General features: G+C 47.4%; 2 protein-coding genes across 2 annotated transcripts; one reads left to right on the top strand and one right to left on the bottom strand.

The window, feature by feature from the left end:
• Nucleotides 1-32185: 32185 nt before the first annotated feature.
• C9H10orf143 (chromosome 9 C10orf143 homolog) lies at nucleotides 32186-41504 on the bottom strand. The gene is made up of 4 exons (XM_071564004.1): nucleotides 41390-41504; nucleotides 37459-37599; nucleotides 37269-37334; nucleotides 32186-35672 (listed from the first exon to the last, which is right to left on the bottom strand). Exons 1-4 carry the CDS (start codon nucleotides 41474-41476, stop codon nucleotides 35643-35645), a joined length of 324 nt encoding a protein of 107 aa, XP_071420105.1. The 5' UTR covers nucleotides 41477-41504; the 3' UTR covers nucleotides 32186-35642.
• A 4694-nt stretch (nucleotides 41505-46198) lies between these two features.
• On the top strand, nucleotides 46199-68002 carry GLRX3 (glutaredoxin 3). The gene is made up of 11 exons (XM_071564088.1): nucleotides 46199-46315; nucleotides 50202-50310; nucleotides 52908-52982; nucleotides 55364-55565; nucleotides 60754-60926; nucleotides 61017-61078; nucleotides 62492-62549; nucleotides 62979-63031; nucleotides 64786-64825; nucleotides 66081-66173; nucleotides 67751-68002. The coding sequence occupies exons 1-11, from the start codon at nucleotides 46248-46250 to the stop codon at nucleotides 67799-67801; spliced, it is 984 nt and encodes a 327-aa protein (XP_071420189.1). The 5' UTR covers nucleotides 46199-46247; the 3' UTR covers nucleotides 67802-68002.
• The last annotated feature ends 2530 nt before the right edge of the window (nucleotides 68003-70532 follow it).

Here is a 70532-nt window from a genome sequence, read left to right as displayed (position 1 = left end):
AGTACTGACCCCTCACATGTGACCGTGTGCTGTTCTTCAGTTTTAACTTAATAAACTAAAATTAGCCAAAATAATAGAAATAGGAGGGGGAAATACCTCTGATTATAACCCTTTGATACCTTTGCCAGTGCCAGGCTGCCCCACAGGGACTTTGTTCAGCCCAGGTTCAGGTGACCCAGGCAATGGGGTATTGGTGGCTTCCCCAGGCACACTCCCAGTGTAACATCACTCAAGTTTTATTTCAGTTCTTTTACCTTCTAAAACTTCCTTTAATGAACTCAGATAGTTAAAGGGACAAAAAGTATGACTTGCCTTTTGTTCTTTATTGATCCTGTGGCATCCTGGAGAAAAGGAGGCTCAGGGGGCAACTTCTGGCTCTGCAATCCCTGCCAGGAGGGGGGAGCTGGGGAAGGTGCCGGGCTCTGCTCCAGGGCACAGGGACAGGAGGAGAGGGAGCGACCTCAGGCTGGGCCAGGGCAGGGGCAGGGGGCACAGCAGCAGGAATTTCTGCATGGACAGGGTGGGCAGGCACTGGCAGGGGCTGCCCAGGGAGGTTTGGAGTGCCCAGTCCTGGAGGTGCCCAAGGCAGGACTGGCCATGGCACTGGGTGCTCTGGGCTGGGGGACAAGGTGGGCATCGGGCACAGGGTGGGCTCTGTGGGCTGGGAGGGCTTTGCCAAGGTGGGCATCGGGCACAGGGTGGGCTCCGTGGGCTGGGAGGGCTTTCCCAAGGTGGGCATTGGGTACAGGGTGGGCTCCATGGGCTGGGAGGGCTTTCCCAAGGTGGGCATTGGGTACAGGGTGGGCTCCATGGGCTGGGAGGGCTTTGCCAAGGTGGGCATTGGGCACAGGGTGGGCTCCATGGGCTGGCAGGTCTTTTCCAGCCTCAGGGATTCTGGGATTTCTCCTTTCAAGATGGTATTTCCAAACTAACCTAAATATTCAGGAAGGCCAGTAATTATGCATGTGTTTCTCCTGGAAGCCAAGAGGCTCTTGGAATGCCATGGCTGCAGCACCTGGAACTGTGGGCAAAGCCTGGAATGCCATGGCTGCAGGACCTTGAACTGTGGGCAAAGCCTGGAATCCTGGGCTGATCCTGCTCCTCACGATGATGTCAAGTTTGATCATCTGCAAAAAGCCACCTCCTTGCCCGGGATTTATCATCTCTCATACAGGAGCAGACAGTGATCTTTTACTCCCTCATGCAACATTTCCACAAGCATTATATATTTCAGAGACATTTTCATGTATGTATATGCTAGGAATTGTATGCAATATTCCAGAATGGTTCCACCAGTGGCGTACAGGGAAACATTATGGCATTAACCACCTCTCACCTCGCCCATTACCGTGTTTCTTTTCCTAACGTACAGCAGTAGAAGAAGCATCTGATTTCCTGTTTAAGTGCCATATAATCACTTGTTACACATAACAGCACACTTCCTTTCAATGCTTAAATCCTGGGAGCTGTGATTTCCACAGGCCCTGGGACTGCCTCAGCGAGCCCCTGTGAACACTGAGCCCATCAGACCCCACCCCTGGAACAGAACAGCCCGAGGGCCTCCCTGAGCCCTCTTTGGGTATGGACACAACATTTAATACTGATTTTAAAAAGGTGAGTTATAGAAAATGCACAACAACTCTTGGTAAGGTTTTCCCAGCAATTAGTTATTCCTACTGATGCAATTTTCCTATTTTCTAGGCAAATGTACCAAATCTTCACTCTTTGGTGCTCGACCTTGTGCTCTGACTGCTCTGGGGGTGGCGTTGGCTGGTCAGTGAATTCATTACAGTCTTTGGACCTGAGCACAAGCCAGACAAGCTGCTGAACACCTGAGATTGGACAGATGAGGTCCCAACTTATAAAAGAACAACATTTCAATCAAAAATTTAAATTACTATATTTATTAATTTAATAGGACTCTGCAAGTGCCCCTTCAGTGCCCGAGCACAAGACTTGGACTCAGAACCCTCGAGCTCCCATGTCCTCTGTCCCACTGAGGGGACCTCTCACCTTCTACAAGCCCCTGCCAGGTGGGGGGAGCCAGGGTGGGTCGGGCTCTGCTTCAGGGCACAGGGACAGGAGGAGAGGGCACGGCCTCAGGCTGGGCCAGGGCAGGGGCAGGTGGGATACTGGGAAAATTCCTTCATGGAAAAGTTTTTCCAGCCCTGGCACAGCTGCCCAGGGCAGGGGTGGAGTCCCCATCCCTGGAGGGATTTAAAAGCCTTGTGGATGAGGTACTTGGGGACGTGGTCAGTGGTGGCCTTGGCAGTGCTGGGGATGGTTGGACTTGATTATCTTAGAGGGCTTTTCCAACTTGAACAATTCTTGCATCCTGTTGTTCTATGTACCCCCATCTGTGCAGCACCCACAGACCACCCCAGGATTCACACAGGGGGCTGGGGAGGGGTAGGGTGGGTAAGAAATGATGGGCTTTGGTTTGTTTCAGCTGCTGGGGAGGCCAGGCTGGGGCTACAGGTCTGAGCCAGGGGCTGCTCATCACTGCAGCAGGGAGAGAAGGGAGGCTCAGGTGGGTGTGATAATGACAACCAGGATTTATTTGGTGGCTCCTGAGTGCCCAGGCCTCCTTGGGATTGCTCCTGGTGGTGGTTGTTCTCTTGTCCACAAGGAAACTTTTGCAGGTGGAGAGGTTTCTGTTCATGAGTGATCCAGACCTGGCAGCAAGAGGAGTTTACCCGTCCTGGTGGACTGACTGGGGCTTGCTGGGTTCCTCCAGGTGAGTAAACTGGGGAAGCATTGGAGCATCAGCAGCTTTGGATGTTTTAAAAGCACAACAACTCCTAAGTTTTGTGATGCTGTGTGTGCAGGGGCTCCGAGTTTTGGATTTATTGGGGTGGTGGTAGTTTGGCAGGATGGATTTAACACACCAGAATTGTGGTGACATTCCCTCCCTGAAGCTGGTGAGAACTCAACCAGTTTGTTAGAGAGAAAACCTGAACCTCTCTGTGTTTACAGCTGGGAGAGACCCTTCTTTGGGAGCAGTAGACAGACTTACCCCCAGGTTTATGCAGCAGGTGAAGTGGGCAGCTCAGTGTGAGTGTCTGAGAGTAGCAGAGCATGAAAAGTCTCTTGTCCAGCATTAATTCTGGATAGTGAGACCATGGTAAGATTACAGGGATTACTCAGAGGAAAACAGCCCTTGTGTGTACAATAAAGCACCATATTTTGGTGAACTTGCTCTAAGTTACTGGTTTGAGGCTGAGGTGAAGCTGGGAGAGGATTACTGGGAAATCTGGAGGGGGTTATTTGGAAACCTAGAGGGGTTTTGGGGTGGCTGCCTCTGTCTGTCACAGAGAGGGGTAAAAAACCCCTGTGTGCCATTGCTCTCACTCACTGCAAACACTTAAACATTGCCCAGATTGAGAGGCTAAATGTGGATTAATGCACATGGGAAAAGGCAAGAGGAGCAGGGAAATCAGAGTCCAAATTATTGCCACTTCTTTTACTTTTCAGTGCCAAAAAAGGGGGGAAAAGTTTCTTCCTAAGGCTGGTTTGTAGGATCCCATGCCTGGAGCAGTGCTATGGGGAGAACATCTTGTGTCCACAAATATGGATTGGTATCTGCTCGTTACAGCTGGAATCCCTCAGGGATGCAAACTTAGGGCTGTAATTCCATGGTGATGAAGCCAAAGTCAAGAAATATCTTTTCTTGGCATTGTAAGAAAACCAAACTGCCCATTGTGGGTGTCTTTTGGCAGAGCTCAGGAGGGCAGATACCCCAAGCCACTGTGACACAGCCTGGGACACCACAGCCCTCTGGCAGCCCTGGCTGAGCTCTCCCAGCAAACCCTTCTGCAGATCCCCTGGGAAAGAGAGGGAAGGAGCTGCTTTGACTCAGAAATTAGCAATAGTGAAGTAAAATAAATCATCACAGTGAGATGAAATGAGTTAATAGAGAAATCAACCATATTGATTTGAAAGTAGTGCTCTAAATGCCATTAAATTCAAAATAAGATTTTCATAAAGCTCTTAAAATTGGTTAAGTACAAAAATAGGCTGAGCAAAGCTGCCTGTGGAAAGAAGTTGTGTCCTGAAACATTCAGGAGAGGTTCTGGAGAGAAATCCAGGAGTTCTCGGGCTGCTGTTGTGGGATGGGTCCCTCCCTGTCTGAGCCTTTGCATGTAGGGGCATCACTTTGGCTCAGCACTGGGTTTGCTCAGCTGAGACTGAGGAGCTCTGATGGTTCCTCATGGAAGGTGGTGTTTAAAACTCTTGTGATGTTTAAAAATGGTGTTGAGAGCATTAAGGTGGGATCCATACCCTGAAGGGGTGTGACTGATGGGGGGAAAAGGCAGGATTTGCATTACTGAAAAAAAAATGAAAGTAGGGAAAAGGATATTTATTTTCTGTGGGATTGAAGTCAGTCACTGGCACAGGCTTGTGCTTCTGACGTGTCTTTGCTCTCTAACAAACGTGTTGGTGGCAATAGCCCTAACTCAGCTGGTGCCTGAAATGAGCTGGATATTGCTGTAGAGAAGCAATGTGCACTTTCAGAAGCTCTACTTTATTTAGTTTTGAAAATCAGCTTAGACTTGAATGGATCTGCCTGATCTGGGTTGTTTGGTGTGCTAATTGCAATCCTCCAGCCATAAGTCCTTAAAATATCTCTACAGTTGTACTAATAGATCCTGTTAGGGTAGTTAAAGTATGAAAACATTACTCTAAAACATCATTCTGTCTCTTCCTGCTGAAGCGAATGGGGCTCGGGTGATGTTATCAGGCTTTGCAGCCCTGCCATCTACTGGCTGATTCCTTGTAAGGAGCTTTCTGGGCTCTCAACTCTTGAGAGTCCTTCGAGAAAGATTTTAAACTTCTTAAACTACTAAAAGGGAGGTTTGGATTAGATTTTAGGAGGAAAGTCCTGGCTGGGACGGTGGGCAGGCCCTGGCACACGTGCCCAGAGCAGCTGTGGCTGCCCCATCCCTAGGAGTGTCCCAGGCCAGGTTGGACAGGGCTTGGAGCACCCTGGGCTGCTGGGAGGTGTCCCTGCCCATGGCAGGGGTGGCACTGGATGATATTTAAGGTCCCTCCCACCCCAGCCCGGGCTGTGACTCAGTAACTGAGCCGAGGGTGCTGTGCCCAGCCCCGCTGACCGGGACATGCCCAGCTCCCTCCTGGCTCCCCCTCCTCCCCCTCCCCACTGTGCAGGAACAGTTGTTCTCCTGGACTATTTTTGATCCTGGGTGGACAGTGGGCTTAGCCAGCGCTCCCTCAGATCTCCCGTGTGCCCATCCCTGCCCTGGACAAAGTGCAACAGTGCCAGCAACAACACCCACACCAGCTCTAAAGGTTATGTGTGCAGCCTGTCAGCAGAGCTGCTCAGTGTGCCCCGGGGCTGCTGTGCCCCTTTTCTGCCTTTGGTTACTGTTTTTTGCTGTGGTTGGGCAGGTCAGCTGCCCCTCTGCTGTTTTACAGGTGCAGAGCCTGCTGAACTTGGTGGGTATTTTGCAAGAGCAAAGATCCCACCAGACTGGGATGTGATTTATAGGAAAAGAGGTTTAAGGCAGAGGAACCCCCTCTGGGCTCTGCACTGAGCACCTGCACAACGTGGACAGGGGCACCATCCCCTCCTCAAGCCTTTCCTTGAATATACCCTCTGCTTTCAGCAGATTCCTGCCTGGTCCCTGGTGGGATATCTTGGTGCTGCAGAGGAGATCGAGCCCAGCACAGCCAAGTCCTTGCTGAAGGAGGAAGCAATAATTCTTTATTTAAAAGAGATTATAGCTCGCTGCTGTAAATTACTGTATCTCTTGATTTGATCATGTAGGGAAGGGCTCTGTGAGGGCTTAAGATCACCTGGAGCCTCCTGCACTGTGGGGGCTGCCTGGGGGCAGCAGGACCTTGGTGTGGGTGCTCCAATTAAGCTTTGCAGGTGGGAGGTTGGGCTCTGTGTGGCATCAAGGGAGGGTCTCAACCTGTAGCTATCCGTTGGCCTCAGAATTGCAAGATCACTGAGGATGGCAAAGCCCTGCCAGCCCATGGAGCCCACCCTGTGCCCAATGCCCACCTTGGCAAAGCCCTGCCAGCCCATGGAGCCCACCCTGTGCCCAATGCCCACCTTGGCAAAGCCCTGCCAGCCCATGAAGCCTACCCTGTGCCCAGTGCCCACCTTGTCCCCCAGCCCAGAGCACTCAGTGCCATGGCCAGTCCTGCCTTGGGCACCTCCAGGGCTGGGCACTCCAACCCTCCCTGGGCAGCCCCTTCCAGTGCCTTCCCACCCTTTCCAGGCAGAAATTCCTCCTGATGTCCAACCTGAACCTCTCTCTCCTTCTGTCCCTGTCCCTGGAGCAGAGCCTGGCACCTTCCCCAGCTCCCCCCTCCTGGCAGGGATTGCAGAGCCAGAAGGTGCCCCCTGAGCCTCCTTTGATCCAGGCTGAGCCCCCCCCCCCAGCTCCCTCAGCCTCTCCTGGCATTCCAGCCCCTTCCCAGCTCCATTCCATTCCCTGAGCATGCTCCAGCCCCTCAATGTCTCTCTTGTCATGAGAGGCCAGAACTGGGCACAACCCTCAAGGTGTGGGCTCACCAGTGCCCAGCACAGGGGGACAATCACTGCCCTGGCCCTGCTGCCATATGATTTTTGATACAAAAATAACCCTTCCTTGGACACTGCTTCCTTCTCACTCCCTTCTTTCTGAAGCTGTTTATTGCTGTGTACTTTATTTTTCTTCCTTTAAGTCATAAATTGGCTGCTACAAGTGAAAGGCCTTTCTTCCAGCTGCAGGTGTTTGTTAAACTGGGCACTGAGGTGATGTCTGTGGTCCCTGTGCCTTTTTCTTCCAGGGATTGGTTTGTGGGTATATTCCTGTGGGATTAATGATAGAGAATGCTTAAAGATGGGCAACACTTCTCCCTGGTCCCTGTAATCTTGGCTCCACTGGGTTCCCTGTGGGAAAGCCCTCCCTGGGAGCTGTTGGCTCCAGCAGTCCTGGAGCTCTCCCCATTCCCCAGCTCTGACTGGAACAACTCTTTGCAACTGAGTGCAACGCTGGTCCCACCAAAATCAATGCTATCGACTCCACAGCAACTGATGTATTACCCTGCTGAGAAACAGCTCTCAGCTCTCCTCACCCTGAGAGATGCCACAGGAAAAGCTTTTAGTGGCTCCCATAGCCTCAACTCCTGCCTGAGCCCCATTCCTGCTCTGCTGTGCCAGACACATCCCAAAACCGAGTCAGCTGCTGCTGTGGATGTGAGAGGCAGAGCAGATCCAAACTGCTTAAAAGATCAAGCCCTTGTTTGTGAAGGCTTAAAAATATCATCTCACCAAGCACAGGCTGTAATTTCCTGGGCCTTATGGATGAGGATGCTCAGCCCTGGGACAGGGATGGTGCCACTGGAGCTTGGCCTTGTGTTTGATGTGGAGCATCATCTGCCAACTGTTGTGTCCCAAGAGCACTAACCCCAGAGCATCCTGCCCCCTGCAAGGGGCTCCTGACCCCAGTGTGAGAGGGGCCAGTCCTGGGGCTGGGGAGGGGGTGTCCAAGGGCTGCCCAGCTGCTGCCCTGGCTCTCTTGGGTGTCTCTGCTGGGTGTAGTCTTTGCTGGCAGAACTTGTGTGACTTCAGAAAGCTGCTTTGACTCCAATCTGCCCATTCTGTGTTCTTTCCTACCAAGTTTTGGCTGTGAGGACAGCAAAGGGCCCTGTTGGTGTTTAGTGTGAGATGCTGCCAGAGTCAGTCAAAGCAACCCACCACAAATCATTATTCAAAAAGTTTAGTAGCTTTTGACTTCAAAGGATTTTTGGTGGTTGGTTTTTTTTGTTTTTTTTTGTTTTTTTTTTTTACTTCAGACTAATTTTCCTGCAGAGTCTGCTGTGGGAACTCTGTGATGGGAGTGGTGGGAGCTGAGGGTGCAGGGTGGGGGGCACAGCACAGCATCTCCCTGGTGAGGGCACGCTCAGTGGCTTTGGCCATCTGGTGATTGCACCCCTATTTGTGCTGCTCACTCCCAGGGCACACGAGTGCCCTCCCTGCCATATCTGGCTGTGTGGTGGGTCTGGCTGCCCCCCAGAAGGCTGTGGGCTGTGCCCATGGGAGCTGCCACCCCTCTGGAGCCCCTGACCTCCCACAGCAATTCCTCCAAACATCTGCCAATATCAGTCACATCCTCCAGGCTTTTAATTGATCATGCTGCCTCCCTGTACTTGAAGGGTTTTTTCCAGGGTTTTCTCATAATAATGACTTCTAATGAAGCTGATTATGTCTCCCTTAAGGAGCATTAATAGATGAATGCATTGTTCTGAAGGTACATCTCTGTATGGAACGAGCTGTAACGAGCACAGTGTGGTGCTCCACCAAGCACGGGGTGATCTTGCACACCATGGACCTCAGCCCTTGGTGTCCCAACCTCTGGGCTGGATTTGTGGTGCTCCACCGAGCACAGGGTGATCTGTGCACACCATGGACCTCAGCCCTTGGTGTCCCAACCTCTGGGCTGGATTTGTGGTGGTCCACAGAGCATGGGGTGATCTGTGCACACCATGGACCTCAGCTCTTGGTGTCCCAACCTCTGGGCTGGATTTGTGGTGCTCCACCGAGCATGGGGTGATCTGTGCACACCACGGACCTCAGCTCTTGGTATCCCAACCTCTGGGCTGGATTTGTGCTGCAAGAGATCACAGAATCAATGGTTTGGGTTGGAAGGGACCTCAAAGCCCACCTGGGCTCTCTCCCTGTCATGGGCAGGGACACAATCACAGAAAAGACTGAGTTGGAAGGGGCATACAAGGCTGATGGAGTCCAATCCAACCCTCAGCCCTGCATGGGCCCGTCCCCAAGAGTCACACCAGGTAACACCACAGCATCATCTATCCCAGGTTGCTTCAAGCCCTGTCCAACCTGGTCTTGGACACTCCCAGGGATGGGGCAGCCACAGCTTCTCTGGGCACCTGTGCCAGGGCCTGCCCACACTCACTGATGTGTTTCACTCCTACAAGGCACAAACTAGAGAAGCAAATGAGGTTTCAGCAACATGAAACACATGGTTGGTTATTTCTACTCATTCCACAGGTCACAGGCACAGGTGTTGCATTCCTCCCTCAGTTTTCCCTCCTCGTGTGTATTCCCAAATACTTTTGGCTCTAAAAGCACATAATCTCCTGCACAGTGGCCTGTGCATGCTCCCACTCTAAATCCTCCTGAAGTTGGGCTCATTTTCCTCCTTCAGTGCAGTGGTAACAAAGTATTGCAATAGGGCTGTGAAATGCAAATTACAACTTCCGTGGTAGTTGCTTATTACAAACTCATTAAAATGCGTAACCCAAAAACTCTCTCTCTCATTACAGAGCTCTGTGCTGTATCACTCCATACTATAAAGCAGCTGTGTGTTGGCTCTTTGATATTGGAAACCCTATTGTCATTAACCTCATTATGACAATACTCCTTTCTGATATTCGAAGCGTGTGCCTTTCAAGGAGGATGCTGGAAGGATGATAAAATTGGGCTGCTTTGCATAATGCAAAGTGAGGGGGGGATTGGGCAGCAGGAGATGAGGAGACTTGGATTATTTATTAGTATCCTCAGGAGCAACTGTGCTTGTGGAAGTTTAGACACCAGTAAATGCTTGTGCCTTTGACAGGCATCTCTTGGCAGTGCAAATAGTGGCTCGTGTAGTTTTTAACCTTAAAATCTTCTGTTCTGTGGATAAATAAGCTGAGAGTTGTATGAGACCTGAGATGCTGCAATGACAGGTTGGGGCTTCCTGAGGATGCAAACCCCACATGGATTATTTTCCTCTGAACTTGCTCTTTGTTGTATTTTCCATTCTGAAGAAACATCCCCTAAACTTAATAATTCTTCTAATCATGAAAGTGCTTTTGTTTTTACCTTTTTTTTTACATTTTTATAGGGGGTTTGGTATTTTATTTATTTGGTTTGTTTTTGTTTTTTTAACCTTGTGACTGGTAAGAGATAAAGTTGTAGCTGCTGTTCAATGGGCAGGTACACCTTGGATCTGCACAACTTCAGTGTTTTCTACTTTCATTTTGGTTTCTTTCCTGTAATCCTTGATGGCCCACTTGTTACTGAGCTGAATCCTTCATACAAACACTGATTTTTGGTGGCTGGTGATAGGTCAGAAACCATAGTTAGGTTATAAAGTTAGGACAGTCTCCCCCAGTTCACATGTAGCTTAAAATTTACTGCCATTTTCATCAGCCTCTGATGCTGTGAAATATCTATTTAAATTTGCAGCTTGGTTTGGTTGGGACTCCACTGGCATCTGTCCATTCCATCCACCCAGGCCTCTTCTGACCTCTTGTGTGGGAATGAGATGAGCTTTAAGACCCCTTTCTAGTCCATGAATTGCCCTTCCTGCCAGCTGAGCTCAGCTCCTGTCCAGCTGCTGCTGTGGGACCTTCCTGAGTGTGTTTGACAGGAGAGGATTCTGCAGTTGGATCATCCCTGGCTGCACAAGCAGTTGGATCATCCCTGGCAGTACAAGCAGTTGTTCCTTCAGAAAACTTTAGGTGCTTGTGTTATGGCTTCATTTTGGGGCTTGCATTTTGGTTTCCATGTCTCAGGTCAAGACAGAAAAGGAACTGTTGGAGAGGGTTTGGTGGAGGACAATGAAAATGGACCAGGCTGCCCAGAGAGGTGGGGGAGTCTCCTTCCCTGGAGATGCTCAAACTCCACCTGGATGTGATTCTGTGCAACCTGCTCTTGGTGGATCTGCTTTGACAGGGGATTGGACTAGATGGTCTCCAGAGGTCCCTTCCAACTTAACCACTCTGATTGTGTGCAGTGATGGCAGCGGTGTGGGCAGTGCTGCATCCTCTTTGTAGCCTCAGGTGTGCCAGGGGAGGGGCAGGTGGGGCATCAAGAGGAATTTCCTCCTGGAAAGGGTGGTCAGGCAGTGCAAGGGGTTGCCCAGGGAGGTTTGCAGTGCTCAGTCCTGGAGGTGCCCAAGGCAGGACTGGCCGTGGCACTGAGTGCTCTGGGCTGGGGGACAAGGTGGGCATTGGGCACAGGGTGGGCTCCATGGGCTGGGAGGGCTTTGCCAAGGTGGGCATAGGGCACAGGGTGGGCTCCATGGGCTGGGAGGGCTTTGCCAAGGTGGGCATCGGGCACAGGGTGGGCTCCATGGGCTGGGAGGGCTTTGCCAAGGTGGGCACTGGGCGCAGGGTGGGCTCCGTGGGCTGGCAGGGCTTTGCCAAGGTGGACATCGGGCACAGGGTGGGCTCCATGGGCTGGGAGGGCTTTGCCAAGGTGGGCATCGGGCACAGGGTGGGCTCCATGGGCTTTTCCAGCCTCAGTGATCCTGGGATTCTACTTCTTTAATTGGCATTTATCAGAAGGTAGATATGAGAAGTGCCAACCTGGAGCAGGATTCAGAGCCAGGCCTTTCCCTGGGAGCCACTCTGAGCTCTCCACTCGGGGTGAGGGCAAGGGCAGCAAAGCCCACCCGAATGGTGACCTGCCCTTTCAGCTGTGCCCAAACTTTGGTGCTGCTTTGTTGACACTGCCTGAGTGGTGCTCAATCTGCATGTCTGGGTGGGAATACCTCTTTTTCATCCAAGTGCACTCCATTTTGGCTGCTCCATCTCTGGGGTGAATAACAAAGAGGTTGCCAGTTGTCTGGAGGAGCAGCAGCTCTTGAATCACAAAAGAGCCCATTTTATCAGAAAATCTAATAATGTGCAACACTTCTGTAAACCAAACCCTGTGTGACCAGCTGGAACTTTGAAAAATTTTACAAGAAGCCATGGGGACAATTAATCATAATAGAGGCAACTTCTATGCAATTTTCTGAACCAACCTGCAATGACATAATTTTTACAAGGGAAAACAGGGTTGGGGGATGCTTTGGGGGAGGAGTTTTTGTGTACACAGCAGGAGCAGTGTTTGCCCAATGAGCTGCTGCCAGGACAGGGAAAACCAGTGTATTTAGTTCCCATTAGTGGCCTCAGCTCACATTAGAGAGAATAAATTTATCCCTTCCATGTCATTTTCTGGGTTGTGTCTTCCTGAACAGTTTGGTACAAACATGCAGGACTTTCTTGCTGTGGCTGCTCTGCACAGCAATGGTAGATCGATGACAAATCAATTTTAGAACTGTTGGCATTAATGCAGTTCAGAAGAGTCTCCTGATGGCAGCTTGGCCAAATGCAGCTTCCTGATTGGCAGGATTAGACCTGGCACATTTAGCTGAATGTTACAGAAGTGCCCCAGGAGCCTGGCACAGGGATACTTCAAGAAGGCAGGGATGGGGAATCATAGAGTTATTAAAGATGGAAAAGCCCTCCCAGACCCTGGAGCCCACCCTGTGCCTGATGCCCACCTTGGCAAAGCCCTCCCAGCCCATGGAGCCCACCCTGTGCCCGATGCCCACCTTGGCAAAGCCCTCCCAGCCCATGGAGCCCACCCTGTGCCTGATGCCCACCTTGGCAAAGCCCTCCCAGCCCATGGAGCCCACCCTGTGCCTGATGTCCACCTTGGCAAAGCCCTCCCAGCCCATGGAGCCCACCCTGTGCCCGATGCCCACCTTGGCAAAGCCCTCCCAGCCCATGGAGCCCACCCTGTGCCCGGTGCCCACCTTGTCCCCCAGCCCAGAGCACTCACTGCCATGGCCAGTCCTGCCTTGGGCACCTCCAGGGCTGGGCACTCCAACCCTCCCTGGGCAGCCCCTTTTGGTGCCTGACGACCCTTTCCATGGAAAAGTTCCTCCTCATGTCCAAAAATAAGTAATTAATTAATTTTTTTAATTGGTGTGTTGTAGACAGAGCTCTTTCCAGGTTGTTTCAGCCTGGTGTTGGTGGGCAGGAGCAACCTGAGGATGGCAGTGATGGAAGGACTCGGCCCCTGTCCTGTCCTGTCTCTATTGATCTCCTGCAGAAACACAAGTTTGAGTTAATTCTTCAAGATCTGATCAACCTGGTCTGGTGGGAGGTGTCCCTGGCATGGACTAGATAAAGGTCCCTTTAAACCCAAACCAGTCAGTGATCTGCTGATCATCCAGCTCTTCCATGCCTGTGGATTACTGATGCCTGTTCTATAAATCAGCCACTGACCTCACAAGATATCAAAACCACTCCCCTCTTTTTAATTAATCTCATTCAAAATCACTTATTTGCTTGTGCAAATGAATCCTGTCTCAGTCCTGTCTTCTGCCAAGTGCTCCTTCTGGTGGAGAGGGAGGGAGGGAGGGATGGCTCCTGCCATGGGTATCCCTAAAAGCATCCTTTCATTTTCTTCATGAAGATTAAATTCCAGCATTTCAAGTCTGCCTTTCTCCTCTCTTTCCTTTTTAGCAAAATCTGCTTAAATTTTGCAATAAGTTCTTGAACAGCTCCAAGGCTGTCCCTGGTGAGTTGCTCCACCATTAGGGCTGCTCTTTACGGGTGTTTGCTGCTCATTTTGGTGCAATGAAGTGGCAGCCTGTCCCTGACATGATGGGTAAAAGCAGCAGTAAACTGGAAGTGAAACAGAAGTACAATCCACTGGGGAGGCACTACCACAGGTTTAATGTATTCCCATCAGAAATCACACAAGTCTTTCAGGGCCTTACGTGTTTAGTGCTAAACTTCCCCAGCCCCTGCCTGGCTGAGGGCACCTGATGTTTTACTCTGGGGTGTGTTGGGGTTTATAAGCAGGTGCTGAAGGTGCAAGAACCTCTCTGCTTTTACAAGCTCTGAGCTGGAGCTGTTGCTGCTGCTGGGGAGGGACTCTGGGGTGCTGGGAAATATTTCCAGAGGGTTGGCCATGGATTTCTTGTGGCACATTGTAATGCTCTGCAGGAATGCCTGGGCTCTGGGGTGTGCAGGTGGTGCTGAGACAGCCCATGCCATGGTACAAGGGGCTATTCCACAGAATACCCAGAGATGAAAGGGACAAAACAAGGATCAAGTCCAACCCCTGGCCCCACCCAGACACCCCAACAATCCCACCCTGTCCCATTGTCCAAACCCTCCTGGAGCTCTGGCAGCCTTGGGGCTGTGCCCACTGCCCTGGGGAGCCTGGTCAGTGCCCACCACCCTCTGGGGGAAGGACCTTTCCCTGAGATCCAACCTAAGCCTGCCCTGACATAACTCCAGCCATTCCCTCAGGTCCTGTCTCCAGAGACCTCACGCACACCTCATTACACAGAACAATTATTTATTACAATCCCTGTTTTGCTTGGAATCTTCATTCCAACAGCTGACCCAGGAGCACGTGAGCTGTGATTCCAGCCAGGCCTGTGTGTGGTGTTTGGCAGAGCAGGAGCAGAACACACTCCTGAAAATACTTTCTGCCTTGCTTTGAAATGCAATTAGAAATGGTTCTGTTTGTGCCTCTGCTGGGAGCCCAAGTTTTCAAATTGCTGAGGAGTTTTCGCTTATTTGATTTTTTTTTCCTTTCCTTTAGCCCTAGAGAATCTTTGTAAAACATCCAAGGACTTAACTTTGAACTAGAAGGCAGAAAAAAGTGGGCTGGGTGAAAGCCATGAGGTGGTAATTTAGGCTCAGTAGTAAGTGGATTAAGAAATGCCAAAATAGGAGCAAATGGACAAAATGATGAGGTGAGACAGGAAGGAAGAGCTGATTCCTCCAACAAACCCCAGATAGGAATTGGGGTGTGAGATTCCCAGTCTTGTCTCTTCATCCTGGTGCTGCTGCTCCAGTTTATCTGTTGTCTTGCACTAAAATTTGTCACCGAGTGTGCAATGGAAATACTTCTGTAATTGCCTGTATTATATGGATCATTGACCTTCAACAGTGGAGCTGCTGAAGCAACTGTCCATTTATCTGGAAAATTACCACATGGCAAGAGCACATTAGGCTGGTTCCCTCTGCTGTTTTCAGCTACTGGACCACAAGCCCCTGCCCTCGGTTCTGGTACAGCCTCAGTGCTGGAATGCAGCAGGAAAGGGAGCTGTGACAGCCCATTTCCCAGAGCAGCACCTCGGGCTGGGCCACCAGCAGCAGAGAGCCAGAAACATGGGCTGGACCATCCAAGTTAAACAGCAGCTTGAAAATGGAGATGTAAAAGTTGTAGGTGACTGAAACACTGTCAGATGATGGGCAGCTGCAGGAGCCAGTGCTGCAGCACATTGCCTAAAATCAGTGATAAACCAAGTGATAAGATCATAATACTTTATTTAGCATTTGTGGAGGCATTGACATGTGCTTTTCTTTCCCTCTGCACCAGTCAGGAGCACCCCCAGAGACCAGAGTTTGTGGCACACCAAATTCCAGCAGCTTTGCTTTTGGTGGAGTTGCTGATGGTTTTGAGGTGATCAAGGTTTGGCATTTTTATAGAATTCCAGACTAGTTTGGGTGGGGAAGGAACTTAAAGCTCATCTCATTCCACCCCCTGCCATGGGCAGGGACACCTTCCACCATCTCAGGTTGCTCCAAGCCCCGTCCAACCTGGCCTTGGACACTTCCAGGGATGGGACATTTTCCACAAATTCTTTCTAGTTCAGTCACAGGAGGTTTGGATGTATCCTGAGCTTCACAAGTCACGTTTTTGTGCAGAATTTTGTTAATTTTCAGCCCTTTGGTGGCATTAAAAATCATATTTCAGCATAGTTCTGCTCAAAGGCCTGTGTGTGCCCAGTCCCACCTCCCATGGAGTGAGAGCTGTGCAGGGGCTCTTCTCCAGCTGAGTCTGGGGGCAAGTAAAACCCATTTGTTGTTTTGTTCAGAGAAATGCACTTATGGAAATTTATTTAGTTAAAGAACTTCAGGTAAAGAGGGAGGAAATGAAACTTTTCATCCACAGTTTCATAAAGCCACCACAAAATTACTGAAATAGTCTATTTTGTAGCAAATAATGATATTTTGTTCCCATGTGTAGCTGCAGCTCTCAGCTCTGACTTTGTAAGCTGATGTTTACCAGGCAAAACAAAGGATAAAATTAGATGCTTGTTTAGTTACACTTGTGTCTTATCTTGTAACTCTGTCTGAGGGTTTAAAAAAAGACAAATGAATAAGCAGGTCCCTGGTGCCCAAGGCCACGTGCTGGCCACGCTGGGGTTGCTGGGGCAGAGCATCCTCCAGCCACTAATCCTGGGTGCTTAAAGGGAAATATTTCATGCAATCTATCTTAAAAACACAGGTTTATTGACTCTCCCTCAAGCACTCGCTGTGCCTTGAGCTTCAGACCCCTCTAGATTAATAATCCGTTTAAAAAGAAGCACTCCCCATTTCCCTTGGCTCTTGCACAGTCCTGAAGCAGTTTCTGTTGGGATTATCCAGACAGATTATTCCTTAATTTGCAGCACTTTCCCACGAGCACAGCACCCCATAATAAACCCTCTTTATCTTCTGGGTTAATGGTCTCCTGGAAATATTTGTGGTTTTACCCCTGTCTCTGGTGGGGAAGGGACTGCAGGAATGTGGAGGTGATGGAGCAAATCCCTTGATGCTTCATTTCTTCCTTCTAATAACTTTTATTATTTTCAGGGTTTTTTTCCTCCCTAACTGAAATTTCACCTAGAAATGGAAAGTTTCAAGTTGAAACACTTTAGCTGAAGGTAACAACATTCCTCCAGAGCAGGTTAAGGCATCTCCTGGGTGTCACACAGTTCCCTGTGACTGGGATGGGCCTCATCCCTCCTCTGGTACCCTGGAACAGCATCAGTGGGTGGGGGAGCTGATCTGGGAGAAGGACTTGGAATTTGCCATGTCTGACCCTTGACTTGCCAGGAAATAAAGCAGTGACTCTTCTGTGTATGTATTTTTCCCCCATATTCAAAACTTTGTGCCCAGTTTCCAGGAGTTTAGCGATGGAAATAATCAAATCTATTTTTTAAGAGCTGAAAAACTTGTAAATATCATTTATAGTTAATAGCTTTCAATGAGCTCTTTCAGAACTCATCTGGAAAGTTTGGAGATATATTTTTAAATATTGTAATTAGTTGTAATTTAATCTGGACCTTAAGCAGATGTCTTGAAACACATTTCTGGTATTCCTCTCATTTCCAATGATTTTTGTTATCCTGGGATGTGCCAGGATCAGGTATGGGAATGTTAATGCAGACCCCTCTGCATCAGGCAGCTGCTCACACCACACTTACTGTGACTTTAGATGCTGCTATAAATGAATATACTCAATTTTAATACTGTGCTCTGTCTCCTCCAGCACAGGTTCCCTCCACTGTGTTGTTCCAGTGGGATAAATCTCTGTTGAATCCTGTGCTGGAGGCAGGACATGGAAAGCCTCAGGAGGGATTAAGAGCAGCATGAGTGACCCTGAGGGGCTTGTGGTGGTTGGGAACTGGGATCACCAAAATTGGGGTGAGTTAGTGGAGAAAAGAGGGTTGTGATAAAGCATTTGTGTGGAATTCTGTGCAGAACTTGGAGCAAAAGGAAAACATTTAATCACAGGTTAGACTTGAAGTTGAATGCAATGAAGATGTCCCAGGCCAGGCTGGACAGGGCTTGGAGCAGCCTGGGCTGGTGGGAGGTGTCCCTGCCATGGCAGGGGTGGCACTGGGTGGGCTTTGAGGTCCCTCCCAACAAACCCAGTCTGGGATTCCACGATGATGAAGGGGGGACCAGGGAAGGAAGTTTCACTTTAGCTGCAGACCAGGGCATAGATTCTCTCACCTTGGATGGGCCAAGCAGCAAATGGGGCTGAGTTTTGTTCCCAGGGACAAATAAAGGTGGTATTTGAGTCAATCTGGTGTTTCTAGTCTTACATCAAGCATGAGCAGCCTCTCTGAAAGCCAGGGAGAGTGTCCTGGAGTGAGGCTGGTGCAGGGAGAGAGGGAGGGCTTGGCCAAGGACCCACCAGGGCCACTGAAAGCCACCACCCCTCCCTCTGCCTCATATGACTGAGAGAGCTGCAAACACAGAGCACTTGAAATAGTCCTGGTTTTGAGAATCTATGGAAAACTGCAATTTATCTCTCGCAGGCAATCTCTAAATATTTGCATTTTACTTGGTAGCTGCACAGAAAGAGGTGAGAGCAGGATCAGGCCACAGGCAGCCTTTGTTTTGTTAGTGAGAGGAGTTTGGAACAGGCTTCATTTTCCCTCCATAAGCCTCTCTGTGATCTGCCTCGTGCATCTGTTTCCCTTGATCTGGCTGTGTGACTGACAGCTACTTTACACCAGCATTATCTGTCAAAACATTATTTAATGGAATCCCTTCTAGAAGGAGTTTTTGTTATTATTAGAAATCAAAAAGTGGCGATAATTGAATCCCTTTGTATTCCCAGGGTAGTGCAAGGAGTAAGACATATTCACACCTAAGGGGGAAGCACATCTGGATTTCCTCCTTGCCCCAAGACCAGCTCTGCCTTTCCCTGGCACGGCTTTGATTCGCCGCAGCTGGGAGGGAGAGGAAATTTGCAGTGTGTGCATATGATCTGAGGGAAGCAATGCCACCCAGCCACCGAGGTTTCTGCTATAGGAATCACATTAAATAAATATATAGCGAGCTGCAGTGTCACAACAAGTAGATGTACAATTACGAAGACAAAATACCCCAAGGAAATCAACACAAGGCTTATTAATATCCAGGCCTGCAGAAGACAACTGTCAGACAATTGGTCAACAAGGTACATGGTATCTGTTAGACACTGACTAACCCATTATGATCTTTATGAAGTGTCCTTTTGGGGGTCTAGATCTTCAAATATGAGTTGGAAGACCCTTTTCTTTTATTAGTTGCTAAGCTCTTTATACTTTTACCATATTGCGGCAGGTTAGAAGTCTGAGCTTTATTGTCTTATGTTATTGAAAATCCAGATTCCCGCAGCCTTCTCCCTCAGGTCAAGATTTGTCTGAGAATACATTCTCATTTCTCCATGTACAAAGGCTGTCTGGAGAGAGGCAGAAAAAGATTATGACTGTAATATACTTAAATCCAATTTATTTGCCTGACTAGAAACTTCCACACTTCACAATTGCTTCCTACAGAAGATTTTGTATTTAATTCCTTCATCTCAGTAAGGAGCAGGAATGATCTTAGTCCTCCAACAGGTACAGGCTCCACACACACCTGAGCCAGAGGAAGGGGAGATGAGGAAAATAGCAAATGGACACTTATTTTGTATGTTTGCAATTTATTTTTGCTTAAGGATAATGAGTTTGAAAGAGATCTTTAAATACCCTTTGCAGAGCTGGTGTTTTGGGGCACTGGGGGGGTTGTGAACATCACCTGTGAACTGCTCAGTGCAGACATCCTTCTGCTCACAACTCCATTCTCCTGCTCCTCTCTCAGCTGGTGGTTTGAGAGAACTCATTAAGCTGCTGTGGTCACTCACCAGGTCACTGGGACTATTTTAAACCTTCATTTGAGAAGGCTTGAAAAGCCCTGGGTCGGGTTTCCTGCACCCTTTCCCTAAGCAGAGGTGGCACCAACCCCCCTGTGCCTGGCTCCAAGGGAAACATGGACAGGCCATCTAAGGCCAACTCACCAACCTGTTATACAGGTGAAAAATAGAAAATGGGATAAAAGACACTCAGAACAATGTGATGCTCCCCTTAGAGCTGCAGTTGGAGGACTGTGCCTGAGAGCCCCGAGTGTCCCTAACCCTGTCTGGGGCTTGGGATGCTTGTAGGGGATGGATAAACTGTCCCAAAGAGACCAGGAAAGCCATTTATTGTAGCACCAGCTCCTGCTTGCCCTGGATTTGGCATGTGGGCTGGAGCAGTGCCTGGGGCTTGTTGCTTGGGCAGGGCAATGCCAAAAAGTGTCAGAAAGGGGAATTTCTTCACAGTTACCAGAACAAAAGTGCACCAAATGGGGCACAGCGTGATCTGAAGGTCAGACTCACTTTGGGCTTGATGTTTCCAGGTATCACACTCGTCCTTGAGCTGGGCTGGGATGATGAGGGTGATGGCCACCACCCCCACGTGGGTTGGCAGGGGTGGTCAGCAAGGGTCCCACAGTGCCCACAGCTCCTCTGCAGCTCTCAGGGTTGGGGACAAGCAGCAGAGCAGTGGGGCTGAGCAAAGGGGGGTGCCCAGTGCTCCCTGGGCACCATGTTGGGCTGAGGTACAGCAGGTAAAGAGCCAAGGGCTGGAACTGGTGGCTGTGGAGGGGGATCCTCAGACAGGTGCCCTGGTGCCAGGTGGCCATTGGGACCCTCAGACAGGTGCCCTGGTGCCAGGTGGCCATTGGGACCCTCAGACAGGTGCCCTGGTGCCAGGTGGCCATCAGGACCCTCAGACAGGTGCCCTGGTGCCAGGTGGCCATCGGGACCCTCAGACAGGTGCCCTGGTGCCAGGTCCCCATCAGGACCCTCAGACAGGTGCCCTGGTGCCAGGTCCCCATCAGGACCCTCAGACAGGTACCCTGGTGCCAGGTGGACATTGGAGCCCTCAGACAGGTGCCCTGGTGCCAGGTGGCCACTGGGACCCTCAGACAGGTGCCCTGGTGCCAGGTCCCCATCGGGACCCTCAGACAGGTGCCCTGGTGCCAGGTCCCCATCAGGACCCTCAGACAGGTACCCTGGTGCCAGGTGGACATTGGAGCCCTCAGACAGGTGCCCTGGTGCCAGGTGGCCACTGGGACCCTCAGACAGGTGCCCTGGTACCCAGTGGCCACTGAGGTGCCCCGTGCCAAGCACCCTGAAGGTGCAAAAGAGGAGCTGCCCCTTTCTCCTTCCAGGTTTTCCCAGTTCTTGGGGCAATACCTCTGCCATAAGACCAAAGAAAAGCCCAAAAGGATGATAAACTCACTCTGGTACAGCTGTTTATTTAGGAATGTGCCACAGTTGTGTGCTTTAGCAATGAAGAGATCTCAGTCTGGTCCTAACAGAGACAAACATAATCCTCCCAGAAAGTGCCATGGCTCAGATAACTCCAGGGTAGTCAGGCCACATGAAGCTCTTTTCCACAGCAAAATTTATTAAGTTGTTCCCAAACTTCCACAACTTGTAAACTTCCAGCATGTGGATGTGTGGCTTGTGCTTTGCACAAGTGCTGTCCCTTCAGCCCAGGGGCTGGAACCCTTTAATTCTCTTTCCAGTTTCCCCAGCACTGTCTCTGTGCTGGAGTTGTGCACTACCACAGTGCTGAATTTTTTCATTTTCCTCTCAGTCTTTGGAACAAATTCTCTTTTTCAAAGTCTTCACCCCGTGGGGCTCTAAAATCATAACAATTAATGCTGGCAAAGACTCCTGAAGCCACCTAAGCCATCCCTCCCAGGGCAGGATTGCTGGAGCAGGCAGAGAAATTAATGGAGAGGGGAAGCACAGGAAGTTGGCAGGTTCCTCCTCCAAAGCTAAAGTTGGTCTAAAAAGTTGAAATTGCTTAAAAGAACTGTTTGAGAGGAGCTGGCAGAGCCCCTCTGTCAGCTTGAGTGTTAGATCCTTACTCTGGTAGGTGTTGAAATCACTAATTTGTCCCAATTTTAACTCTTATTTCAACATTTGCTTTTTTCCCTCCTTTTTACTTTTTCAGGATTTTGTAGCAACAAGGGGTGATGGAGCAGCTTTACAATATTCAGTGCTCATCACCCTTCCAGAGGCGTTAAGTGGCTCTAACTGCATCTGAAATATGAGTGCTGGTTCCTCGCCTGCTCAGCAACGTGTTCTTCCTACGTTACTAATTGCTCGCAGGAAAAATAGGAGGAATTTGTTTACCAGCTTCCTGCATAATATTCAGACATCTGGAGCTGCTGGGTCTGGATGGCAGTCCTGGGGGAGAGAACATACATCAAGGACAATTAGACAACTGGGGAACTGCAGCCTAAAGGGAATTTGCCCAAACATGGGAAACGGCTCCGCGACAGGCGCGACGGCTCCGACTGAGCCCCGGCACCCACTGCCTTCCCTGGGCTCTTCTCTCTCCCTCCTCTCCCTGGTGCAGCTTTCCCTGCTCTGTTTATCATCCTGGTGGTGCTGGCTGGAGGGTTGGACTCTGTGGTTTTAGAGGGTTTTTCCCAAATTATTCCATAATGTCTGACTATCTTTTTTGCCATCTGCAGGTGCATCGTCCCCATCCCTGGCCCTTATTCCTGTGCAAAGTTTCCCTCAGGAAAACTAATTTTTGTGATACTTAATTGAGGGGTGTGTGTCACTTAGGGATGTTTTAGGCAGAGTAAATACCTATGTCACACAACCCTGGCTGACTGAGCCCTCGCCTCGTCTGTCTCCTGTCAGACCTGCAGGTACAAACCCTTTCTTGTGGCTTCCTCTGGGCTTGTGCCACTCCTCAAAAATCCAGGGGCCACCACATGAGAAGCAGGAGCACAGTCCCCGTGGGGCTGCTCCTCATCTGTGCCACAGGATGGGTTATCGATGGTTTTCTCTGCTCTTATTTAACTGCTCGAGATCAGCTGAGACAGACGGTGTGGATTGATTGAAATCAGCCAAGTAAATGCTTTTAATCAGGATTTAAATCAAAATGTGAGAAACCTTGGTTTAACTAATAGATTTTGAAATTTCCTTTGCTTTTGTGCTGTTTTAGTTTCCTAAATAAAGGTCTGTCCCCTTTGGGGGTGTCCTGGAACCAAAACTCCCTTTGTAACACAGTGGGGACAAACACTGTGGTTTCCACCTAGGTATGTTATGAACATACTTTTAATGAACTTTAATTTTTATACAAAAAACACTTCTCTGCTGTATTTTGACTCCTTTTTTGTTGCCTGTATTTTACACTTCATGGCATCAGGCTATGGCAGGAGGTGACTGGGAGGCAGCCAAGGGACACTTGGGTGGCCTTTAAGGACCCTTCCAACCCAAACCCTTCTGTGACTCTCTGAAACCATGAGCAATGTGGGGAGGGGAAGCCCAGGGAACCCTCCGAGCACCCACAAATCATTAATTTATCCCCCAACGTGGTTAATGCTGTGGATTTGCACCGAGGCACCTGCACTTCTGGGCAGGTTCTGCTGGCAGAGCTGGGGCTGGGCTGGGTTTGGGTGGGCATCTCTTTTTGGGTACCCAGCTTTGTCTGGGGTGGGTGTCCATGGCCAGATTTGCCTTTGGAGACCCACAGTGGTGAGGGGGGAGCTGAGTTACTGGTGTGGCCACACGGTTCTTGTGAACTCGTGGGGGTTAGAATTCAGAATTCCTTCTGATTGAGCTGGTGCTGCTGTGCCTCTTTCAGTGGCTGCAAACAGACTCTCCCGGGGCTCTTGGGGGTCCTGCTGAGGACTCATCCACAGACATCCCACCGGGAATGGACAGATCCCGCTGTCAGGAGCCCTCACCGCGTCCCTGAAGGGCTGCTCAAGGTTTTTTGGCCGTCTTTCCCTGCCTCAAAGGTTGCTCCGTGTGCTTCCCTTCCACGTAAACCAGGACATTATGTCATCTTTGAGCTCCCTCAGGATTGCAAATCGTCCGCTCCGGGAAGGGAGATCTCTGAGATCCCTGCGGGCAGCTCTGCCAGCCCCGGGCAGGGCTGGGTACCAGCCCAAGGTCCTGCCCACCTGTCCTGAGCCCCATCCCGTGGTTTCCAGCCCGGACAAGGCTCGTGCCAGCCGAGGGTCCTGCCCATGTATCCTGAGCCCCCTCCCGTGGCTTCCCTTCGCTGGCGGGAGGAGAGGATGGAGCTGAGCTTCCTCCAAGCCCCTCAGCCATGGGAGTGTTTGAGCTGGGGAGAGGTGAAGATGCTCAGGAGGAGGAAATGCGAGCAAATAGAGCTGTCTGTGCGGCTCGGAGGGAGCAGGGAGCGGCTCCACGAGCAGTGCTGGAGCTCCTTCCTGTGGTGGCAAGGCTGAGTTACTCGTGTGCCACCAGCCGGGTCGGGACAGCAGCCCGAGCGTTCCCCCGGCCCCCCAGCCGCCCTCCAGCCGCGACATTCCCAGGGAAACAGGAGCTCTGGGCTGCCTCGGGCAGGTGGGCACAGGGCAGGGGACCTGCTGGGCACTCTTTGCTCTGGGAACATCCAGAGGGGACTGGTCATTCCAACAGCTCCGGGACAGCCACAGGGTCACTCAAGGGGTATTTCTATATAATGCTGTTTCCTCACTGCAGTTTCACGTGTCTTCCCAGCCAGGAATGGTCCCAGCTGGTGTTGGGGATGGAAAAACGGAGTGAGGAGGTGATAACGCAGCGTGTGCACCACGGGCATCCCTGGCCTGGGTACAGGCAGCTCTGGGGAGCCCCTGCCCAGCCCTGCCAGCCCCCAGGGAGCCCCTGGGCATGGCAGGCAATGGGCCAGGCTGTGGGTCCATCCTGCTCCTCTGGCCATGGGCACAGCGGCACCAATATGCAAGTGGTGCCTGCAGATCTTCAAAAGAACAGAATTCGGCCCTTAACGTTCTTTTGATGTGTTTTTTGTATGCAAATAAGGTTTAATTTCTGAACTTTGAACAGTTTGCAACTGAGTTTATTAGAGGGTTGTGTTATTAAGTTTATACTCCTGGGGTCAGTGCAAGGCAGTGGGAAACCACAGCGAACATTATTTATATTGTTAAACAAAGTCAAGGAATTCAGGCAGCTGCTACTCCCCACCAAAGCAGACAGTCAAAACAAAGCCATATTTGTAATCATACTCAGTAGTCTTTTTATGTGGAGTAATTACTAAAGTAATCGACAGACATGGATCAGACTGTTAATGCCAGAGATAGGCTGGGATCCACAGCTCCACCTTGCAGGGAGCAGACGGGGAACTGGGGGCTGTAATGAGCAGCCCTGGGGTGGTGCAACCCAGAGCTCACACTTGGAAAGCTGTTGCCTCAGCTGATGAGCTCTGAGGGGACCATTAGCAGCCCTGCTGCTGCCTGGGCTCAGGATGGTGATTTTGAACCTGGTGCTTTTCTATCTGATGGACTGGGTTTGCACTAAAGAAACAAAGACTTATTAATTAATTCCTTTTAATATGAGCATTTATATGTGTATGGCTGGTGAAATTCCAAATAAGGGAGAACAGGTCCAGGCTAATTTGCCTGCATTGACATAGGAATGGGACACTGAGTGGGGATACAAGTGGGAGGCTGCCACTGTGGCATCAGTTCCTGGGTGGATGGGGCTTGGAGCAACATAGTCCAGAGGAAAGTGTCCCTGCCCATGGCAGGGGGTGGAACAGGGTGAGCTTTAAAGTCCTTTCCAGCCCAAACCACTCCCTGATCCTGCGACATCTGTGGTCCAGGCTGTGGGTGATGCTCACCCACTCATGCTGCTCCACAGAGCACCATCTTACCTACACCCACCTGCCAAAACTATTTGATGTCTAAACCTGCTATAGAGAGAAAATAGAGCCACAGAGATACACCAGGTCCAGCTCCAGACCCCAGAACCCCACTGGGTCTTCATCCAGGGCCAGGCACTGCACTGAGAGCAAAGTGGAGAATGCAGGACTGTGTGGGGGTGAGAACAAAGACCTCCCACACCACTGGAATGGGAGCAGTGGGAATAAAATGCCACCTCTTTTCTGGCACTAATGAATATGTGGCAGTGCAGGAATAGCTCTGTGCCCACAGGAAGTCTGGATTTTCAGCTACTGTTTAAGCTTCTCTTCTAGAAGTGCCGGTGAGGCTCAGTCCTGTCATCCACTTCCTCTTACAACTGCCATCAACTTCAAAGGAAATCCTGCTGGCAAAATAGCTACAGAATTGTGTCAGGCGTTTATTTGCTCCCAAGATTAGATAATTAATGAAGATAGAATATTAAAATTACATTTACATAAAGCTAAGGGTAATCTTAAAGCGTTCTATTATTTTGTAAATGACCTGAAGTTTGTAAGGCATTTGTAATGATGAATCAGGAGACGAGGCCTTTCAAAGGAGGAAGTACAATTTATAATCTCAGTTTCCTTCATTATTTATTCATCCTCCTGTTGAATCATCTGCTCTTCAAAACCTGTAAACCCACGGAGCTCACTTTACCTGTAAGTGTTATTTTTAAGGAAACTTAGACCAAGCTCTGTGTTTCAGTCAGTCCAAATCCCATCAGAGGGAAACTCCACACTGATCCTTTTGCTTGGACCTGGTTAGTCTGAAATTCATTGAGTAACAGAATGGTTTGGGTTGGAAGGACCTTAAAGCCCACCCAGTGCCACCCCCTGCCATGGGCAGGGACACCTCCCACCAGCCCAGGCTGCTCCAAGCCCTGTCCAACCTGGCCTGGGACACTCCCAGGGATGGGGCAGCCACAGCTGCTCTGGGCACCTGTGAATTTCTTCCCAACATCTCATCTAACCCTGCACTCCTTCAGCTTAAGGACATAAATTCTACAGGACTTCTGTGTGGCTTCCCCTGCAGGTTTAGACATTGCTACACCTGAATTACTGAAGGTGTAGTGATGGTAAAACCAGACATTTTCTATTTTCAGCATAAAACCATGGAACTATTGATCCCTCTCCACTCTAGTGCTGCTTTTGTGGCAGTGCCCTGAACAATTGCCATCATATGAACTCATTGTTCTGCTCCTTTCTAAACAAGCATCTCTCACCCAGCAGAGCTTTGTTTAAAGCCAATTGCCTGTTGCCAGGAGCAGCAGTTTCCCCACCCTTACACCAAGGAGGAATTTTCATCACAGAAGTGTGGCTGTCCCATCCCTGGGAGTGTCCCAGGCCAGGTTGGACAGGGCTTGGAGCAGCCTGGGCTGGTGGGAGGTGTCCCTGCCCATGGCAGGGGTGGCACTGGATGGGCTTTAAGGTCCTTCCAACCCAAACCATTCCATGATTCTATTCTAAGTGCAGACATGGCCCTTGGTGGGCACCAAGGGCTCAGGAGGATCCAGCTAAAAATATCAGGTCCTTATCCCAAAGGCTACTCCAGAGACACTCCCTTGCCCCAGTAGGGAACAATAAGAACCCCAAAATCCTTGCCAGAGGGGCTGGCACTAAACCCAAACCTCCTCTCAGCTTTTCAGCACAGGCAGAAAGATTTTGGGAGAGAAAACATTTTGGTCCTATTTGTAAAATTGCTGCCACAGCCTCTGATCTGGGAAAGGGATTTGCTGCCCAGAGACTGGGAAAGTGTCAGTTTGTAAAGAGCAGGATTTTGTGACTCAGCTTTTAACAGAATCTGAACAATTTCTGTGTGATGCTCAGCACAACTGGCCACAAAAACAGACAGAAAACTCTGAATGTTATTTACTAAATGACATAATCTTCAATGAAATAGCCTCTATTTACTAAATAACTGAAACCAGCTATTTCCCTTTTCTTACAAACTCTTTAAAATTACTCTGAACTCTTTTCCTTCTTGGCTTTGCTCAGGAATTGACATTTTAAAAGCTTCACAGACTCTTTCCTTGGTGAGCTACTGAGTCAGGACCTGAAATATGTCACTTACTGGGATTTTCCAGCTAGAGGTGTGGAGTTCAGAGAAATTTCTTTTCTTTAAAGGCTCCTTTTGTTCAAGACTGAATGAAACCAGCAGCCAGTGGGGTGGTGAAGCCCCAGCTGCGGGTGCTGAGGGGTTGGAGAGGGATCCCTGAGTCCTCTCCCCGTGGCAGATGAGGGTGGTGGGGGTGAGGGCTGGTGCTTGGGAAGGTGTTTGGAAGCAGAAGGAGCCTTTGGGTGGGATCTGGGAGGCACAGGGGGGATTTTAGCTGTGCTCTGCCCTGCTGAGATGTTGTGATGGAACAGCCACATTTTGCTGAACTTGTGTCTTGTTATTCCCGGGGCATGGACAAGCCTGGCTTAGGGGACACAGGGAGAAGTGTGTTCAACATGTCTTCATTACTAAGGACTAATTCATGGTTCTGGATTCCAGCTGTGGCTGCCCCATCCCTGGCAGTGTCCCAGGCCAGGCTGGACAGGGCTTGGAGCACCCTGGGCTGGTGGGAGGAGTCTCTGCCCATGGCAGGGGATGGGAATGGATGGGCTTTAAGGTCCTTCCAACCCAACCCAGTCAGGGATTCTCTGTAATGAAAAGGTACATATTAACAGTGTGGTTTGAGAGGGAAGAGCTTCCCAAGGAGCTGGACAGACCCTTGGCCACAGCCAGACCTGCAGACCTGGAACAAGTGGAAAGGGGAAGAAAGTACAACATGAACTGGGTGTTAAAGTTCTGATCCAGACAAACCCATTGCAATTGCTCTTAGGAAGTGACTCTGGGGCCTCCTTGGAACCCTCAGTGGCAGCACAAGGTGGCAACAGTGGTAGGAAAGAATCCCTGTGGAACAGGCACGTGGGGAAACCTCGGGCTGATTTCACAGGGCTGGCTCCATGGATTAGGAAACATCTTCTTGCTTCTGTAAGTCTGTATCCCATCTGCAGCCTTTCCAAACTTCACAGGCCTCTCACTGTGCCATTACAGGAGGATTTCAGTCTGATTATACTTTAAAAACTCCCCCCTCTAAAGAAACTCAAAGATCAGAGACATTTTCTTTTAAGTATTACATTATTTGAATGCTCCTGCTGCTCATTACAAAATGTTTCAACAAGGCACCATGGAACTCTTAGGCTTGACATTTTCATTGTTAGAATTGTTTTCTCTACAAATCCGAGTATTTCACTTCTATCCAGTTATTTTTTTATCAAAATGTATGTTAGAAAGTTTTAATCACAACCTGAGCAGGAAGCACAGTCACAAGCCACTGCTGTGGGTACATTAACAGGACTCTGAGAATCAAAACCAAACACAAAATAAATGACATGTTTGTCCTTCAGCTGTGAGAAAATGGGAATGCAAAGTCGAGGGTCTTATTTTTTCTGATCCCCACTATTCTCTAATCTTATCAAATATACATTCCCATATTCCAAGGCAGCCTGATAAAGCAGCTTGCTAGAAATAAGTTGCATTAGATTTTGTAGAGCACATTTTCCTAGTAAATCCAATTTCACAATCTGGTTCTGGTGACACATTAGCCATTGCTTACCATAGCAAGTGTTCCTTGAACATTTGAACCACCGAGTTGCACACCATGCAGCAGCTGGGCTGTGCCAGCACTGGGGTGGCAGCAGGGCCAGGGCAGTGACTGTCCCCCTGTGCCACCACAGGCCCCTCGAGGGCTGTGCCCAGTTCTGGCCCCTCATGGCAAGAAGGACTTCGAGGGGCTGGAGGGTGTGCAGGGCAGGGAATGGAGCTGGGAAGGGGCTGGAGCAGCAGGAGGGGCTGAGGGAGCTGGGGGGGCTCAGCTGGAGAAAAGGAGGCTCAGGGGGCACCTTCTGGCTCTGCAATCCCTGCCAGGAGGGGGGAGCCAGGACAGGGGGTCGGGCTGTGCTGCAGGGCACAGGGACAGGAGGAGAGGGCACAGCCTCAGGCTGGGCCAGGGCAGGGGCAGGGGGCACAGCAGCAGGAATTTCTGCCTGGAAAGGGTGGGCAGGCACTGGCAGGGGCTGCCCAGGGAGGTTTGGAGTGCCCAGCCCTGCAGGTGCCCAAGGCAGGACTGGCCGTGGCACTGAGTGCTCTGGGCTGGGGGACAAGGTGGGCATCGGGCACAGGGTGGGCTCCATGGGCTGGGAGGGCTTTGCCAAGGTGGGCATCGGGCACAGGGTGGGCTCCATGAGCTGGGAAGGCTTTGCCAACGTGGACATCAGGCACAGGGTGGGCTCCATGGGCTGGCAGGGCTTTTCCAAGGTGGGCATCGGGCACAGGGTGGGCTCCATGGGCTGGGAAGGCTTTGCCAACGTGGACATCAGGCACAGGGTGGGCTCCATGGGCTGGGAGGGCTTTGCCAAGGTGGGCATGGGGCACAGGGTGGGCTCCAGGGTCTGGGAGGTCTTTGCCAAGGTGGGCATCGGGCACAGGGTGGGCTCCAGGGGCTGGGAGGGCTTTCCTGGGATTCTATACATTCCCTTTCCCTAGACCCCACCCTTCCCTGGGAATGCAGCCTGGTTTCCCAGCACACTCCCTGGCCCCCTTGGGGGCAGGAATAGGGATCACTGCCCAGCAAACTCCTGCCTGGCCATGGAGCATCTGCACAGGGAGCTCCTGCTCTCCCTGTTTGTGTGTGAGTGGAGGTGCCTCAAGGTTCATAAATCTGTATGCAGTACTAGGGGTTCTCTAACAGCAATTCATTTTAATTATGTGAGACATAAAAAGACCACCTACAGATGAGACAATACAGCTGTAAGATTCTCTAGGTTACTACGGGGAATACTTCATAACTGAAGTATGTTTTCCCCAAGGAATTCGACTACCATTTGATTTAATTTTTAATTTTTACATTTTAATCAAAAATAGATCAAATGGTGGTGTTCTCCCCTGGGAAACATACTTCAGATATGAAGCAGTCCATGTTCCTTTTAAATATGTAAAGCTGCCATTTATGTATAACTCATGAATGACACCCTGTGTTGCAAGCAAATATCACGCAGTGATTTCTCGATTGTTGCAGTAACAACACTATAATCACACACAAATATCACCCCACCTGGTTCCACAAAGAAAATGGCAATAAAGAGAGGACTTTGGGAGCTAATCCCATCTATCTGGAGTGCTGAGGCAGAGCCACCACGGGGGGAGCATGCACAGGCACTGCAGTGATGCCACAGCAGTGCAGGACAGGTGAGCACCGGGCAGGTGTGGCTGTGCCTGAAACTCAGGGTCAGGAACAGTTCGGGATCTCAGAGCCAAGAACAAAGAACAACCTGCTCTGGGTGTGCCAGGGAGCTGGGGACAGACTTTGGACAAGGGAAGGAGGGACAGGACACAGGGAATGGCTTCCCACTGCCAGAGGGCAGGGATAGATGGGATATTGGGAAGGAATTGCTGGCTGGGAGGGTGGGCAGGCCCTGGCACAGGTGCCCAGAGAAGCTGTGGCTGCCCCATCCCTGGGAGTGTCCCAGGCCAGGTTGGACAGGGCTTGGAGCAGCCTGGGCTGGTGGGAGGTGTCCCTGCCCATGGCAGGGGTGGCACTGGGTGGGCTTTGGGGTCCCTCCCAACCCAAAGCAGTCTGGGATTCTGTGACAAGAAGGAACAGTCTCACCAGGGGAGAGACAAGCTGGATAGAGGGAAAATCCCTTCCTGGAAAGGACTGCCCAGCCCTGGCACAGCTGCCCAGGGCAGGGGGGGAGTCCCCATCCCTGGAGGGATTTAAAAGCCATGTGGATGTGGCACCTGGGGACATGGTCAGTGGTGGCCTTGGCAGTGCTGGGGATGGTTGGACTCCCTGGGCTCAGAGGGCTTTTCCAACTTGAGCAATTCTGTTTGATCTTCCTGGGATTTTTTTCCTTCTCTTTGTGTATACTTACAAAGAAAACACAATGGCCAATGTTTCTCTTGCTTCCTTGAGAAGAGTTGGGAACACCTCAGGAAGAGAGGGCTGGCTGGGTCCTGATGGCCCTGGAAGTGGGGAAGCCCATGGCTCCCTGGCCAAGCCACTGGGCACCACTGGGAAGTGTGGGAGAAGAGGATCCCAGTTACCACTGGGAAGTGTGGGAGAAGAGGATCCCAGTTACCAGTGGGAAGTGTGGAAGAGGATCCCAGTTACCAGTGGGAAGTGTGGAAGAGGATCCCAGTTACCACTGGGAAGTGTGGAAGAGGATCCCAGTTACCAGTGGGAAGTGTGGAAGAGGATCCCAGTTGCCAGACTGTGGCTGTGCACTTTGGTTTCCAGGACATCCCTTTGGTCCAGCAGCTGTTGGGATGCAGCACTGGGAGCTCCTGGTTCTCCTCAGAGCCCTGTGCACAGCTGGGTGTGTGTCCTGGATATCCATCCCGAGGTGGGAGAAAATGCCAAGGTGTAACCCTTAATTTGGTAATTACTGCCAGTAATGAAGGCAAGAGCAGGACTATTAATGTGTGACTATTAATGTGGAAATAGATGACAGCACATCATGTTCCCAGGAGAGTTGCTGAGGTTTTAAGCAACTAATTTAGACATAAACACCAGCACTCTTAAATATATTCAATAAATTATAATATTTTAAATAAACAAAAATAAATTTAAATATATTAAATATATTAATTTCAACCTACAAGTTGTATAACTCTTGTCTTTGTGGCTTGTCAGGTCCAGACTGCCTTTAAACCTCACATACTGACCCCAAAATTTTGATTTTCCATCTTCTTTTGGCAGTCAAGATGTCAAATGGACACAGAAATAACATAAAGAGTTAAGCAAATGCCAGTACCATAATCTAAGCCACTAAACTTAGAAAAACAATTTTATATAACAGGTATCTATATATATGTCTCATAAATACAAAAAATCATATCTACAGTATATAATAAATAAATTATATTATTAATCACACATATATAGTTATATATTTTTATATATATTTATATAACCCATATTAAAATAAATCCATTACATAAATATGTGTATAATATATAATAATACAATAAGGTATTATATTTATTATCCTCATCAAAGGTTTTATTTACCTTTACACCTCAGAGCCTTCAGGAATCATTAGTGGAATAACAACACCAGACAATTCCAGGCTGCAGCCAAAGTGGTTTTAATGCTTCTGCTTTTATAAGGAACAGTTTACAAAATACAAAGTTAAAAATAATAATTATATCCTTTCAACCTGAATTAAAACCAGAGCAGGTGCCTTTTTTTCCCTATGTACATGTAAATAAAGCATCTCTCTGCTTACTCTGTGTACAAACCACAGCAGCAGGAAAGATAAAGATTAGACATTTGGTATCAATAGAGCAAAAATTCATAGTTACACAAGTCATACAAAAATAATTCTGTGGTTCTGCTGCAGATTTGACACAAATCTGCTTTAAAGGAATATCCCACCCTGCACCTCTCACAAACCCCTCAGGATTCTGGCAGATCCCAAAATAAATTACATCTATTTCAAAAAATACCACTATTAAAAGCCTTCACTTTAGCAAACTATTAAACTCCTCATTGAAATTAGGAGGAAATGATGAAATTTGCAGGAAACTAGTTTTTTATTTAAATATCATTATAGACTCAATCTGACCATTCCTGTATCATGTTCCTGGAGAATGCCAAGGCTACACTTCAAACCAAACAGCCCCATTTCTGACCCTTTTCCTCAGGCTTACCTTGTGCAGCACAGTTACTGTACCAGGAGGTTTAAAAACCCAAGGAAAATCCCAAAATAAATTACATCTATTTAAAAAAAATACCACTATTAAAAGCCTTCACTTTAGCAAACTATTAAACTCCTCATTGAAATTAGGAGGAAATGATGAAATTTGCAGGAAACCAGAAGTTTTTTTTTATTTAAATATCATTATAGACTCAATGTGACCATTCCTGTATCATGTTCCTGGAGAATGCCAAGGCTACACTTCAAACCAAACAGCCCCATTTCTGACCCTTTTCCTCAGGTTTGCCTTGTGCAGCACAGTTATTGTACCAGGAGGTTTAAAACCCAAGGAAAATCCCAAAATAAATTACATCTATTTCAAAAAATACCACTATTAAAAACCTTCACTTTAGCAAACTATTAAACTCCTCATTGAAATTAGGAGGAAATGATGAAATTTGCAGGAAACCAGAAGGTTTTTTTTTATTTAAATATCATTATAGACTCAATCTGACCATTCCTGTATCATGTTCCTGGAGAATGCCAAGGCTACACTTCAAACCAAACAGAAACAGCCCCATTTCTGACCCTTTTCCTCAGGTTTACCTTGTGCAGCACAGTTACTGTACCAGGAGGTTTAAAACCCAAGGAAAATCCCAAAATAAATTACATCTATTTAAAAAAATACCACTATTAAAAGCCTTCACTTTAGCAAACTATTAAACTCCTCATTGAAATTAGGAGGAAATGATGAAATTTGCAGGAAACCAGAAGTTTTTTTATTTAAATATCATTACAGACTCAATCTGACCACTCCTGTATCATGTTCCTGGAGAATGCCAAGGCTACACTTCAAACCAAACAGCCCCATTTCTGACCCTTTTCCTCAGGTTTGCCTTGTGCAGCACAGTTACTGTACCAGGAGGTTTAAAACCCAAGGAAAATCCCAAAATAAATTACATCTATTTAAAAAATACCACTATTAAAAACCTTCACTTTAGCAAACTATTAAACTCCTCATTGAAATTGGGAGGAAATGATGAAATTTGCAGGAAACCAGAAGTTTTTTTTTATTTAAATATCATTATAGACTCAATCTGACCATTCCTATATCATGTTCCTGGAGAATGCCAAGGCTACACTTCAAACCAAACAGAAACAGCCTCATTTCTGACCCTTTTCCTCAGGTTTGCCTTGTGCAGCACAGTTACTGTACCAGGAGGTTTAAAACCCAAGGAATGGCTGCTCTGAAGGAGGAGGATTTAAAAGAACATGGCCCAAAACCTACAGGCACCAGAACAGACCCAACTGGTTGTTGTTTCCATCCTATCCAGACCAGGATTAAGTGTAAAGCAAACAAGAAATACACCCACAGGCACCTGTGCATCCTTAACATGATAAAGTGGGAGTTATTTAAATGCAAAGCACTTTTTGGTTTGATAATCTACATCTTCCTTGTGTTTTAAAAATTATTCCATACTTTTGTCTAATTAATTACAGCAGCAAATTTTCCCATCTCAGAGTCTACTTTTGATATTCTCCTCCTTGAACACCCACGAGTTTGACCATCCACTGTTCTAAATTATTACTAAATTAGAACTTGTCACACTTGAAGCAGCTTAACAGGTTTTGAGTGGTTTTGCAGTGATTAAACTCTCAGGTACCTTTTAGTCCTTTACATTTAATCAGCTATTTCAGCTTTTCCAGCACAGGATCTGATGTTTATCCATCTTTTTTTTTTAATATTGTCATGATTTCCAGGATTTTTTTTTCTAAAAAGGATATAAAAATTGGATATAAAAATTAATTGCTTACAAAACATGACCTCCCAGACCTTGGTGACAAGTATGTTGTTTGAAAATATTTATTTTCAACTTAACTGAATTTTTTATTGGTTTGGAGGAACCTCTTGCCCAACCACAGTTTGAATGCCAATCTTTTGTAGGTCTGCCCATGGACTTATTTCCTTATCTATTTCTTAACTAAATTCAGTATTTATATGATATTCATTTATTTAGTAAAATATCACCTTAATAAGTCAACCCAGTGCTAACTCCAACTCCCCACAAACATGGGAAGGATTCCAGGATCCAAACCCCTTTGCATGAGGATTTTGCAGCCTGATGAACCCCCAAATTAACCTTTAAAAGCCTGTCCTGAGTTTTGTGCCACTTTGGGGCTCCCATTTGAACTTCCAGTGGCTCCTGGATGCTCTCAGAGCAGGAGAAGCTGCTGTGCCTGTTTTGGGCTGAACTCTGCCCCAAAGCTGAGGTGTTGCACCCAAATAGCAAAACTCTGCTGCCTTAGAGCCTTAAAATGATATAATCCTATAGACTGGCAAAAATAGGGATTAAATTATTTGTGACAAGCCAATAAAAGGAAGTGGGATGGTGAGTTCAAGCTTTTTTAAACAGATGTTTTTAGGATTTAAATCCAAGCTTCAAGGGGAGTTTCATTGGCATTCCCAGCTGCAAAGCTGAGCAGCCACTGAACACCAAGACATTTGTGTCCTCCTGTTCCTGCCTGTGGCCCTGGCAGAGGAGCATTTTCCAAGAGTGGCAGGGAATGTCCCAGGAAAACCTCTGGCACCAACACGACCTCTGGCCCAGGAGAAGACAAGACCAAAGGCCAGATCAACTTAATTAGTCTAAACCATTAAATCAACCTTTTCTTTTCCTTTTCAAACACATTCTGAGCTACCTTAAGAGCAGAAGCATTTTTAGCAAGTGTAAAACCAATGCCAGTTGTGCACTGAGTGCCCCAGAGCAGTGTGGGGTGTGCTGGGCCCCAGCCAGCCAGGGCAGGGGTTGCAGGTGCCCAGGTGGGCACAGGGGCACCTCCAGCATCCAGAGGGTGAGGCAGTGCTGCTCCTCTGCCAGCTCTCCATCTCTAGAAGCCCAGGATGTGACTGAAGTGCCCCTGAAATGCCAAGATTTCATGTCATTAAAAATAATGCCATCAAAACCCAAAGGCTTTTCCTCACTCTTTGTTATTTTCAATCACAGTTCCACTAAATAACATCCCAAATGTTCTCTTGGTTTTCCCCCCAAGGGCCAGTGGGCACCTAAAACATTTGGATACCAAAGGGAATGTTCAGTGTGAGCTGGACAAGGACCACGACTGAGCCATGAAATTAGTTCTGCACATGAAGTTCAAATACAGCCACAGAAAACAGACAATTTTAGCATCATATTTTATACCTCATTCTGTTCCACCATTAAATGTTTAAAGATTTTGAGGATAGAACAGAAATTTACCTTTTGGTTGGCAACTTTTATTTTAAATTCAAGTCTGCATTTCTTTAGGTCACATTGTTCAAAGAGCTCACAGTAATACTTTTAGAACCCCAAACATCCCAAGGATGATGGGGATGTTCTTCCTGCTCCCAAATCCTACCCAGTTCCCTTCCAGAAGCTTCTCCTTCTCCTAAAATCCTGCCAAAAATCCCAAGGATGATGGGGATGTTCTTCCTGCTCCCAAATCCTACCCAGTTCCCTTCTAGAAGCTTCTCCTTCTCCTAAAATCCTGCCTAAATGGTCCATAACACACTGGCCCAAAGAAAGCTTCCTATTGTTTTAGGAGGAAGATAATTTACTCTTAGAACTCCTACCAAATTTATTGAACTGTCTTATCTGTTACTGGCCATGAGTAACTCCCTTCACAGTCAGTGAAAAGACCACAATTAAATCTATACAGAAACACACTTAGAATTAAAAAAAAATAAAATTGTTTTGAGCAAAGCATTTTGCATCTCAACTCAACAATATAAACTAAGTTAGTGAGAAGCTCTATAAGGGCTCCAGGTCTTTGTAACCCAACCTTGAGTTTCCACACTGAAAGCACAGAGAAAAAATCCTTAGTTTTGAGACTCCAGCTCTCCCTGAGCAAAGCTGCCAAGGTGTTTCCCTTGTTCCTCACTGCAGCAGCTGAAGAGCATTTAAAAGTGACTAAAATAGTCCCAAATTTCCATAGATAAATGTCTTGGAAGAGGTGAATTTTACCTTTTCCAGTTATCTGGCTTTTTCCCCAAGGTCATTATTAGGCCATAGGACAAAAACATGTCAGGCTGTTCTGACTTGGTACAAAAATGGTGTTATTTTATTGTATTTCATTTGGGATGATGATATTTGTACTCAGTCATGAGATTCCAAAGTGAGCTGTTCACTGACAGGAGAGTTTTACAAAGTCTGACAGAAGGAGATGCCTGAATATTTTGCTATGATCCAGTAAATCAAGGACAATTAGACATGGGATGGAGGAAGCTGCATGTTCCTGTTTGCTTCAGTTACTTCCTAAAATCTGCTTTTTAGAGGGAATTTGAAAAATGTGTTGGCAGCTTCTGTATTTTCCAGCTGCTGCTGGAAAGACATTAATTTGTGCTCTGCTGAAATGCTAATTCAATGTGGTGTTTTTTAATTTCTATGCTTTACTCCTGAGCAGTGTCATTGTGGGGTTTATTAATTTTAAGTTTCATGGATCTAATACTTCTGTCCCAGAAAGCAGGTTCAGACTTACAGACTCTCCAGCAACACATCTGGGGCAAGGCTGGGCAGCTCCTTTGCTTCCATGGTTTTCCAAAGTCTGATTAAAAAAACATACACAACACCAGCAGAAAGGAAAAACAGTGGAAAATTATTTGCAGCTTTATCACAAAAAGTGTTTTAAATATGATTTTGAAACAAACACACTGACAAAGGGAACATACCATGGAATTTTGCTTTGTTTTTTCAGCCCAAGGACCACAGGCAGGGGCGGGTTTCTGCCTGGCATCCAACTCCATGGCACAGTCCACGAGGTGGGCACCAGCCTCCCTGGGGATGCTCTCCAGCAGCTGGCACACTCGTTTCTGGAAGAATCACAAGCAACAGTTTCATGTCTTGGCAAAGCACAGGGCCCTCATTTCCAGGATTTTCCTGTTTGTGGTCCTGAGGATCCCACACTGATTGGGAAAACACTAAGTTGGGAATGGCCTGTGAGACACCAAAATGTTGTATTTCCCACTGCCCCTCCTGGTGGGTGAGAGGGAATTCTGCACATCCCACCGAGGCTCTGGGGCTCAGTTTCAGAGAATTCCACTGGGAAAGAGCCTCCTTCAGCCACCACCAGGGCAGGATTTAGGCTGGTGTTTATCAAAGCAGCAGATCAGGGAAATGCTGTGAAATGACTAATTAAAGCCTGGAAAGAGAGGGAATGGCCTGAAGCCAAGTCAGACACTGATGAGGACACACTGTGTGATCTTTCCCTGAGTGCTGTCGCCTCTTTCCAGCTTTAAGGCAGGACAATCCATTAACTTCCCCCTCCTGAAGCTGTGCCTGAGCTAGGACAGAGAGACTTTGGGATGTCCTGGGAATCAGGGGTGGGACAAAGGGCTGGGCTAAGCCCCCACAGTGCTGAGAACCCACCACAAGAGCAGAGATTCCCAAAGGCTGCTCTGAGCACCGAGGGACTGGGAAGGTGAAGCTCCAAGTCTGTGGGAAACACCAACTGGGAGCCTCAGGAAGCAAATCCTTGGCCTGTGAGAGTCCATGGAATGGGGAGACCACCCAAATCCCAGGGGCTCCCTGGAACTGGAGCAGCAAATCAACAGAACAATGGGAAACTACAAAAATGACACATATTTAGGCTCTGAATTCCAAAGAGATACACACACACACTTCTGGAATGTTCTTCCAAACTTTAAGGAATACCCGTATTCCATCTCTTTCTCCAGGAAGATGATGTGTTGGCACTGAACTAGCAGTGTAGAAGCACAGAAACTAAATTTAAAATTGGAATATGTTATGCCAAAACTAAAATGGATCAATACAACAGCAACCTCTGTGGGAAACAGCTGAGGTGGGAACACCATGAAGGAAGGTGGGATATTTGTGGGAAGGGAATCCAAAAGTGAAGTATCTGTTGTGAGTAACAGAAAAACAAAAAGTCTGAGAAGGTTCTCTGCAGAGAGATGGAATTCCCTTGGGTAAAATCCTCTTCCCCTTGTTGCTGGAGAACTCATCCCTTATTAAAGGAACAGCCCTTGGTGCAGCAGATAACTGGGAAGATGGGTGAGATGAGGGGAAAAAGGGAAAAATGCCACAGATCAGAGGGAATGTGGCTCATCAAAACTAAATTCAAGGTATTGCTTTTGGGGGTTTAGGTACTTGGGCATCAGTGACAGGGATTCAGGACACAGAGGGGACAAACTCCTCAGGCCAATGCCAAGACAAGCTGTGGAAGGTTCTTGCTCCAGGAAAGACCTGACTCTCTGGAATTCTGTTAGGGAAGGAGCTATGAATCCATCAATCCAGGCTGTGCAGGGGACAGAGGGCAGGACTCAGAGGGCCTGTGATTAATAAGGATCAATGAGCTCCCTATTAAAAGAGCAAGGAGGGATTGCATCCAAACAACTGCCCTTCTCAGGGAATGACCAGGCCACATCCAGCTTGGAAATGCAGCTGGAGACAAGCAACAACAAATCAAATCCAGGTGGCAAACAGATCTCTCTGTAGAGAAGTCACTCTCTCTTTTCCAGCTGGAAAGTCCTAGAAAATCCCCTGTATTTCTGCTGATGCTGACAGCATAGAGGCCTCACAGATGCTGCTTTTCATCAACAGTGAAACCAAACTAGTGCAAGAACTATCTCCAACCTAAATGAAACAGAAAATAGTTTGAAGAAAGATTACTGCTTGTTGGTTTTTTTTTATAATTTAGATAAGATTTGAAAAATCTCCACAAAATCTGATGTTTTGCACTTGCAATTTCTGATTTTTTACCCCATTTTTAAGAGCCAGCCAAACTCCTGTTTGGGGTTTCATCAACACCTGTCCTACAGGTGTAACTCAGGTCTCCAGGCAGTCCAGCTTTCCTTAGTTCAGCTCCACTGGATTCCCTCAAGGAAGGGACTTGGATGGCCATGTGGAGATGCTGTTTCTAGGACCCAGCTCCCTAAGGAAAGGTGGCTCTGTTTGGGAATGCACAGGGAATGTGAGGTCCATGCAGATCTTTCTGGAACACTGGCCTTGAAAATCTGATATTCCTTACAGGCCTTTCAAGTCCAAATGCTTAAAACAAGGACAAGGAGCTCCATCCTACAGCAAGTTTCTGAGATCCATGGAAATAAAGGCACCAAGGTGCCAAAGGAAATCAAGGGTACGTATCTGTAACATCCAGCAGGAGCTGAGGGAGAGCAGGAAAAGCTGTGGCTGGGGAAGAAATGGTCCAAAGCACCTTGTCTGTGCTGCCAGCTAAAATCAGGGAATTATGGAATCACAGACTGGCTTGAGTTGGATGGGAACATAAAGCCCAACCAATCCCACCCCTGCCATGGGCAGGGACACCTCCCACCAGCCCAGGCTGCTCCAAGCCCTGTCCAGCCTGGCCTGGGACACTCCAAGGGATGGGGCAGCCACAGCTTCAGATCTTAAATCATATTTAAGGTCCCTTCCAACCCAAACCAATATGAGATTTGGGGATTCTGATGCTCTGCCACACACGTTTTAGGATTTTCCCTGCTCTGTAGACAACCATCTCATGGACTTGCTCCTGGGCAGCCAGCAGCTCAGGAAGTATGGAAAGAAGCTGTCCCTTGCCTCTCCAACTTCAAACCCTGCAGAAATTCCTTCTTCCCTTCTCAGCCTCTGACAGGAAGGTCACAGAAGTTCCTCTCTGTAAAATGTTTCCCTGACAAATGTGGTTTACCCCTAAATACACAAGTTCTTGCTGGGCATGTACTCGGATGAGAGATGTTCAGAAGGTGGAGGAAGGGATGGAGATTTTCCTTGTTGGAATGGAGAGATGGACACACAAGCTCAGCTGAAATGGAAAACTATTCCAGAAGCCCAACAGGTATAAATGCTAAACACACCATTCCTGGAAGCACATCCTGGGGCCAGGAGAGCAGAGAGAGGTGGAATTACTGAGGCTGCCTGGCAAAGAGGGCTTCAGCCAGAAAACAAGGAAAAAAATTAAAAAGGGAAAAAGAGAGAAAGGAGGGGGGAAAGAAAAGAGAAAGGAGGGGGGAAAGAAAAGAGAAAGGAGGGGGGAAAGAAAAGAGAAAGGAGGGGGGAAAGAAAAGAGAAAGGAGGGGGGAAAGAAAAGAGAAAGGAGGGGGGAAAGAAAAGAGAAAGGAGGGGGGAAAGAAAAGAGAAAGGAGGGGGGAAAGAAAAGAGAAATTGGGGGTGGAGGGGGAAGAAAAAAGAAAGGAGTGGGGAAAGGAACAAGAAATGGGGGGGGGGGAGAACAGAGAAATGGGGGTAAAGAAAAGAGAAATGGGGGGGAAGAGAAATGGGGGGCAAAGGAAAGAGAAATAGGGGGGAAAGAGAAGTGGAGGGGAAAGGAAAAAGAAGCGGGGAGGGGAAAAATGGGGGAGAAAGGAAAGAGAAAGAAGGGGGGAAGAGAAACAGGGTGGGAACAGAAAGGAGACGGGAAAGGAACACGAAGCGCCCCCGGAGCCCGTCCCGCTCCATCCCATCCCGCGCCGTGTCCGTGCGGAGCCCAAAGCCACGGGCCCGACCCAGCTGCGACAGTCGCGACACGGGACCGGACAGCGGGCACCCCGCCCGGCTCTCCCCCTTCCTGCCCCGCCCGAGCCCATCCCCTTCCCGTTCCCCATCCCCATCCCCGTCCCCGTCCCCGTCCCTGTCCCTGTCCCTCACCCGCTCGGGCTCCCCCGCCCCGCCCGGCCCGCACTGCCCGCGCCGGCCCCGCACGGCCCCGGCCATGGGCTGCGGCACCGCGGCCATGGCGGCACCGGCATCCGGCACCGGGACCCGCCCCGGGATCCGCCTCTGGATCCGCCTCTGGATCCGCCTCTGGACCCGCCCCGGGACCCGCCCCTGGATCCGCCTCTGAAACCGCCCCGGGATCCGCCTCTGGTCCGCCTCTGGACCCGCCTCTGGAACCGCCCCGGGATCCGCCTCTGGTCCGCCGCTGGATCCGCCTCTGGAACCGCCCCGGGATCCGCCTCTGGATCCGCCTCTGAAACCGCCCCGGGTTCCGCCTCTGGTCCGCCTCTGGGTCCGCTTCTGGATTTGCGCCCGAGATCCGCCCCAGGATCTGCCTTTGGATCCTCCTCGGGATCCACCCTCGGGATCCACCCTCGGGATCGTCCCCGGCACGCTCTGGACCCGCCCCGGGCTGCCCCGCGGACCCAGCCGGGTTGTGCCGCTCCGCGTCCATCGCTTACGGGGCAGCACCGTCTGAATCCCAGTCCTGAGCTGGGAGGGACCCCCAGGGATCGAGTCCAACTCTCAGCCCTGCACAGGCGCCCAGACCTTCATTTTACTGTTTTCCTCCAGGAAAATATCAGTTTCCGTGTTTGCTGCTTTTGAGTCCCTGTTAAACTCCCCCTCGTTTTGTTTTGTTTTGTGTGTTACAAGTCAGTGACATTTAATCAGGAAAACTGGGGTCCTGCCAGAGCCTTTTCCACAGACCTGACATGTCCTGAAGGGAATTCCTGCCTCGTTTCAGGATATTTCCTCTTTTTTTTTTTTTCAGGGTTCACACCATACAAACTCTTCACCTCCCAAACCCGGACATTTTTCCAGATCAAAGTGGGTTTTGCTTCAACATGTGCCTTCTATACAAAACCCAGATAATATAATAAATATAATATAATATAATATAATATAATATAATTATATCATAATATAACTATATCATAATATTATATTATATTATAATATAATAATATAATAACATAATATATAACATAATATAGCATAACATAATATATAATATAATATAATAATCTAATTAATCTAATTAATCTAATTAATATAATATAATGCTGAACCACATTCTTGCTCATCACTAAAGGTTTTTTAATTTATTTTTCTTCATTTAATATCAATTGTATTTTAATGTCAGAATAATAATAGCAGACTAAAAGAGGATGTAGCCAGATAAGAAAAAGGTTGCTAGGTTTAAGTTATTATCTTTTATTTACACTGCAATAAATACTATTACTGGATCAAAACAGGGCTTGGATTTATCCTGAATACTTGGCAACTTCCAGGTATTTTTGTTTATTCCAACAGGAATTCCATAGTCTCTCTACTGATATATCTTTGCCTGTATTATTAACGGCTTAAGTAACTTTTCTGCCCTGTGTAAACTGTGGATTCAGGGACTGGCTAGAATGGGGATTAGGTTCAAACAGCAGATATTTTAGGGAATTCCCAGCTGGAATGCAACAGCATAACTAACCCCTTGTCCATAAGGAATAGGTTAAAAGAGCAATATTTTAGGGAATTCCCAGCTGGGAATTAGGATACAGCCTAACCCCAATGTCCATCAGGAATGTGCTCTCAGTCCTCCACCTGGGAACTGGCACATGTAAAGCCAACACACAATTCTTGGGTAAAGCCTCTGAGTCAGGCAGGGCTGGAAAACTGGGAGCAGGGAGCAGTTGGGATCCCCACCCATCCTGTGCCCTCGGGGGTTTCCCATCCCAGTTTGGTGCCCCATCCATCCCCCTGGAGCTCCAGGAGAGCAGAGGGTCCCCTGGCACTGCAGGAGCCCTGCCCGGTTCCTTTGCCTGCCGTGGAGTCCTTGAAGCCCCGTGTTTCCCTGGAAGCTCCTGCCAAGGTCTCCAGCTGCGATCCCAGAAATACGGCCGGATGGGAGGCAGATTTAGCTCTGCCACGTCTCCACGGGCCTATCCATTTGTAACAGCCATCCCTGCCTTTCCCTTCCAGAGGAACCTTGAAAAGGTCTTGGGAACCTTATTCAAGGAGGAGGGTTTGAATTATGTGCCAGAGCTGGAGTTGCCATCGGCTGTGGAGGGGGAGATTTATTTCCAGGAGTTACATCTGTCCCACACTCCATTCCCGAAGCGCAGCCGTGCCATTGGGCGCTGGCTTTGGCCCTCCATCCCACAATCCCTGACCCCAGCCCTTGGGATGCTCTGCTGAATTCCCTCACAGCCAAAATCCAGCTCCATTGGTGGAAAATGGCTCAGGAGCGGCACCAAAACATGGACAAAAAGCAACAAACCAAGAGGGAATTGGGCAGTGGCAGCAAAAATTGCAGTTTTCCATGGGAGTCTGTCCTTAATGCAGCAGGAATGTTTCCATCAAACAGAATGTATTTGGTGGGGAGTGTAAAAGCAAAGGAATTTCCCATTGGAAACCAGATTTGTTTGTGGAATTACCTGTTTTAGCCTCATTAATGGCACAGCACAACGTCCTGTGCTGCTCTTCCCAGTGAAATGTTTTCCATATTATTCAATATGGAATTTTATTTCTATGATCCAAAATCTAAAATAAAATCAGGCAACCTGTGGGGCTTATTTATAGCCCAAGGATTCAGGATTTATTTTATGGGGAAAAAATACTGTTTTTTCCTTGTTTTGTGACTGAAAGGGAGAATCATTTTTAAAAGCTCTGGAACTTAGCAAAATGAGGTAAAAAAATCCCAAATATGCTTTCCCTAAAGGTTCAAATTTCTGATTATTGCACTGGGTTTCTGTCAGGTTAAAATGCCAGTGAAAATAAACAGACTTTCTTCCTTCCACTTACTTACAAAAACTAGAATTTGTTTACAAAACCCACATAGTTTTACATCTTCTTTGTTTTCTTCAAAAGTGTTTACACTTTGAGAAAAGACTTTGAGAAAAGTCTTTGAGAAAAGACAAGAAATTGAAGTCTAAACATAAATATTTTATTTTTGATTAATTTCTGGTTTGGTTTTGAGATTTTGTTTCAAATATTGAAGATTAACGTGTCAAAATTTGACACTAAATTTATAAGAACAGTAAAATTTCAGGATGTTATTTGACCATCTTTTTAAAAGGGATAAGAGTATTTTAGATTATTTTTTTCTCTTTCTGCATCAGAAGGATTATTAGACAAATCAAAATGAAATATTCGCCGTTCTTGTCATTCCCATCACAACAATTCCCATCTCCAGGGGTAATCCTGGTTCCAGCTGCAGCTTTATGGGCCTTGAGCTCCTGGAGTGAGAATCTCATTTCAGCTTGGCAAGATCTCAGATTCTTTTTCACAGAATACGTTGGCAAAGACAAAGGGAAATGGGAAAGGGGAGGGATGGGCTGTGCTGTGCCCTGGCACAGGTGGGGCAGGTGGGAAGGGGCAGGATGGGCTGTGCTGTGCCCTGGCACACGTGGGCAGGTGGAAAGGGGCAGGATGGGCTGTGCTGTGCCCTGGCACAGGTGGGGCGGGATGGGCTGTGCTGTGCCCTGGCACACGTGGGGCAGGCAGGGAAGGGGCAGGATGGGCTGTGCTGTGCCCTGGCACACGTGGGCAGGTGGGAAGGGGCAGGATGGGCTGTGCTGTGCCCTGGCACACGTGGGGCAGGTGGGAAGGGGCAGGATGGGCTGTGCTGTGCCCTGGCACACGTGGGCAGGCAGGGAAGGGGCAGGATGGGCTGTGCTGTGCCCTGGCACACGTGGGGCAGGTGGGAAGGGGCAGGATGGGCTGTGCTGTGCCCTGGCACACGTGGGGCAGGTGGGAAGGGGCAGGATGAGCTGTGCTGTGCCCTGGCACACGTGGGGCAGGCAGGGAAGGGGCAGGATGGGCTATGCTGTGCCCTGGCACACGTGGGCAGGTGGGAAGGGGCAGGATGGGCTGTGCTGTGCCCTGGCACACGTGGGGCGGGATGGGCTGTGCTGTGCCCTGGCACACGTGGGCAGGCAGGGAAGGGGCAGGATGGGCTGTGCTGTGCCCTGGCACACGTGGGGCAGGTGGGAAGGGGCAGGATGAGCTGTGCTGTGCCCTGGCACACGTGGGGCAGGCAGGGAAGGGGCAGGCTGGGCTGTGCTGTGCCCTGGCACACGTGGGCAGGTGGGAAGGGGCAGGATGGGCTGTGCTGTGCCCTGGCACACGTGGGGCAGGTGGGAAGGGGCAGGATGGGCTGTGCTGTGCCCTGGCACACGTGGGCAGGTAGGAAGGAGCAGGATGGGCTGTGCTGTGCCCTGGCACACGTGGGCAGGTGGGAAGGAGCAGGATGGGCTGTGCTTTGCCCTGGCACACGTGGGGCAGGTGGGAAGGGGCAGGATGGGCTGTGCTGTGCCCTGGCACACGCGGGCAGGTGGGAAGGGGCAGGATGGGCTGTGCTGTGCCCTGGCACATGTAGGCAGGCAGGGAAGGGGCAGGATGGGCTGTGCTGTGCCCTGGCACATGTAGGCAGGCAGGGAAGGGGCAGGATGGGCTGTGCTGTGCCCTGGCACATGTAGGCAGGCAGGGAAGGGGCAGGCTGGGCTGTGCTGTGCCCTGGCACATGTAGGCAGGCAGAGAATGGGCAGGATGGGCTGTGCTGTGCCCTGGCACACGTGGGCAGGTGGGAAGGAGCAGGATGGGCTGTGCTTTCCCCTGGCACACGTGGGGCAGGTGGGAGAGGGGCAGGATGGGCTGTGCTGTGCCCTGGCACATGTAGGCAGGCAGAGAAGGGGCAGGCTGGGCTGTCCTGTGCCCTGGCACACGTGGGCAGGCGGAACCACATGACGCACCGGATCCACGTGGCCGTGTCCCCTCTCTGTGTCCCTGCCGGGCCATGGCGGGGGCGGTGGCGGCCGCGACATCGGCCGAGCAGTTCCAGGAGCTGCTGCAGCTCCGGGACAGGTGAGGGCACGGCGGGCGGGCTGTCCGGGGGTATCCCGGGGGCGTCCCCTCCCGGGGTGCCACCCCTGCGGTGCCCCCGGGCCGCGCCGGGGCTGGCGCTCAATGGAACCCGCGCGGGACAAGGGAAAACCAGCCAAGGGAAGAGTCGGGGGGTGCTGGGGGGCACAGCTGGGGGGCACAGCTGGGGGGGGGCACAGCTGGGGGGAACAGCTGGGGGGGCGCAGCTGGAGGGGCTCCGGAGGGGCACAGCGGGCGGTGCAGAGCCGGGAGGGCACAGCTGGACGGGCCCCGGGGGGCACAGTTGGGGGGATCCAGGGGGGCACAGCTGGATGGGCACAGCTGGACGGGCCCCGGGGGGCACAGTTGGGGGGATCCAGGGGGGCACAGCTGGATGGGCACAGCTGGACGGGCCCCGGGGTGCACAGTTGGGGGGATCCAGGGGGGCACAGCTGGATGGGCACAGCTGGGGGGGCTCCGGAGGGGGGGCACAGCTGGGAAGGTCCAGGAGGGCACAGCTGGATGGGCACAGCTGGGGGGGCTCCGGAGGGGGGGCACAGCTGGGGGGAACATCTGGAGAGGCTCCAGAGGGGGCACAGCTGCTTCCTCACTAACCTGGGTTTATGCTCTAAAAAGAGACTAATCCTCCTTTCACTGAGTCATGGAATGGGTTGGGTTGGAAGGACCCCCAAGCCCACCCAGTGCCACCCCTGCCCTGGGCAGGGACACCTCCCACCAGCCCAGGCTGCTCCAAGCCCTGTCCAGCCTGGCCTGGGACACTCCCAGGGATGTTATTCCAGCATTCCATGCACATGTTGTGTTTTGGGAGGGAAGAGTCACAATAATTATCACTGTAATTACAGATGAATGGGCTCTTTATTGATTAACTGAGTGATTTGAAGGGTGGTGAAACCACCAGTGCCCCATTTTAAGGACAGCCCAGGGAAACCTTGATAAATGCTGATTATGGGAAGAAGAACCCAAATTCTTTGGAACTTGCTGCATCACTTCCAGTTTCTTTTCTTAATTGTCCTTCAGCTGAATTCTTGTTTGGAGACAGCAGAGGAAACTCGTGCCAAATGAAAATGGCTTCAGGAACAAATACAATATTTGAAGCTTATTTTCAGCAAAACCCTCATTAATTTTCTCATTCCCTTTGTCCACAGAAGCTGATTCAGTTTTCTCTTTAATGGAATTGGTTTTTTAATAAATTTTTCTTGACCTCAGATGAGTTGATGGTACTGATAAGGCTCTTGCTCTGCTTCATTTGAAAACATTTGGGTTTGGTTCTTGTTCCTACTAAAAAAACCAACCAAACAGAACAGAAAAAAGCCCCCAAATCATAGAAGATTTTCTTTTTTTAATGGTCTTGATTTTAAACAGTAGTAGAACTTTAAAAATACACATTCACTGACTTAAGGTACCGTCTGTATTTAGATTATCACATGAAGTTGGCAAAGATGTAAAAAAGTAGTTCAAAACATTCACTTTTTTAAGATGGGTAAGGAAGAACTTTCGTATAGGAAGTGGTTTTATCTTGAGTGATAAATCCTAAGACAAAAAAAGAGTGAATTTTTAAGGACAGGCTGAAGGCTCTTTTACTGCTAATTTTGGTTTAAATGATTTTTCCAAAATAATGAAATTACCACCAATGAGCTGCAACTGCCAGAATTTATAATTACACTTCGTTTTCGTAGCATTTCTTGTTTCAGAAAATTCATGTTTCTTGCATCAAGTTATCAAGAAGTTTGTGTGGTAGAATAAATGTAACTCTTGAGGTTTAAAGAGAAAAATTGGGACTTGTCAAGACCATTTTGTTCCCATCCTCTTTTGTGGGTAATAGTGGAGGTGTTAGAAATGCCTTGGCTGAATGCAGGGAATATTTGGTTTAAAATCACTGATGTGCTTCATTTTCCTGACTCTTTATTTTTATCCTTTCTTAATATTTTGAATTACTCTGGGTATTTTTCAAGCTTAAAGTGGTCAGGTGCAGAGAAGGCAGTTCAGTTACAAAACTGGGATTGTCATTCACTCTGGCTGTTTCTTAAGGTTAAATTAAAGTGCTCAGAGGGCAGTTCAGTTGCGAAATTGGGAATGTTCTGTTAATGAATTATAAAAAAACAAACCAACAAAAAACAACCCCCAAACTCTTGGTGTAGATTAAATGACGTTAAATTGAAATTAGTGTTAAAAATGAGTGTGTTCCAGCTGGATGTTGGGAAGGAAGGAGAATTGCAAGGAAGGAGAAGCTCTGGTGGGATGAGGGTTAGATAACCCTGTGATTGTTTGTCCTGTGCCATTGCTGTGGCCAGCTCTGCCCTGCTGTGGACACTGAATTAAACTGAGAGCTCGGGAAATGCAGGGTGAGAATCTGCATTCCTGGTGCAGATTGGAGAAGTCAATGGCAAGAAGGAGCCTGGAGTCAGCAATGGGTGCTTTGGCCTGATGTGTGGCCATGAGGCCACTGCTGTGCCCCCTGGTGTCCCTCCTGCCACCCTTGGCTTGGCCAGGACAAGCATCTTGTCCTGCACATCTGCAAGTTGTGCTGCTTTTCTCATTTTAAATGTTCCCTCATTGTCTCTGGGCATCTCAGAGATATCAGTGCCCCACCTGCCTCATCATCTCCCCTCATTACTCTCTCCTGGGTGGTGTGATGTGAAGAGCTTGTCCCTGCTGGCTCAGAAATCTTAATTAAACGTGGCTGGGTGAGCTGCCAGCTGTGGGAATGCTGAGGAGATCCATGTCATGGAGGGGGCCTGGGCTGGAACCTTCCTCTTCCCTGCTCTGTTTAGTTGGAATTCAAGAGAGACAATTCTGGGATGTCATTTACAAGAGTCTTGGAGAGTCTGTACTGGTGAGAACCCTGGAGAAGGTTGTCCTGGTGAGAACCCTGGAGAAGGTTGTCCTGGACCTTTCCTGAGCTCAGGTGTGCAAGGTTGGCACCTGCACAACAGCAGAGCTGCCTTGTCATTCCATAACTTCCTTGGCTTTTCTAGCAGGACCACACTCTGAGGGCATGGGGGGGTGGAAAACAAAGGTTTTCTTATTAGTTTTCTACCAAAATCTTCCAGAATTGCTTTGGGAAATCAAGTTTATGAATTTTAAAGCATTCAGGGTGTGTGGTTACAGGAGGTCACTGGTCCAGTTGGGATGTTGTGCTGCCCATAGAGCTGTTAAAATTTATGATGAACATCCATTATTTAGTAACTAAAGACTCCGAATGGTTTATGTGGAATTGTTGGCTTAATTTCTTTATCTTTCCAAATAAAATAGTAGTTCTTCTTTATTCCCATTATCCAGTGGGTTTGACCTCAGCAAAGCTGGAAAAGGGAGTTGAGAATTTCAATATCTTGTTGTTGCCATCCAAGTTTGTTGAAGTTCGTGGGAATTCCCTCCTGGTACCCAGAGTGGTGGGATTTATGCTCACACCCCTGACTTCCCAGCTTTAAATGCTGTGTGGAATCAATCCCAAACACTCCAGGAAACCTGACTGAGGCTGGAATAAGAAGTGGAAGAGAATCAAAGCAGAAAAGCAACATTACAGTGTGGAGTTCTGATTTGTGATGAGGCTGGTTGGGGCTTGGAGTGTTTCCTGGAAAGGACTGAAGTTCTCTGGGCAAGTCCTAGAAAACATTCCTGGTTTCACTTGCTGGATTTACTTTTTCCTTAGGAAGATGGTGTGGGTGTGGGTGGGTTTTTTTGTGGAGTGCCCACCCTGGAGGTGCCCAAGGCAGGACTGGACGTGGCACACAAGGTGGGACAAGATGGGCATCGGGCACAGGGTGGGCTCGAGGATTTGGGAGCTCTTTCCTAACCCAAATGACTGTGTGATTCTGTTTGTTTTCCTTGAGTGTTCCCTCAAGAATGCAGTGGTGTTGTGTGTCCCCAGGTCCCTGGTGGTGGTGCATTTCTGGGCACCATGGGCCCCTCAGTGTGCACAGATGAACGAGGTCATGGCCGCGCTGGCCAAGGAGCACACGCAGGTCACCTTCGTGCAGGTGAGTCAGGAGAGCAGCTCTGCCAAAGGGGGCCATTCTTACAAACTCAGGTATTACCAGACATGGGTGGGCTTGGTTTCCAGGTGCCATTATGGCTTCACATTTCAAGGTGTGGGTTGAACGCACTTTTCACTGTTTAAATCTGTTATCCTGAGGTGCTGCTGCCAGTGATGAGCTTGGTCATGTCAGACATGGAGCCCTGGAGTGGCTTGATCATGTCAGACATGGAATCCTGAAATGGCTTGGTCATGTCAGACATGGAACCCTGAAATGGCTGACCTGGAACCCTGGAATGGCTTGGTCATGTCAGACATGGAGCCCTGGAGTGGCTTGGTCATGTCAGACATGGAACCCTGAAATGGCTTGGTCATGTCAGACATGGAACCCTGAAATGGCTGACCTGGAACCCTGGAGTGGCTTGGTCATGTCAGACATGGAACCCTGGAATGGCTTGGTCATGTCAGACATGGAATCCTGGAGTGGCTTGGTCGTGTCAGACATGGAATCCTGGAGTGGCTTGGTCGTGTCAGACATGGAACCCTGGAATGGCTTGGTCGTGTCAGACATGGAGCCCTGGAATGGCTTGGTCATGTCAGACATGGAACCCTGAAATGGCTGACCTGGAACCCTGGAGTGGCTTGGTCATGTCAGACATGGAACCCTGGAATGGCTTGGTCATGTCAGACATGGAACCCTGGAGTGGCTTGGTCATGTCAGACATGGAACCCTGGAGTGGCTTGGTCATGTCAGACATGGAATCCTGGAGTGACTTGGTCATGTCAGACATGGAGCCCTGGAATGGCTTGGGGTGGAAGGACCTTAAAGACCATCCAGTGCCACCCCCCTGCCATGGGCAGGGACACCTCCCACTGGAGCGGCTGCTCCCCAACCCTGGGGATGTTAAAGGGATCTCAGAATTCCCAGAGGGTTTCTGTGGGACTGCAGATGAACCTTCAGGAAGGTGAATTCAGGCTGTGCAACGTTGTCACTCTCAGGTGACAGTCCTGCAGGTTCTCAGTGGGGGTTTTTAATGATTCCCCTCTCAGCTGGTGTTGGTAAAACAGGAAAGAACTATTGGAATGGTATTTTATGACTCAGAGCTTCAAAAGGCCACTTGTCAACAGCTTGCAAATTCAAGATGCTTAAATTTATCTGGAGTTTAGTAGCTTTTACTCTGCCCAGCAGAGTTTGAAAACTCTCAGTTGCCTTTTTAATATTCATGTATTATTTACTTATGACCTTTATTTTTCAGCAGCAATTTATTTTTTATTAACAAAGTTCCACAGTGGTCCAGTGTTGTAAAACTAAGATGTGGCACATCCTTCCCCCTACTTCCCTCCTCTAGGTATTACTTGCTGAGAGGAAATAAGCCACTGAAATTCTTGGGTGAATTTTCTTGACAAATGTTTTGGGGGGAGAAGCTCCTCATAAGGAATGTGTTGGATTTTGGAGGTTCTTTGTGGAATTTTGCATTCCAGAGTAGCCAAACCTGCCTTTTAGTTGTCAAAAAGCTGGTAAGTCCTCAGATGTTTGAAATTAAAGTGTGTGTAGATCCCAAAACACTTAGAAACAACATGTTGGAAAGTTGTGCCAGTAAGAGCAAGTTACTGAAATATGAAATTAAATCTATTCTCTTAAATGATATTTTTATTTATTATATATAAATATTAATAAATACATGCAATAAATATAATAAGTATTAAAGCAGGAAGTTTTACTGGGAAAGAAAATGAATATCAAAGGTAGAATCCATCATATGCCACTGGGAAGAGGATAAATAATTGGAATTGTCTGTTCTCTTTCAATTCTATATAAGCTTTCAGTTCAATTTCAATTGAACATAAGCTTTCAATTTATAGCTTTAGTTTCTCCATTGGAGGATGGATTTACAGAAGGAGATGTGGGGCTGGGAAATTCAGTTTTCATACTCCTGGTTTGCTTCTGTGATGTGTGGATTCCTTCAGAGCCTGTAGAGCTGGAGCAGCTCAGAACGTGAGTTAATTAAGGTGTATTTTCATGGCCAGTCACTGCATTATGTAATTTCAGTTTGTGCATCGAATGGTGCACTGAATAACAAGCAACAAGCTCAGGTTTGCCACTGAGCAGCCCTGCAGGAGTTAAAAATGGAGTTTAGAAGGGGAAGAACCCCTCCTTTTGCTGGCTCGTGTCAGTGGTGATGCAGAGCCCCCGGGAGGATCGATGGGGCAGTGCCAGGATTGGTGCGGGCACAGCGCCCTCCCCGGGGGGCACAGGGCTGGGGGCAGCGATTTATGCAGTGCAATATAGTGGGAGCTGCACTGCACTGAACATTTACAGGGTCACCAGGGCACCAAAAATGTTCTTTGCAGCCTCCAGGCGCCTCTTGGAATGTGCAACCAAATTAAAACCTCTGAACCTGCTTGGGCACCGCCAGCCCAGGGGGGCACACACAGCACAGGCAGCCTCATCTAAATGCAAATGCCTCCCCAAGTTGAGCAGCAGCCCCTGGGCAAGGGGAGGCAATGCCCAGCAGAGCTTTGCAGGCAGCACTGCCACCCACAGTGGAACTTTAAAGAAGATTATGAAAATAATCTGGGTTTTTTTTGGTTGGTTTTCAGTTGGAAGCTGAAGCTGTGCCTGAAGTGTCGGAGAAATATGAAATTAGTTCTGTTCCAACGTTCTTGTTCTTTAAGGTAAGAGAAAATCTATTTAAGAGCAAATGGATTCAAGGGAAAATGCATTCCTTGTGGACTCTTAATATGTACACTTTTGTGCTACTGCTCCTACAACCTTAAGAACTTTCTCAGTGAGGAAACACTTCTATATCTGATTGAAGTCTATCCAGTGGAACCTAAAAAAGTAGCTAGAAATTATTTTTGCACTTCATGTGTAATATTTCAGGGCTTCCTTAACTGCTTTGGGATTCATGCTTAGTTTTATACATGTTAAACTTTTACACATCCATCCTTATTTACGTATGTATGTATTTATCTGTCTGTGTATGTATGTCTGTATCTATCTATCTATCTATCTATCTATCTATCTATCTATCTATCTATCTCTACATCTATATCTATCCATCATCCATCAATATCTATCTATCTATCTATCTATCTATCTATCTATCTATCTATCTATCTATCTACCCATCTATCTATCTATCCATCTATCTAGCTATCTATCTAGCTATCCATCTATCTATCTATCTATCTATCTATCTATCTATCTATCTATCTATCTCTACATCTATATCTATCAATCCATCCATCCATCAATCAATCAATATCTATCTATCTATCTATCTATCTATCTATCTACCCATCTATCCATCTATCTATCTATCTATCCATCTATCTACCCATTATCTATCTATCTATCTATCTATCATCTATCTATCTATCTATCTATCCATCTATCTATCTATCTATCTATCTATCCATCCATCCATCTATCTATCTATCTATCTAATCTATCTATCTATATATCTATCTATCTCTATATCTATCTATCTATCTATCTCTATATCTATCTAGACATCTATCTATCTATCTATCTATCTATCTATCTATCTATCTATCTATCTCTATATCTATATATCTATCTCTAGCTCTATCTATCCATCTATCTATCTATCTATCATCTATCTATCTCTATATCTATCTCTATATCTATCTATCTATCTATCTATCTAGCTATCTAGCTATCTAGCTATCTATCTCTATATCTATATGTATATCTATATCTATCTATCCATCTCTATATCTATCTATCTATCTATCCATCTCTATATCTATCTATCTATCTATCTATCTATCTATCTATCTATCATCTATCTATCTATCTATCTATCCATCCATCCACCCATCCATCTATCTATCTATCTATCATCTATCTATCATCTATCTATCTATCTATCTATCTATCTATCTATCTATCTATCTAGCTATCTAGCTATCTCTATATCTAGCTATCTCTATATCTATCTATCAATCTATCATCTATCTATATGTTTGTTTCTTTAGTTAGTTTATTTATTTTTTGGTTTTTTTTAGTAGTTGTAATTTGTATTGGGTCAAAAAATGTACAGTAGTATCTTCTTGTCTTGGGTCAAAAAATGTACAGTAGTATCTTCTTGTCTTGGGTCAAAAAATGTACAGTAGTATCTTCTTGTCTCGTAGTTTTACAACATGGCAAAGCCCCAAGTAAATCAAGTAATAATGGGAATGACAAGTCTGTTTAGGTTGCATTTGCCTGTGAGAATAAAACTCTGTCCTGGGTTGAGTTGGCAAAACACCAACTGTCCAGGACAGGGTGAAAAGGGTTCTTCCTTCCCCCAACCAGCTAAGGGGAAAAGAAGAGGGAGAGGAAAGAAAAACCCTCAAATCCAGGTTTATGCTGAAACTAACTACATGTATTTATATATAGAAAAGAGAAAATTAAGAGGAAACTACAATATAACACACACTTACACAAGTTATGCATATATAACAAGGAATAACTCCTCACTCCCCAATTAATACAAAGCCCATTGCTCTAAATTCATAAGCACTCCAAAGGACACTTAGCAGGAAAGAGAAAGTATAAATAACAACAAAATATTTCTACTTCCCTGAATGCAAACAAAATGCAAGCAGAGGCAACAGGAGCAGGGCCCAGCATAGTAGAGGAGCTGCCAGATGTCCTCCTCTTAGTGCAGCCATGATGGAACTGCCCAAGCCACTCCCACACACTGGATTTTACCCCCTTTGAGATGATGTAGTATGGGATGGAATACAAGATTATTGGCTGGAAGAAGTCAGCTGTCAGCTCAGCCCAGCTTAAATCAGCTGACAATCCTAGGCCTAGCTGAACTTTAAAACCTAAATTTAGGCCCACCTGGCTAAACCCATAACAAACTCATAGTATTTTCTCTAATAATACATTTCTGGTGGCAAATTTGCTGCCCTTGAGACCAGTTGGACCAGCAAGGGGTGCCAGGCTGGAGCTCCAGCCCGTGGAGATCCCCATCTGGTGGGTGTTCATTCCTTCTGTAGCAGCACAAACTGTGCTGAACGCTGTGCTTTGGTTCCTGCAGAACTCGCAGAAGGTGGACAGGCTGGATGGTGCCCACGCCCCCGAGCTGAGCAGGAAGGTGCAGCGCCACGTGTCCAGCACGGCCGTGCCCGCCGCGCCCGGCGCCGGCACCAAGGAGGACCTCAATGCGCGGCTGCAGAAGCTCATCAACGCTGCCCCCTGCATGCTCTTCATGAAGGGCTCTCCCAAGGAGCCCCGCTGTGGTGAGCAGCCCTGCAGCTGGAGTTTGGCTCAGTTTGGTGGCATTGGCCAGATTGGTGCCATCTGGGGAGAGACATCCTGTGACAGCTGAGGGGCACCCAGGCCCTGGGAGCTGACCTGTTACCTGGAGGGGATGTGCTCCCCCTTTGTTCTCTGCCACGTGGCCCTGGAGATGCCCCAGGAGAGACACACATTAGAATCATAGAATCATAGAGTCAATTGAGTTGGAAAAGACCTCTGAGATCATCAAGTCCAACCCTTGGTTCAACTTCAGTCCCTTTACCAGATCATGGCACTCAGTGCCACGGCCAAGCTCAGGTTAAAAAACTCCAGGGATGGGGAATCCACCCCCTCTCTGGGCAGCCCATTCCAATCCCTGAGCACTCTCTCTGCAAAGAATTTCTTTCTGCTCTCCAACTTCAATTTCCCCTGGCAGAGCTTGAGCCCATCGTGCCCCCTTGTCCTATTGTTGAGTGCCTGGGAGAAGAGACCAACCCCCACCTGGCTCCAACCTCCTATCAGGGAGTTGTAGAGAGTGATAAGAATCACAGAATCACAAAATCAATTGGGTTGGAAAAGACCTTCAAGATCAGTAAGTCCAACCCTTGATCCAACCCTACTGTGATCACCAGCCCAGGGCACTCTGTGCCCTGGGCTGGTGATCACAGTAGGGTTGGATCAAGATGTGGTGGATTCTCACTCAGTGCCACATCCATGGAATCACAGAATGGATTGGGTTGGAAAATACCTCCCAGATCATCAAGTCCAACCCTTGGTCCAACTCCAGTCCCTTTACCAGATCATGGCACTCAGTGCCACGGCCAAGCTCAGTTTCAAAACCTCCAGGGATGGGGAATCCACCCCCTCTCTGGGCAGCCCATTCCAATCCCTGAGCACTCTCTCTGCAAAGAATTTTTTCCTGATCTCCAACTTCAATTTCCCCTGGCAGAGCTTGAGCCCCCCTTGTCCTATTGTTGAGTGCCTGGGAGAAGAGACCAACCCCCACCTGGCTCCAACCTCCTATCAGGGAGTTGTAGAGAGTGATAAGAATCATGGAATCACAAAATCAATTGGGTTGGAAAAGACCTTCAAGATCAGTAAGTCCAACCCTTGATCCAACCCTACTGTGATCACCAGCCCAGGGCACTCTGTGCCCTGGGCTGGTGATCACAGTAGGGTTGGATCAAGATGTGGTGGATTCTCACTCAGTGCCACATCCATGGAATCACAGAATGGATTGGGTTGGAAAATACCTCCCAGATCATCAAGTCCAACCCTTGGTCCAACTCCAGTCCCTTTACCAGATCATGGCACTCAGTGCCACGGCCAAGCTCAGTTTCAAAACCTCCAGGGATGGGGAATCCACCCCCTCTCTGGGCAGCCCATTCCAATCCCTGAGCACTCTCTCTGCAAAGAAGTTTTTTCTGATCTCCAACTTCAGTTTCCCCTGGCAGAGCTTGAGCCCCCCTTGTCCTATTGTTGAGTGCCTGGGAGGAGAGACCAACCCCTGCCTAGCTGGAACTTCCCTTCAGGCTGACCACAGGAGAGGGACCAGAGAGAGCTTTGTTAACATGGGTAGAAATATTTAAAGGTTTTGGTGGGATTCCAACTACTCCCAATAAGGAACCAGGGATAACAGCCAATAGGAAAGGGTAAAATAAGGGCCAATCAGGGAACTTAAACAAACTTTTTCAAGGACAAACTCAGACAGTCCTGGCTGGTGAGATAATGGTCTTCTCAGGGGATTTTGGGAAGAAGACAGTAATGGCAGATTCCCCATCCCTGGAGGTTTCTAAACTGAGATTGGATGTGGCACTGAGTGCCATGAGCTGGTAAAGGGACTGGAGTTGGACCAGGGGTTGGATTTAATGATCTCAGAGGTCTTTTCCAACCCAATCCATTCTATGATTCTGTGATTCAGGGAAAAAAGAACAAGGAATCCATATTTACACAACAGTAAAAGCTTCTGTTTTTAAGGCATTTGGGCTTGCTGCTTCATCTTCACGAGCCCATTTCTTACAGGATATTTTCCATTTCTGATACTGCAGATCCTCTGCCACAACATCCCAACAGTGTCATGTTCACCTGGCACTGGAGGTGTTTGCCTGTGGCTCAGGTGCAGCTGGAGAGTTGTTATTCCCTCTGTTCAGTGTGGAAATGAAGTGACAGATTAGGAGCTTTCTAAAGCATGTGGGATGGGCAGCGTTATCCTGGAACTGGGACACTTCTCAGGTGTTTATTCATGGCAGGGATGGGGTTGGAGCAACCTGGGCTGATGGAGGTGTCCCTGCCCATGGCAGGGGGTGGCACTGGGTGGGCTTTAAGGCCTCTTCTCACCCAAACCATTCCATGACTCCATGTGTTCCTATCTCAGTGGAAATGTTTTTTCTTAACCCTCATTCTCTTGACTTGCTCACAGTTCAGTTGCTGTTCTTGACTAACTTAGTGTTGAGCTCCATGAGAAGCTCCTGGTCAAATGTCAGAGGAAGGTGCTGGTCTGGCATAGCTGTTGAAATGGAGAAGTTGAGTCCATAGAGTGAACAGGAGTGTTCTCATTAATTTCTGGTGGGTTTGGGTCAGGAGCAAATAAAAGAGCTCAGAGGAGGGGCCACAGTGCTGGAGCTCCTGAATGGGCCTATTGGGGTTGAATCAGGTGCTTTGGACTTAAAATAGTGTATATCTTCCTGGTGAGGTTCCATCCATTTCTGTACAGATAATTCTACATTTATATCATGCAACAAGGTGGCTTTAGGAGTGTAGAAGTTCCATATCATGGATCTTATCCAGCAGGAATTTGGGGATTTTATTGTAGTTTTTGGCATTTTTTTCCTTTGAAGAACCAGCTGAGATTGGAGAATGGTTTGTCCCCCTGGCTGTGTGTTTGTCAACACTTGGGAGTGGTTGCTGCAGATGTTGTATTATTTTAGTGGCTTTATTTGGTAATCTTGGTATTTATTTGGTAGTCTTGGTATTTAGTTGGTGGCATTGGTATTTATTTGGTGGCATTGATATTTATTTGGTGGCATTGGTGTTTATTTGGTGGCATTGGTGTTTATCTGGTGGCATTGGTGTTTATCTGGTGGCATTGGTATTTATTTGGTGGCATTGGTGTTTATCTGGTGGCATTGGTGTTTATTTGGTGGCATTGGTGTTTATTTGGTGGCACTGGTATTTATTTGGTGGCATTGGTGTTTATTTGGTGGCACTGGTATTTATTTGGTGGCATTGGTGTTTATTTGGTGGCATTGGTGTTTATTTGGTGGCATTGGTGTTTATTTGGTGACATTGGTGTTTATTTGGTGGCACTGGTATTTATTTGGTGGCATTGGTGTTTATTTGGTGGCATTGGTGTTTATTTGGTGGCACTGGTATTTATTTGGTGACATTGGTATTTATTTGGTGGCATTGGTGTTTATCTGGTGGCTTTGGTATTTGGTGGCACTGGTGTTTAATTGGTGGCATTGGTGTTTAATTGGTGACATTGGTATTTGGTGGCATTGGTGTTTATTTGGTGGCATTGGTGTTTAATTGGTGGCATTGGTGTTTAATTGGTGGCACTGGTATTTATTTGGTGGCATTGGTGTTTATTTGGTGGCATTGGTGTTTATCTGGTGACATTGGTATTTATTTGGTGGTGTTTATTTGGTGGCATTGGTGTTTATTTGGTGGCATTGGTGTTTATCTGGTGGCACTGGTATTTGGTGGCATTGGTGTTTATTTGGTGGCATTGGTGTTTATTTGGCAGTATTTGTTTCTCTGCTTCATCACTAATTTATTCAGAGTGTTTTTCTTGCTGTGGAGTCAGTGATCACCCAGATAACACTTAAACCACTTTGTCAGCAGTTTAATTATTGCTTGTCAGGCATTTCTTCAGAAATTCACCCTGAATTCCCTTTTGTTATGGAAGTGGAGCTGTTTGGGCACTTCATCCCTGAGCACAAACTTCCAGATGAACCCCAACCAATCCACCTCTCTGGTTTCCATGGAATTGCCTATAGCTAAAATAAAGCTGGTTTTTCCCCCCTCCTCAGTTTCTTACAGTAGAAATGAGTTAATATATTGGAATAACCCCCAGCAATCAGCCTTTAGCTGTTTATTAATGAACTCCCAGATGTAGGAGAAATTCCAGGATCTGTTTGACTTCAGGCTGTGCATGAACTCAACACTTCAGTGGTGCAAAGAGAAGCAACTTGGATGCCACAAGTACAAAAACTGCTGCTTCATGTCTCAATAAATGACACATGAAAACTGCAGTAAAAACCCACATTTCCATGGCTGAAATCAAAGGTTATTCTGCTCTGCCACTTCCATTCCTTTCCCCATTTAAACCCTGGGGTTTTTATTCCTTTATTAAAGCCTTTAAGGATTGTCTCTCCCTTTTTTTTTTTATTGAATATTTGTATAGAGGTTTTCATTTGTCTGCACAGCATTTGTTGGAATTCTTTGAGGGAATTGGTAGGATTGCAAAGGTGTTGGAATGCAAACCAGAACGAGCTGGCAAAGACATAAAACCTTATTATCACATTGATTTATGGGCAAATTCTCAGGGATCCTTTTGGCAAACGATGGGATTGGGTTGTCTGGGAGGTGTAAAGAGATGACTGTAAATTCCATAATAATAAAATTTTCACACCCACAAGTTTTTACAAACAATGTGATGATTTTCTTGGGCAAAAGGTGCTTAGTTACAAAAGGGGGAAACGTCTCACGTTGGCCACTATTAAAGTTACAAAATCTGGTTGTAAAATCATAATATTCAGTGCTTAATATCCTGCTGAGAGCGTTGTCAGGGCAGGACATAAGGAAATCTGTCATAAAGGGAAAGAAAACATGGTATTAAAGTGTCACAAGGGGAATAAAATAATATTAAATACTCATGAGAACATAAACGGTTTAAAAAGGAATTTGCCTTTTACCATAAAATAGGAAAGGATGCTCTTACAGCAAAACAGGAGAGAACATAAAAGTCAGGTTTTAAGTTAAGCTAGTGAGAAGTAATAAATAATTTAACAGTAATAAATGTGGTTTTTTCCCATTTGTAATATTTGAGGCTATTGAGAGAGCAAAGCATAACAGCTGGAGCTGTTTTGAATTTCCAGCCTAGAAAAATCTGATTTATCTGCACAAGGCTTAGCAGAGACATGGGAACTCTGTTTCAAATCCTGTTGAATTCCTGCTCTGCCTCTGCAGGTTTCAGCAAGCAGATGGTGGAGATCCTGAACAAACACGGCGTCTCCTTCAGCAGCTTCGACATCTTCTCCGACGAGGAAGTTCGGCAGGGGCTGAAAACCTTCTCCAACTGGCCCACCTACCCCCAGCTCTACGTGGCTGGGGAGCTCATCGGGGGGCTGGACATCATCAAGGTCACACACTGGGGGTTTCTGGGGGCTTGGGGCTGTCACAGCATGTTTTCCTCGCTTTTAACAGGCGATTTCCCTGCCCAATCTCCCTAGGAACTGGAGGCATCTGGAGAGCTGGACACCATCTGTCCCAAGGCCCAGAAGTTGGAGGACAGGTGGGATGGATTTGGTCATTACTTTCAAGGTGTCTATTTCTGAGCTTTCCTTGAAGTTTGTTCCATAGGGAAGAGCCTCATATAGATCCCTGTTCTCTGATCTTATGAAAAATGCATCAAGGATTTATTTACGTCCAGAATTCCTGCAGTTGTTTCAAATTTTCTGCTTTTTATCCAGCAATCCCTGGAAATGTCCAAGGCCAGGTTGGATGGGGCTTGGAGGAACCTGGGCTGGTGGAAGGTGTCCCTGCCCAGGGATGGAACCACCTTCATATAAAGTCATACTGACCCAACAGTCTTTAGTTGTATCTGTGGTTTCCTTTTCACCTGTAGCAGGAATACAGAGATTCCTTCCTGTCTCTTTTAAGAATTTATTCTCTAAAGATAACTGGGAAAAGCATCTTTTAAACATGAGTGGCTTTTATCAGCTTGGTTTGTCACACAGCTCTGATGTCACTGGAGAGAATCCCTGCATTGTCTCCCCCTTTTCCTTGATTCCTGGTGTCCTTCAGTTCCTGCTTTCCTCCTCCTTGGGAACACGACCCTGAGCTGCAGCAGTGGGAATTCTGCTGCTTCCTGATGTGACAGGAATATCTGGGAGCCACTTTGTCCTCCTTTAACCTCCCCAGCTGAAGAATCCAGGAGTCAGCTCTGGAAACCTGGTGTCTGGATATCAGGCACATGTTGGGCTTGGCTGTGGCTTTTTTCCCCAGTTCTTATGGGAATTGTGCCATCAAGACATGCCAGGGAGATGTTTCTCCAGGAAGCTGGACTGTGCCTGGAAGGCCAAGGTGCCAGCCCAGATTCCAGGTTTGATGGGGCTGTGGCTGTGACTCCTCCTGGTTCTGTTGCCTCCTCAGTGCAGTGGAGGAATCCTTTCATACACTCCATTTCAGTGGGATGGTAATTAGCACTTCTGCAGCCGTGGGTTTATTAATTCCTTTCAAATTGAGTCCCTTTTTTCTGACCCCACTTCTAAAGGGTGGGGTAAAGCCACAAACTGCAGCCACTGCCTTTGAGTTCTGGGCCAGAGATAAAGGGCAGATTGTCTCACTGTGGCCTTAAACTCTTTATTTTGGGAAGTTTTTTGGCTCCTTTCTGTGTGTTCAGCCCTTTGTGTGCACTGGAAGGAGTTTCTCATGAAATGGGACCTTTTTCACGTGCCATGAGGTTGCAATCCTGCATCAACTTGACTGAATTCATCCCAAAGTTTTTGCTGTGCTTCATCTTTTTGGGGATCTCAGGCCATGGGAATGTCCTTTGCTTCCCTAAAGGGGTCCCTCCCAACCCAGACCAGTCTGGAATTCTCCATTTTATCTCACCTTTCCACTTGTGCACTTTGTTTTCCTCTCAAATACCTAACTTTGGGATAATAACCAAGCTATTTTATGGTTTTTTTCCTGCTTTTTCTAGGCTTAAATCCTTGATAAACAAAGCTCCTGTGATGCTCTTCATGAAGGGGAACAAACAGGTCAGTCTTGCAGAATATATTACATTTTTTTTAAGCACTGACAATTACCTTGTTTTTCTTTAATCCAAATTAATGCTGCTGGAAACTCAGTTATTTGTCTTTTTATTTGGTGCTTCCACAGGCCATAGAACAATCCCTGGTTTTTATTATTGCTGAATATAAATTCAGTGTCTGAAATGTAGATATTAATTATGAATGAATTTTAGTTGTGAATGGCTGTACTTGGAACTGTTTATTAGTTGTAGTTTATTGCAATGGCAAGTGAAGAGCAGTGATGTCCCAAAATAAAGAATATTTATTCTATAAATCCACATGAGGCAGCACAGAGAGGATGAGGAAGGGATTGAGCAGCATCAGCCAGCAATAAATTGGGAATGTTGTGCCTTAAATACAACAGATCTAGAGTTCAGTGCATGGTTTGTGTTTCAGATGGCCAAGTGTGGCTTCAGCAAACAAATCCTGGAAATTATGAACAGCACTGGGTGAGTCTCTGCATTTTGGAAGCCAGTTTGGGTTTAAAATCTGCATTTTATAAATTAAGAGATTAGAAAATATTGGTGGAAAGGGTTTTTTTGGAATTGTCAGGTTTTTTTTCCCAGAATTGTGAGAGTATTTTTTTTTAGAATTTTGAGGGTATTTTTGATGTTCTATGAGGTTTTTCTGAAAACTTGGAGGTGTTTTGGAAAACTTTGAGGGATTTCTTAAATTTTGAGGGTAGTGCTGAATTTTTGATTTTTTTTTTTTTTTGAGAATTCTGAGGGTGTTTTAAAAATTTCTGGGGTTTGAGAATTTTTGGGGGGTTTTTTTTGAGAATCGTGAGGGGGTTTTGATATTTTTAATTTAGGGTTTATAGAATTTTGAGAGTTTTTTCCAAAATTTTGAGCTATTTTTGAGAATTGTGGGGGCTTTTTGCTATTTTGAAGGTTTTTAGAATTTTGAGAGTTTTTCCAAATGTTGAGGATATTTTTGAAAATGTCAAGGGTGGGTTTTTTTGGGAACTGTGAGAGGGTTTTTTTGAGAATTTTGAAGTTTTTTTGAAGAATTTTGAAGGTTTTTGGAGAATTTTGAAGGTTTTTTGAGAATTTTGAAGGTTTTTGGAGAATTTTGAAGATTTTTTGACAATTTTGAAGGTTTTTTGAGATTTTTGAAGGTTTTTGGAGAATTTTGAAGGTTTTTGGAGAACTTTGAAGGTTTTTTTGGAGAATGTTGAAAGATTTTTGAGAATTCTAAAGGTTTTTTGAGAATTTTGAAGGTTTTTGGAGAATTTTGAAGGTTTTTTGGAGAATTTTGAAGGTTGTTTGAGATTTTTGAAGGTTTTTGGAGAATTTTGAAGGTTTTTGGAGAATTTTGAAGGTTTTTGAGAACTTTGAAGGTTTTTGGAGATTTTTGAAGGTTTTTTGAGAATTTTGAAGGTTTTTTGAGATTTTTGAAGGTTTTTGGAGAACTTTGAAGGTTTTTTGAGAATTTTGAAGGTTTTTTGAGATTTTTGAAAGTTTTTGGAGAATTTTGAAGGTTTTTGAGAACTTTGAAAGTTTTTGGAGCTTTTTGAAGGTTTTTGAAGAACTTTGAAGGTTTTTTGAGATTTTTGAAGGCTTTTTGAGAATTTTGAAGGTCTTTTGAGAATTTTGAAGGTTTTTGAGAATTTTGAAGGTTTTTTGAGATTTTTGAAGGCTTTTGGAGAATTTTGAAGGTTTTTTTGGAGAATTTTGAAGGTTTTTGGAGAATTTTGAAGGTTTTTGAGAACTTTGAAGGTTTTTGGAGAATTTTGAAAGTTTTTGGAGAATTTTGAAGGTTTTTGGAGAACTTTGAAGGTTTTTTGAGATTTTTGAAGGTTTTTTGGAGAACTTTGAAGGTTTTTGAGAACTTTGAAGGTTTTTTGAGAATTTTGAAGGTTTTTTGAGATTTTTGAAGGTTTTTGGAGAATTTTGAAGGTTTTTGAGAACTTTGAAAGTTTTTGGAGATTTTTGAAAGTTTTTGGAGATTTTTGAAGGTTTTTGGAGAATTTTGAAGGTTTTTGAGAACTTTGAAGGTTTTTGAGAACTTTGAAGGTTTTTGGAGAATTTTGAAGGTTTTTGGAGAATTTTGAAGGTTTTTTGAGAATTTTGAAGGTTTTGGAGAACTTTGAAGGTTTTTGGAGATTTTTGAAGGTTTTTGGAGAATTTTGAAGGCTTTTTGAGGGTTTTGTTGATTTGAGATTTTTTCCCAGTGAATAATTAACTTCTTTCCCTTTTTCCAGTGTCGATTACGAGACCTTTGACATCCTGGAGGACGAAGAGGTACCGAAGCTCCCCCATCCCTGAGGACTTCCCTGGAGCTCCTGAGCAGAAGGGGAATGTCCAGCTGGTCACCTGTGGTGTCCCCCAGGGATCAGTGTTGGGTTTAACATCTTTATTGATGATTTAGATGAGGGGATTGAGTCCATCAAGTTGGGAGGGAGTGTCGACCTGCTGGAAGGCAGGAGGGCTCTGCAGAGGGATCTGGAGAGACTGGAGAGATGGGCTGAGTCCAATGGGATGGAGTTCAACAAGGCCAAGTGCAGGTCCTGCCCTTTGGCCACCCCAAGCCCTGCAGCGCTCCAGGCTGGGCACAGAGTGGCTGGAGAGCAGCCAGGCAGAGGGACCTGGGGGGACTGAGGGACAGGAAGCTCAACAGGAGCCACCAGTGTGCCCAGGTGGCCAAGAAGGTCAATGGGATCCTGGCCTGGATCCAAAGTAGCGTGGCCAGCAGGCCCAGGGCAGTGACCCTTCCCCTGGACTCTGCCTTGGGGAGGCCACACCTTGAGTGTTGTGTTCAGTTCTGGGCCCCTCAGTTGAGGCAAGAGATTGAGGGGCTGGAGCGGGGCCAGAGAAGAGCAACGAGGCTGGAGAAGGGACTGGATGTGGCTCTGAGTGTCCTCTGAAACACCTCCAGGGACAGAGAATCCACCATGTCTTGATTCAACCCCACTGTGATCACCAGCCCAGGGCACTCTGTGGTGCCCCAGTGGGGTTGGATCAAGGGTTGGACTTGATGATCTCAGAGGTCTCTTCCAACCCAAGTGAGAAGAGCAACGAGGCTGGAGAAGGGACTGGAGCACAAGTGCTGTGGGGAGAGGCTGAGGGAGCTGGGGGTGTTCAGCCTGGAGAAGAGGAGGCTCAGAGGTGACCTCAGCACTGTCTGGAACTGCCTGAAGGGAAGTTCTGGCCAGGTGGGGGTTGGTCTCTTCTCCCAGGCACTCAGCAATAGGACAAGGGGGCACGATGGGCTCAAGCTCTGCCAGGGGAAATTGAAGTTGGAGAGCAGAAACAAATTCTCTGCAGAGAGAGTGCTCAGGGATTGGAATGGGCTGCCCAGAGAGGGGGTGGATTCCCCATCCCTGGAGGTTTTTCAGCTGAGCTTGGCCGTGGCACTGAGTGCCATGATCTGGTAAAGGGACTGGAGTTGGACCAAGGGTTGGACTTGATGATCTCTGAGGTCTTTTCCAACCCAATCCATTCTGTGATTCTGTGATTTTTGAAGCTGAAATCCACATTTCAGCCCCTTCTCTTGCAGGTGCGCCAAGGCCTGAAGACCTTCTCCAACTGGCCCACGTACCCCCAGCTCTATGTCAAGGGGGAGCTGGTGGGGGGCTTGGACATTGTCAAGGTGGGAATGGCACAGGCTGGGGCTTAAATGGGCTTTTTATTGCAAAAAAATGGGTTTTTTTCCCCATAACCTGCAGGAATTGCTGTGGTGGCTCCACATCTTGACCCCAAATGACCTGGAGGCTTTTCCTGTGGTTCCTCTGAGCTCACACCCAGGGAAAGGAGCTTTAAACCTCCCCCATTCCCACTCAGCTCTGGGATGTATTTCCTTGACAACACTCAGTTACTGCAAAACCCATTTCTGCCCATTTTTACAAGTCTCTCCCCCTTAGTTTTACTTCTGACTTTGCTTTTTTCCTCCAACCAGGTGGGGGAGAGTTCTTTTTCCTTGCAAACAGTCTCATTCCTGGACAAAAATCAAAGTTTATTGCAGTTGTTTGAACAGCCCCTGAAGCAACAAAAATAGATCTGCATCTCCTGCTCTGGCTGCTGATTTCTGGAACAGCAGGCCCAGAGCTCTCAACCCAAAAGACTCCTGAGCCCATTCCTGTCTGGATGGTTTATGGCCAATTCCAGGGCCATTGTAACTCCTGGCAAGGCACAATCAATAAATCTCATTTAGTTCTAAAAAAAAAATGCTGGCATGACTTAAATTCTATGGATTAATTTTATTTATGTAACAGGTGTGGGTATTACTTAAATTATGTAGATAATTCTGTTTATTTGACAAGTGTGGGGTTTTTTTCAGTGATCAGTGAGTGGAGTCTTGGGCATTGGGAGATGCTGCAAAATCCTCTCCCTGGGATTTAAATAGAATTTGTCTGTTTGCATCATTGGGCTGCATTAATTCACACCATGGGTGGATGAGTGTTGTCAGGGTTTTAAACTGCATTTTTTTAATGCAGCATAACATGGAATGAACCAGAGACAGCTGTTTCTCTTGAGCTGTGGGGAAAGAATATAAATTCCCTGTTATTTTAAAACTGTTTCCTGGTGTTCTGTGGCTCTTTAACAAGTTAACAGCCTTGTCACTTGAATTTCAATCATCAAGATAATTTGGGCAAGCACCTCTTACCCCAAGTCCTTAGAATAGTTTATTATCTTGTTGGGTTTAATGGGTGAGAGGAACAGACTTTATCAATGGGTGATATTTTGTCTTTTCTGGGAGGCCTTTTGGATGTTCTGAAATTTTGTGGATGCCTAAAACATACCTGGAATTACATCCAGGAGGAGAATCTGGACTTCCATCCAGGAGGGGAATCTGGACTTCCATCCAGGAAGGGAATCTGGACTTCCATCCAGGAGGAGAATCTGGACTTCCATCCAGGAGGGGAATCTGGACTTCCATCCAGGAGGGGAATCTGGACTTCCATCCAGGGGGCAAGAGCAGGCTGAGAACAACCTGTTCTTTTGAAGGTGTATCTTTCCACTAAATATTTTGCCTCTTACTAAACAGACACAAACCAGAATTTAAACACATTCTAAACCTGTGTCTTGGCCAAGAGGGACCTCTAGTGAGTCATCACTGCATTCCCTTCCTAAACAGGGAGTTATTTCCTTATCCATCAGCATTCCCTGGTGAAATCCTGTTGGCATAATCACTAAATGTCCATAATTGCTGCATTTCTTTCTTTCCAGGAGCTGAAGGAAAACGGTGAATTGCTGCCTGTGCTGAAGGGAGAAAATTGATGGGGAACAACATCAGTGGGAAGGGAAATCCTTGGAACAATTATTCATTTAGAGATCCTGTTGGAGCAATACACAACTTAGCCCTGTGGAACATCAGGAGTAAGACAGACAGTAAATAAATCCTCTCTGTATTTCACCCCATTTAAAACTGTGTTTTCACTGGAGAGACCAGAATGTCAATTAAAATCTAATGCTCCAGAATGTTGGTGTTGGGACTTCCTGTGTGTTATTTGCATCTGGATGTTCAAGAACTGAGTGTTGCCCCCGCTCTCCATCCAGAACTCTTTAGCACTGAATGGCCACTGGTTGGTTGGGCTCAGCTCTCATTAGGAGAATATTAATGGGCAGTGTTATGGAGCTTCATCATTTCCTGTCCCTCTTAATTGTTTTCATGTCTAGTGAGCAAGAAAATCCTCCTGGAACCTTCATGCAGTGCAGCCTTAGGAAGTTGTTAACGAGTTCCTGCTCTGCTCGGCCTCTTCGTTAAGCACCGCAGTAATTGCTGATTCCAGGGGTTTCACATGAGGGTTTGGGCATCTTTAGATGAGCCAACAAGCACTGATTGGGCCATTCTTGGTGTATCCTCTGTATCCTTTGGTGGCATGGGAAGTTTTGCTTCCTGGGATGTGCCTGTGGGAATACTGGAGTCCTTCCCTGCTGGATTCAGGGGATTTGGGTTGAATCCTCCTTGGAATAGCTGAGCCTGCATTAGGATCGTGGCCACAAACCCCTCTGGGGAGTTGCCCCTTGGCAGGAGGGGTCAGGACAGACCTTTCCAGGTGTGCCTGGAGAAAGAGCCCTGAGTGAGGTGGGGCAGAGTTCAGGGAGCAGCTGGGGAGGTTTTGGAACCAAGTCTGGGGCTTTGTTACTTCAATTCCAAATATAATCTGAGTCTTAGACCCTGAAGCAAGACTGGTGTTGGCCCTAATCCCAAACTGGGAAAGGTTGGCTGCAGGAAAGGTACTTCCCTGTGTTACTGATTCCTAGTGATTGATTCTTGATTCAGGTCTCAATTCCCTAGGACTAACCTTAGTAATGACTATAAAGTAGTGTATGTTATAACTGTAGAACCAATTTTAATTGCTATAAAGAAATCTTGTCAGGAAGACAAGCCATAGTTGACTTCTCCAAGTGATCTGCAAGAGCATCCAGGTAGTTGTCAGCAGGAAAAAAATAAATTATACCAAAACATGACATCCCTGTGGTGAAATTAGGAGCTAGAAGCTTTAATTAAGTACTAAATACCAAATGCTGTTTTCTCTGCAACAGTTTTCCTTCAGAATTCACTGCAGTGGAATTGATTTGGTGTTTATGGAGTCCTTTTAATGGATTTATGGACATGCAGGAGAGCAAATGGGAGTAACAGTTTATTCTCTGGCAGTTGATATTTTTATATGTTCTTCCAGTATTGGATATTGGGAAGGAATTGCTGGCTGGGAGGGTGGGCAGGCCCTCGCACAGGTGCCCAGAGAAGCTGTGGCTGCCCCATCCCTGGGAGTGTCCCAGGCCAGGTTGGACAGGGCTTGGAGCAGCCTGGGCTGGTGGGAGGTGTCCCTGCCCATGGCAGGGGTGGCACTGGGTGGGCTTTAATGTCCCTCCCAACCCAAACAATTCCAGGATTCCATGTGCTGGTTTATATTGGATTGTGGGAAGGGATTCCTGGCTGGGAGGGTGGGCAGGCCCTGGCACAGGTGCCCAGAGAAGCTGTGGCTGCCCCAGCCCTGGGAGTGTCCCAGGCCAGGCTGGACAGGGCTTGGAGCACCCTGGGACTGCACAGGGATAACTCTGTAGGAATGTTGTCCCACTGACAACTGGGGGGAAATTCAGCTTTATGTGGAAGAGACAGTGGTTTCTTGGCATGTAATAATGAGCTGATGAGGTGGGTTAATTAATGAGGGACAGGGCAGTGGGAATTGTGTGGTTGAACCAGGTGGGTGCTGCTGCTCCTTCCACCTTCCCGGTGCCCTCCAAAGTCCCTCCTCTGCCCTGTGACAAAGGGCAGGTGAATTCTGGGCTCTTTTTCTGCAAATCAGACCAGGTTGGGCAATACAGTCCCAGGGTGTTCCCAGAGGGTGAGGGTGGGCAGGGCTGGGGAGCTGTGCTGGGATTTATCCAAGGAAAAAGGAGTGTTTTGCACAGAAGGGGGAAAAAGGCAATGGAATGTTGGAGCTGAAGTGCTCCAGGTGAAGAGGTGAGTGAGGTCCTGAGCTTTTACAGCTGCTAAAGTTCCTTTTCACTGGTGGAGTACTTGACATCAGTGTTTGGCTGCAGGTACCTTAATTTATATCCTCCTTATTTGTATTTCTCTCCTTATTTTGCAAACTTCTTGCTTGTCCCAAGATTTCACTCAGATTATGGTTTTTCCCTGCACTTTTATAAGATTTAAGAAAAAAACCCCAATATTAGGGTATAAGAAATATATAAGGATGTAAGAAATATATTAGGATATAACCCAAATATTAGAAGGAAATATAAGGAAAAATATAAGGAAAACACCCCAAACTAATCCTGAGGGGATCAAGGAGGGAACAGGCTGCCTTGGGGATTGGAGCTCTCTGTCCTCAGTGATTAACCACTGCATGGTGCTGAATACATTTAATAACTTCTCTGTCACCTCCTCTCTGCTGGAATAGGAATATGATGCTGTATTCCATATTTTAAAGGCAAGTGTCTTCTGGCTGAAGCAGGTGGTGCAATCTTAGCTTAAAACTGAACCTGGCAGTGGTGAATG

This window comes from Pithys albifrons, chromosome 9 (genome assembly GCF_047495875.1).
Source record: "Pithys albifrons albifrons isolate INPA30051 chromosome 9, PitAlb_v1, whole genome shotgun sequence".
In the NCBI taxonomy this organism is placed as follows: Eukaryota; Metazoa; Chordata; class Aves; order Passeriformes; family Thamnophilidae; genus Pithys; species Pithys albifrons.
The sequence above is the reverse complement of the archived record's forward strand: the minus strand, read 5'-3'. Positions and strand labels throughout refer to the sequence as shown.

Coding starts and splice junctions, on each gene's coding strand:
- C9H10orf143 (XM_071564004.1), bottom strand. CDS start 41,476: ATGGCCGCGGTGCCGCAGCCCATGGCCGGGGCCGTGCGGGGCCGGCGC. Junction 37,335..37,458: donor AAACAAAGCAAAATTCCATG/GTATGTTCCCTT, acceptor TTTTTTAATCAG/ACTTTGGAAAACCATGGAAG. Junction 35,673..37,268: donor GATGTGTTGCTGGAGAGTCT/GTAAGTCTGAAC, acceptor TTGGCATTTCAG/GGGCACTTCAGTCACATCCT.
- GLRX3 (XM_071564088.1), top strand. CDS start 46,248: ATGGCGGGGGCGGTGGCGGCCGCGACATCGGCCGAGCAGTTCCAGGAG. Junction 55,566..60,753: donor TCCCAAGGAGCCCCGCTGTG/GTGAGCAGCCCT, acceptor CTGCCTCTGCAG/GTTTCAGCAAGCAGATGGTG. Junction 60,927..61,016: donor GGGGGCTGGACATCATCAAG/GTCACACACTGG, acceptor CAATCTCCCTAG/GAACTGGAGGCATCTGGAGA.